Genomic DNA, 69,258 nt, shown 5'->3' with positions numbered 1-69,258 from the left:
TCTCTCTATACTGCGCTCATGTCCTGTTTGCAATCCTGGTTATTCGGAGTGAAGAAGAGACGAGCACGGGCGCCAAGCCGCGTCTGGGGACTGACTGCCTGACACCTACCAGCGCCAGGCGACTGCTCCGTGGCGTCCGGTGGGTCCTCTGCTCCGAGTTCTCTCTGCATACTTCGCGCCTCCTCATTCTCCGGGGCTTAACTTGGAGGTTGTTTTCATTTTTAAAGGCTTCCCCGATCGTGTCCTCTCCCTTTACCTCTCCCTTTCCTCCACATGTAGAATTAGGGAGGAAAAGGAGAGGCTCTGGAAGGAAACAACACAGCAGGGCCTTGCCCTTGCGGAATTTAGAGCTTTGCGTGGTTCTCATCCGGTCCACGAGCATTAGATTCTTGTCCAAATACGGAGCAAACTCTACTTTTAAAAAAGAGATAGCTTTCCACGTGTAGGCTTTGAGTGAAGTTCCATAGTTAAGAGAATGAAGAGATTAGAGGATAATGCACATTGTAGAATAGATGTGAGGTTAGTCACCAAGTGGTTCCCAGTGATCACTGTTGAGAGACAATTTTCCAGGGTCTCTCAGTTTCGGCAAGTACTGTGAATGCGTCTGTACTGTTTTTACTCATCAACAACCAGCTTTCTGATTCTCCATGAACACCATTCAGCAATTCAATTCCGACACTCTTGGGAGTTAGTGCAGAACTCACGGGTGGAAGGCTGGCCCCTACTTCAGACACTTCTTGCACTTCTGATTGGTTGTAAATTGGGATTCCCATGACTCCCTTTTCAGGTTTGATAACTTGCTGGGACAGCCTTCGGAACTCAGGAACACACTTTTTATTTTACTTACCAGTTTAATATAATGGATTCAACTCAGGAAGAGCCAAATGGAAGAGACGCATAGAATAAGGTGTGTGTGCAGTAGATACTCAATAGTTTCCATGCCCTCTCTGAGTGAGGTGTTTTCCCAGCACCTCATTCAACTTGGAAGTTCTTTGAATCCTGTCATTTGGTGATTATAAAGGCTTTATTACCATAGCCATTGATGAACTATTTCAGTCCCTCTTACCCTCTTATCCCCTGGGAGGTGAGTGAAAGTTCCATACTTCTAACCAAAATTCCATCTTTCTGGTAATCAGCCTTTGAAGTTATCTAGGGGTCCACTAAGCATCATCTCATTAGAACAAAAAAAAGGCTCCAATCACCTAGGAAATTCCAAGGGACTTAGCTTGGGTTCAGGGACTGGGGACAAAGATCATATACATATTTTTCTTTCCTCTCAGTGCTGGGGATCGAACCTAGGGCCTTGTGCTTGCAAGACAAGCACTCTACCAGCCAAGCTATATCCCCAACCCCCATATAATTCTCATTATACCACAGAGTGACTAATTGCCCTTTCTTTTGAACGTTCAGGGGAATTTTTATAAAAAACAACCTTGGAAGACAGAGAGATCTTCATCTGAAGGGAAAACCAGGTATACTTACTCAGTTCACTAACCTTAGAGATCCTCTCCTGTAATGCTTCATATTCTGCATGCAGACACTCATACATACAGGCCCATCTGAATAACTTCTGTGGGAACTAATGCTTAAGGAATCTATAAGAAGGCTGATAAATCTTGATCCTACTATTGTCGATTCTCTGACTCAGGAATCTTTTGTATTTTACCAGCAACCATGAAACAGTGGTCATCTATTTTGTTATATCAAAATACTTATATGTATAGTAAAATATGAGACTGTCCATAGTTCCTGATAGTTACATGTTGTCAACAGGTAGAGAAAAGGAGACAAAGAGTACCATTTACATTTTACTCTGATATCTAAATTGTTAGCACATGTGTTTGTTGCCATTCACATTTAAGAATTACCATGCTATGAAAGGATACATGTGCTTTCAGCACACACAGTAGGCCTCAGCTAAAATAACATATTTGTAGTGCTATTTCCTTGTTTATATTCCTAGACACTTTTTTTTTTCTTTTTTCCTATTTTGGAATTTGAGAATTGTCCTATGGTACTATTGTCAACTGGTTCCCATCTTCCATCCTCTCAATACAATGTATTTTTTCACACTGAAATTTATACTATACTATTACATGTATAACAAATTGGTCTATGCTGGAGTCATTAATTGCTTTGTATTTCATCTTATTAGTTTTATGTCACTATTACACATTATTCGATTCCCTAATTCTACAAAAGAACTGTAAATTTCCTAAATGCTCCTTTTTCTCTATGGTCAAGTGTGTGAGTTATTATGATTTTTCTTTGGAGAACTTCCCCCCAGAGTTCTCCATCATGCTGAGGTCTGGACTGATTCCTGAATATCTAGAATCAGGAGCTTACCTTTGCCTCCTTCTACTGTGAAGTCATTTCCTGGATCCCATGTCCTTTTTGAATCGTAAATTTACTTTTAATTTGGATGGAGTTTATGATAAAATATAATTGCAATATAATTTTTGAGAACGTTTATGCTTAAAAATGTTTATTTGACCCTCATCCTTGATTATTCATTTGGTTAGATACACAAACCTAAGTTGAAAATAATTTCTGTTATGATGTTAAAGGCATTGTCTATTATCATCAAGTGCTTTTTCTTTTGGGGGATGTGCGAAGGATTAATCAAACCCAGGACCTTATGCATGCTAGGCAAGCACTCTACCAGTGAGCTATACCTCTAGCCCTTCAGTGCTATTTTTTATTACCAAAATACTATACTCTATTTTCTTGTCCTTTGTATTTGGTTTTCTTAGTTTTTTTTTTTTTTTTTTTTTTCTGACTGAAAACTTTCGTTTTTTTTTTTTTTTTTTTTGATTCCACAGTATTCTGTAATTTTTCATTGATGTTTTAAATTTTACAAAGGGATTCTATATTTCATTATGTTTTATATTTAAAAATTTTTTATTTGTTCTTTTTATGTATACATGACAGTAGAGTGTATTTTGACATATTATACATACATGGAGTATAACTTATTTTAATTTGGATCCTGTCTTTATGGTTGTACATCACTAAAGCTTTAAATAACAATTTAAAATTAAAAAAAATTTAGATATAGTGAACATCTTTGTCCTGATAGATATGTTTTCCTACAGATGTGACATCTTTTACAAATGTTTTATAGACATACTTCAACAAATGGAGAAATTTTTCTATTTTTCTATTTTTTTTCTAGAGTTTCTTCATTTAAAAAAAAATTCCTAATTTGTTAGTTTAAAAGCACAGTTCAGTGTCTGAGAACTATATGATATTGGAATATGGAACTACAGTTTAACTGGAATCAGTCTTGAAATAGAATTCAGTCTTTTAGAACCTCTGCCTAATACTTAACAAATACATTGGCTTTTACTTTCCAATTCAGCATTCAGTCTGAATGAATGAGATAGTTAACCCATACATCCATATTCTTCTAAGTGTAGAGGCTAAATTAAGATGAGTCTAATTTGCAAATACTTGTAAATTGTCTACTGACCAAAGGAGAGATAAACATCATAAATTGTTGAATTATTTCAACAATTCTTTCCAGACAAAGTGTTTTAGTCAGTTTCTTTTTTTTTTTTTATCCTTTTGTGGTGCTGGGGATTGGTCCCAGGGCCTTGTGCATATGAGGCAAGTGCTCTACCAACGAAGCTATGTAAGAACCCAGAAACCACTCCGGACACAGGAGTTCACATAAAAGGATTTATTAATCAAACAGTGTTTCCCTGCAGGGTAAGAAAGAAAATGAGAGGAAGAGAGAGAGAGAGAGAGAGAGAGAGAGAGAGAGAGAGAGAGAGAGAGAGAGAGAGAGAGAGAGAGAGAGAAAAGCGAGGAGGAGAGAGAAAGAAAGTGAGTAGGAGAGAGAAAGCATGAATGTGAGGAGAGGAAGAGAGAGAGAAAATGGTGGGGAGCTATCCTTAAGCAGTCGAATTCCGTGGGTTAATAGGATCAATAACGGAGAAGGATACTTGCAAGCTGACTGATGAACCAATAACTAGCTAGGATATTCAGAGGCGGGGAAATGACCACAGCATAAAGGGCGGAGGAGCAGCTTTATATTATATTACAAGCTATATTCCCCAGCCCCATAGTTAGCTTTTTTGCTGCTGGGACAAAAGGATCCAACCAGAACAACTGTAGAGGAGGAAAGGTTTATTGGGGGCTCATGATTTTAGAGGTCTCAATTCATAGACAGCAGTCTCCATTCCTGGCTCCAGGTGAGGCAGGACATCATGGAGGAAGAGTGTGGTAGAGGGAACCAGCTCAAATGACGATTAGGAAGTAGAGAGAGAGAGAGAGGGAGAGACAGAGAGACTCCACTTGCCAGATACAAATATATACCCCAAAAGCACGCCCCTAATGCCCAACCACACCCTACCTGCCTTCAATTACCACTCAATTAATTCCATCAGGTGATAAATCACTGGATTAAGGCTCTCATAACCAAATTATTCCAACTCTGAACCCTCTGGCATTGTCTCACATGAGCTTTTGGGGAACACCTCACATCCAAATTATAACACACAAGTATAAGATAAAAGTGGTTCAAAGTCAATTGTGCCAAATAATTAAAATTATTCATGATATTTTAAATATTCATCTGTTTTAATCCATTTTCTTTTTAAAAATTTGTTTTTTTGTTACACATGATAGTAGAATGTATTTTGATATATCATACATACATGGAGTATAACTTCCTATTTTTGTGGCTGTACATGATGTGGAGTAACACTGGTTGTATATTCGTGTGTATACTTAGGAAAGTTATGTTTGATTCATTCTACTGTCTTTCCCATACCTATTTCTCCTTCATTCCCCTCACTCCCTTCTGTCTAATTCACCATTGTGAGTCAGCATATAAATATTAGAGAGAACATTTGGCCTTTGTTTTTTTGGGATTGGTTTATTTCACTTAGAATGATAGTCTCCAGTTCTATCCATTTACTAGCAAATGCCATAATTGCATTCTTCTTTATGGCTTAGTAATATTCCATTGTGTATATGTACCATTAGAGTTTTTTCATTGTTAATGGATAATCAAATATTTTAATAAGATGTTTATATTATTTCCCCTCTTATGTTAATGTGGTAAATTACCTTCACTGGTTTTTTGTTTTGTTTTTTGGGTACTGGGGTTTGAACTCAGGGGTGCTCAACCACTGAGACACAAGCCCAGTCCCATTTTGTATTTTATTTAGGGACAGGGTCTCACTGAGTTGCTTAGTGCTTCGCTGTTGCTTAACCTGGCTTTGAACTTGGGATTCTCTTGCCTCAGCCTCCCAAACTGCTGGGATTATAAGTGTGCACCACTGTGTCTGGTTCAGATTTTGTATTTCTTCCTCAGATTAATCTTGACCTTGTGATCCTCCTGCCTCAGCTTTCTGTCTCTGGAATTAGATGTGTGATGCTAGTGTTTTTTTTTTTTTTTTTTTTTTTTTTTTTTTTAATTTGTTTGTTTTAGAAGAGTCATTATCACTTATAAGGGTTTTCCTAGAAAAATATACTAGATGAACTTGAAAAAGCTTTTCATCAAAAAGTGAGAAAGCAAGAAAGCTTTAGAAAACTGATATAGTCATGTAATAAGAGCTCAGAAGATAAGCTCTAAAGACTTGTACTGATGGCTATGAAGTAGTCTTACTTCACATGAATATGTGCATATTGAATGCCTGCTTTCTCACTTGTCTTCCAGAAAGTTGAGGGTCAGCGCTTTAGACAAAACTAGAACAAATTTTCTGTGAGAAATTTAACCAGGGAATGTATCTCCTAAAGATACATAAGGGGTTTCTCAGCAGGTGACCCACCCTCATAACCTGCAGTGAAGATCAACAAGTCCAAATCATGCCATCCAGAGCTTCCCATCAAAACTAACTGGAATTTGACAAAGCCCCGAGATATAACCACTAATTTATAGGACATATAGGGGCATAAGAACATGTTAAATACCACCAAGGAGTGTAATAATTAAATTCCAAACTGGGGGAAATACTACATAGCACAAATAACTAATTATTAAATAAACTGCAAGGGAAAAAAAGAAGAGCTTGTGGGGAGAATTTATGTCCTAAAAGTGTAAGGTATAAAGCCACCTTTCCCTCCCTTAGGAATTTCCTGCCTCCCAACCACTTGTCAATCTGCGCTCTGCCCGCCTTTTCCGGCCTCCCCATCACCTGTCAGTCTGCATTCTGCCCGCCTCTTATGTTATAGGAATTTCCGGCTTTCGCTGCCTCCCAGGTTAATTCCTAACATGTTATTGGTCCATCAGTCAGTCTGCAAGAATTCTCCTCCACGATTGGTTCCTCCCAGCCCACAAAATTCCAATATCTGGGAGAAGCCATACTCCATCTTTTCTCTTTCTTTTCTTTTTCCACCCCGAGTGGACCTTATCCGTCCCCATAAATAAAGTCTTTTGGGTGAGTTCTCCTGTCTGCGGAGCGTTTTTCTGGGAGCTACCTGCGAGCCGCAACTGAGTCAGCGACCCCTATCAAAAAGACTTAAGACGCACACTGACTAAATACATCTATAGACCTTACTTGAATATTGATTTTCAAAAATGTAAAAAAAAAAAAAAAATCGTAGACATTAGAGAAAATTCAAACACTGAATGATAATATTGACAAAATAGGTTATTTTATGTATGACAACAACTATATCTTTGTTTGATTTTGTTCTAGGCCTTGAATATGCTAGACAAGCACTCTACCACTGAACTACACCCTGTATCTCAGTTACAATTAAAAAAATTTTTTTTTAGTTGTTGAAGGGCCTTTATTTATTTACTTATTATTTAAATGTGGTGCCCAGAAGCAAACCTGATGCCTCACACACGCTAGGCAAGCTCTCTACCAGAGCCACAACCCAAGAACTCAATTACATTTTTTTTTTTTTTTTTTTTGCAGTGCTGGGGATCGAACCCAGGGCCTTGTGTTTGCAAGGCAAAGCACTTTACCGACTGAGCTATCTCCCCAGCCCTCAATTACATTTTTATGTTTTTTTTTTCAGTATTGACATGAACCCAAGGGTGCTCTACCAGAGCTACATCCCCAGCCTCCACTTTAAACTTTTTTTTTGGGGGGGGTGGGGTGGGGGATGAAAGGCCTCACTAAGTTGCCCAGGTTGACCTCAAACTTAGGATGCTCCTACTTCAGCCTCCCCAACCCCTGGAATTAGAGTTGTGATGTTATTTTTTTAAGAAGACTCCTTATCACTTATAAATATTTTGATAAAATTCAATTTATAGTATTTGCTTCACAATAATTTTAAGGGGTCATGGGAAGAGATATAAACTGATTAACCCTGAGTTAATAAATTTTGAGCCTGGGTGATGTGTACATGGAGTTCATTTTTCTGTTTTCTCTATTCTTGCATGGGTTTGAAATTTCCTGCAATAAACTTATTCCTTAAACAAGGGAGATTATAAAACTGATGGGAAGCTCTGATGGCATGATTTTGGACTTGTTAATCTTCACTGCAGGTTATGTGCGTAGGTCACCTGCTGAGAAACTCCTTATATATCTTTAGGAGATACATTCCCCTAGTTAGACTTCTCGCAGAAAATTTGTTCTAGTCTTGCCCAAAGGTCTGCCCCTCAACTTTCTGTAAGACAGAAAGCAGACTGGTGATATTGGCATTCAATATGCACATGTTCATTCAATGCTTCTTTTTCAAAATTTAACTCCTGCCCTCAGTTGCATCTGGAGAACCACAGCCCACGTCTTTTGTCTTTTTCAGTCTTCTGTGGGGTATTGTGAATGGGGACCTAGGACTCTGCTTGCTTCCTAAATAGTTCAAAAATGATTCTCCTCATTTTAGTTCCTTCATTCTTACTTTCAGGGGTATATGGTGTCACCCATTCTTAGCCCTTTTAAGGCTTCAATGATGCAAAATAGGTTTGTCCTTATCTCCTGCAATAAAATTTGGCTTTCATGGATTTGATTAGTACTTGTCAGTTTCCCAAATTTTGTATTTACCTCTTCCATTATTATTCCTGTGCCTAAGTGTTCTTATTTTTTAAAACAAGATCTTATTTTTTATTATGTTTTTAGTTGTAGATGGACACAATGCCATTATTTATTTTCATGTGGTGCTGAGGATTGAATCCAGTGCCTCATACATGGGAGGCTCCATCACTGAGCCACAACTCCAACCCCAGAAATTCTTATTTTTAAATATTTTTAGTTGTAGATGAACACAATACTTTTATTTATTTATTTATTTTTGCGGTGCAGAGGATTCAACCCAGTGCTTCACACTTGCTAGGCAAATGCTCTACCACTGAGCTACAACACCAGTCCCTAAGAGAAATCCTTTACTGTAGCATCAGTGCAATTTTTACAGGGAACAAAAGCGGAAACATGTATTCAAGTTGAAACTGAGTGAAGTGGTTATTCTCCAAAATCTCATACATTCATTGTTCTTGATGAACATTTTTCTGTCTTTGCATTTAGAATGTAATTAGGTTAAAAGGTGAGTTTTACATGGTGATTTTTCTAAGTAGAATAAACGATTAATAACTCATTTTGGTAGCTCTTCAGTATTAGAACTACAGCTCTATCAGGGTTTTAAGCAACAGGATTTTTTTTTTTTTTTTTTTTTTTTTTTTTTTTTGTGGTACTAGGGATTGAACCCAGGGGCACTTAACCACTGAGCAACACCCCCGAGCACTTTTTAATTTTTTTTTTTTTTAAATAACGAGACAGGAGCTTGCTTTGTTGTTGCTTAGGGCCTTGCTAAATTGCTGAGACTGGCCTTAGCTTCCCAAACTGTTGGGATTACAGGCATATGCCACTGCTCCCAGCTAACACTAATAGGTTTTATTATCTAACCATTTATTTTCTGACATAAATTTTTTAAAAAGTATGCCTACCAAAACTAGTTCTTTATGGCAGTCTATTCCAGTTTTGGATCTTTCTTAAATGTACAGAAATGTCTTTCTGTAATGTCTACCCATGAATTGTAGTTTTACGTCCTTGGATAATTGCAGAACACAACCTACCCATTGCTCACAAAGTAGTCCTTCAAAAATTGCAAGACAAATCAAAAACTTATTTTTTCACTCAGTAAAATACCTGAAATTTTCTCAAATGCTTTTTTTTTTTTTTTTTTTACCAGATTCATTTTAAATGTTCTGGAAACATCAAAAGATTTCTAGATGTCAATTTAGTAATTTGGAGTTTCTTAGTGCAAGACTGAGATTTAATCAGGCGTTTTAAAAGTCGGTATCAGGATCATAGTAATATTTTGGGGTGACAGTGGTCACGTAGAAAATGGATTGGTGAAGGTACAGTTTAGAAGCAATCTGTTTTGGGTTCCACACAGAGGTTTCTTAACTTCCAAGAGTAATGTGTAACCATTTTCCAAAACATTTTCTGTAAAACAAAATAATCCATGAAGATGCACCCCCAAACAAAGATTCTATGGTCAATTATTTTTGGAAAGCAAAGTTTTTATAGCTTCCTAATGCATACTGTTTTTATAGATTCAGAATGGGGCATGTTGTAGGCCTTCAGAAAAAAATTTTTTTAATTAGTCTGTTTTAATTGTATAGAAATATGATTTAGGCCCTGAAAAATCTTTAAGAGAACAACAACAACAAAAGGACAAAACACACAACTCTACCTAACCAGAACTTCCCAAATTTATTATTTTTAAAAACACTAACTTGTAAAACACCTTCAATAAATTTTGGGAAATGCTGGATAACCCATTGCTCATCTCTTTTTCTTTTAAAATACTGTACTGAGGATGAAATCCAGGCCTAGGACACACTAACCAAGCATTCTGCTGCTGGCTGTGGTCACCTTTACCAGCAAGGGAACTTAGGCTACATTTAATTCTCAATGATGTTAATAAAACCAACACTTTAACTTCTATTTTAACAGCCTTATTATGTGTTGGTATTTCATTCTGTCTGCAACAAAGGACAGATAAGGTGATAATGTTTAGAAGAGAAAGGGAAGGATATGAGACAGAGAATCTTTAAATATATTTAAAAAACTAATACATTTGGAAGAGTATTTCATATATTATGCAAATAGACATAGTAATATTTAAGAAATAAAGTCAGAAAAATTTTGTTTTATTTATAGCTTATAGTGGGTAGGCTTCATGCTCTTTCATATGTATTGCTACTTGAACACCGCACTGCTGACTTATCTGTAATTTCTAAATCTTCCCATTCCTCACTTCCATTTTCACTCTGAAGCTTACGAATCCTGATATACAGTACAGAGAAGTACCAGTTTTAAGCTTAAAAATAATAAATGGAAAAAGTTTAAAAATAATAAATGCTTATCAATTTCAAGTGTTTTGTGCTGAACTGAGGTATAACTGTGGTGTATGCACATGAGAATGTCTAGGTAAGGGAGGATAATTTTTACAGAATTTATTAGTCAGATGACTTTGGGCAAGTTCATATCTTTTGGTACTGGGGTTGAACCTAGGACCTTGCACATGCCAGTCAAGTGCCCTACTACTGAGCTACATCCCTAGCCTTTTTTACTTTTAGATAGGGTCTCACCTAATTACCCATGCTGTCTTTGAACTTGAGATCCTCCTGCTTCAGCCTCTCAATTTGCTGGGATTATAGGCATTGAGCCACCAGTGATTATTGGCTTTGAGCAAGTTTCTTAATCTTTCTATGTTTGAATTCCTCTTTTTATAGGGACATTGTATGGATCAAACAAATTATTTATTGTTATCAAAAAGTGTCAACAGCAGAAGCTGGGCATGGTGGTGCATGCCTGTAATCCCAGCTCAGGAGGCTGAGGCAAGAGGATTGTGAGTTCAAAGCCAGCTTCAGCAATTTAGCCAGGCTGGAAGCAACTCAGCTAGATCCTGTCTCTAAATAAAATATAAAAAAGGGCTGGGGATGTGGCTCAGTGGTTAAGTGCCCCTGGGTTCAATCCCCTGTACCCCGCCCCCCCCCAAAAAAGAAAAAGTGTTTGATAAACCCTTAAAAGTGACTGTGCTCACTGAAAAAAATAAAAATACACACACACACACACACACACACACACACACACACACTCTGAATAAGTAAGATAAAGAACAAAGCCTCTGGGTGGGGTCCTCACAATTATCAGTCAGGAAATCAGGAACACCCAATAGAGAACGAGAAGGACCAGTCTAAGAATTGGAAAGGAAATGGAAAGCGTAAACAACAGAGTCATTACAATCTGGCACAGGTGGTCAAAATACTGATTACTGAGAAGGTCTGGGAAGTGTTTACTGGAGAGAGGACTTTCCCATTCTCATCAAGCTCATGTATAGTCCATACTCAAATGTTTTCTTTTCTTATGTCCAGTAAGATTGGAGCTCACCCTGAAAGCTTTTCCACACTCATCACATTCATAAGGTTTCTCCCCAGTATGAACTCGCTTATGTCCAATTAAAGCTGAGCACTGACGGAAAGATGTGCCACACTCATGGCATGCGTATGGCTTTTCACCCGTGTGGATTCTTTTGTGTTGCTTCAGTACTGAATTATGATGAAAAGTCTTTCCACAAATTTCACATTTGTATGGTCTCTCTCCAGTGTGAATTCTCTGATGATTGGTCAAGTTGGACTTCCCACTGAAAGCTTTGCCACACTCCAAACATTTATAAGGTTTCTCTCCAGTGTGGATTCTTTGATGGATGGTAAGGCAGTGCCTATCCTGGAAAGTTTTCCCACAATCTCCACATGGATAGGGCTTCTTCCCTGTGTGTTCTAGTTCATGAGCCCTGCGCTTACAGTTATGACGGAAGGCTTTTCCACACTCCTCACACTTGTAAGGTTTCTCCTCACTGTGGATTCTTCTATGCTCACTGAACTCTGCCTTGATACTAAAGGCTTTTCCACACTGAGGGCACCCAAAATGTTTCTCCTGAGTGTGGATTCTTCTGTGTTTGCTTAGGTCTGAGCTCCGACTGAAGGCCTTCCCACACTCATTGCACTCATAAGGTCGCTCCCCAGTGTGGACTCTTTTGTGTTTGGTGAGATCTGAACTTCCCCTGAAAGCCTTCCCACACACCTCACATTCATATGGTTTCTCCCCAGTATGGATTCTGCCATGGGTGGTAAGGGAATGCTTAAACTGGAAGGCCCTTCCACAGTCATTACATTTGTAAGGCTTCTCCCCAGTGTGGACCACCTGATGCACACCGAGACGGTTCCTGGTCTTGAACGCCTTCCCACAGTGCTGGCACTCATAAGGCTTCTCCTCACTGTGAGTTTTTTTATGTCGGCAAAGAGCAGATCTACTGTTGAAGGCTTTTCCACAGTGGGTACAGTTAAAAGGTTTCTCCCCTGAGTGGATTATGTGGTGTATATAAAACTGATTTCTGGTCTTGAAAGCTTTCCCACACTCTTTACAGACATGGGATTTCTTACCAGAATGAATTTGATCATGGAGAATTAGGTCTGGATGCCAGCTAAAGTTTTTGCCACATTTGGCATATTCATGAAGTTTTTGCTTTGTGAATACTCTATTATATGGAATACATTTTGAATTCGAATTGAAGATTTTTTTAAGTACCTTCTGGTTCTTTCCCTTTTTGAAGGTCACTTCCTCAGGGCCTTTTCTCACTTCTTTCAGTTTCTCCCTTATGAATGTTTCCCATTGATTTTCTAGTTTGACATTCTGTATACAAACTTCTCTAACCTCAGGATCCTGGGAAACAACAACATTTAGAAGACTGTTACATTTCCCCCAGAAGACGTCTCTGTTTTCAAAATCCTCTTGTTCTGAAGGTGCCTTCTCACTCCCAGGCTGTGTCTTGCCTGTTGATATTTAAAAGAAAAAATAAAACTGTCAGAGGAGAGAAAATAAGTGAGATAGAAGAGGTGAAGCAATATTAATCTGTCTGAAGATTAGATGACTTAAAAAATAAAAACAAAATAAATTTAAAAATTTTAATAAACACAAAAAAAGAACAAATAACTTTTTAACAATTACTAACATTGTGTCAAAGGTCAGGACATTATGTAACCATTTTGTCACATGAAAGGAAGAAACTGAAAGCTTATCATTTACTAGGTAGGCTGAAACATTGAGAAGTATGAATATAGTTTAAACTTGGCAAACTTTATATAAAATCCTTACAAAAATATTCCTCTTCTAGTCTCCTAGTTTAGTGAGTAGCAACTCCATCCATCTAGCCCCACAAGTCAAAAAACTGGAAATCATCTTCATTTCCTTCTCTCTCCCCTCATATTTACTCAGCTAACATTTTATAAATTCTAAATATGAGGTGAGCTGCTGAACTCAGAAGAGTTGGCTATGGGTGGCCATATTTCTGCTGTGTGACTGCCCATTTGAGTGGGAAGGGTTAGATCTGGGTAGTACTTTGTCCCAAACTAGTTCAGATTCTCTCATCTTGGCCTTTAGAATTGTGATCTGAGGGCAGGTAAGATCAGGCTCTGAGAGTAGCTAAATCTTTAGCACTTAAATTTGAGAATTAGTAGTGGCAGGACAGTATATGATACCAGGGAGAGAATATTCTGCCATCTGCTCTGAGGGACAAAAAAGGTCAGTTTGACAAAAAAGAATGAAGAGAAAACAGCTGGACAGACAGGCCTGCAATAGGTTACATGGCACACCCTGGAAAATAAATTCATGTTCTTTTGCTTAGGTTACTTTGAGTAAATTTCTATGTTGGCAACCAAACAGTCTAAAATCAATCATCTTACCTCATACTTCACACTCCCTCCAAACCATTCTTTCTAATTATGTCACTCTTTAACTTAAAAATACTTCAAAAGGTACTCCACAGTCACCCAGAAAGAAAGGAAGTAAAGCATACAGTCAAGAGCCCTAGCCCTGGACTAAGATTGTTTGGGCTTAAATTCTAGTTCTGATACCTAATAACTATGTGAACTTGGAAGGATGATTCTCTCTTAACTCAGTAGCTTTACCTATAAAATGGGCTCTAGTCTGTCCATGATAATGACATGAGTTAATGTATATAAAACACTTGCTACACCGATGTATTTAACCAATGTTAGTTGTACAAAGTTCAAGGCATGTAGCTTATCAAAAACTCATAAAATACTTCAAATCATGATATTGCCTCTTTCTATTGCTCCTGAACTTTCTCTACAAATTTCTCCAAGTTCTTTTCTCTGGCCATATTCTATCATTCAGAGTTTATTTTGTTTTATTCCACAATACTTTCTCACATTTAATTCCCTCTTTCTTGACTGACTCCTCCTTTAATTTATTGTTGTGAGCCCTGGAATAACTAATATACAAAGGAAAAAACAATTTTCTGAGCTTCTTAAAAGGGCTAATTTGCAAAAGCTTATTAGATAGATTAAAGGGGATCAATTAGATAATGAAAGAATACTGCTCAAATAGTTTGTTGCTGTCATTTTCTTTTCTTTGAGTTCTAAATGGATTTCATTTCTGAGGCCTTCAGGATGGAAGAACCACCACTAAGCACATTCTATAACTGTTCTGTCACATGGAAGACGGTAGGGAACTAAAAGTTTCACCATCACTCACCTGGGAAGGAGCAGTTCAGGAACTTCCTGTCATGTAGGTCCTGAACACATGGCTCTGCTCCTCGCTCCAGATGGGAGATCAAAGGAGGTTTAGGAAATGGAAATCCTGGTTGCAGAGAATAATTCAAGTGTGTAGAAAAACAAAGAGCTGTCTTTATACTTGTCCCTGATCCCTTTGTGTAAGGAGACAGGAAAGAAATAACCCCTTAGGTAGAGAAAAGGGGTCTGGAAACGGATACAAGGATTTGTTTAAGGGCTGTCTTAGAAAAGTCAAACTCAGAAGGGCAGAGGAAGAGATCCTGGGAAAAAGTCATTTTCCATTTGTAGAATAATAGGAAGGCTCCTAGTTTTAGGCCCCTAGAAGGCAGTTCACAACTAGGAGTTGAACATATGTCATTTAGTGGAAAAACTAGAGGGCTGAAGAAGCAAGAACCTGAGGAAAATAGAAGCTAGGTATCTCCCTTTCACCCAGAGTTCCATTCTAAAGAATTAGAAAACAATAAGAAAAATGTCTAAAAAGTTACCTGTTATATAAGAGGCAAACCAAAACTTTAAGAGGGCTCTAACTTTCAATATGATAGCACATACACATCAACAAAATGAGCATTTTTTTTTTTTTTAAAAGAAAGCACTAAGCCAAGTGCAGAAAAGGTTCTTACCAAGGGATACCATGTTTCCATAATTTTCCAACATCACATCTTTATAGAGAAGCCTTTGAGAGTAGGTCAGTCTCTGCCACTCCTTGCTAGTAAAGTTCACAGCTATATCCTCAAATGTTAATGGTGCCTGAAACAATAGGTTCCTGCTGTCCTGGAGAAAACCCCGCAGTTTCCTCAGGAAACAGAGGCAGAAGAAAGGAATTTGTAGGGAGAAGGTTTATAGAAGTGAAAGTCTGTTACTGTTTGGTTGATATTTGGAAATGAGCTGAAAGATAACACAGGCTTTTAATATTGAAAATTAACAAAAGAGGAAACAATCCACAAGTGGTTTGTTCTATAACAAAATGTTCAGTATGAGAGGAGCACCTTCATTTGAGATTTGCATAACCAGAGAATGTAACGAAAATAAGGCCATAATTAGGAGATACTGAAATAGTTTTAGGAAGGGGTCTCAGCTCACTTGGGCCTGGCTCATCAGTGTAGCATCTGTTTCTAGTAGGTTTCCTTGACTTCCATCTTTAGTGAAGGCAGGATATTGAGAAGCCAGTACAGCTGGGGGAAGAGAAATATGCAAGTCAGTTTAGCATAATGTTAACAAAACCTGCTTTAATCTCTTCTTCACCAAATGCAGAAGCTTCTGAGCTCTAACCTAGGGGTTAAGACTTATGATATTGTCTTCACTATTTCTCTAGTCTTAGCTTTCAGTGTTAGGCTGCCAGTCCTGGCATGGCAGCCAAACCAACTCTAAGTACATTCTCTCCCTCTCTCAGTTACTACATAATTTTCTCTGGTCAGTCTTTGTCCTAGAATAATCGTACCCCTTCTCAAACAGATCAGATAAAAAGCCTTAAATTACTGACACTCAGCTTGTACCATAACCTTTTTTTCTGTATCTGAATATTGAGGTCATTTCCTCCAAAAGACTTGTGGGGAAAGAAGGGGCAATATGGGGAATTAGAGATGTTGAACAGTAATATCCAGGAATAAGCTCAGCTTGTTTCTTTGATAACCAAATGGTTGTCTAACTTGTTAGTTATTAGAAGAAAAATTTTTCCTTGTTTTTCTCTGATACTTTTTTGCTGATACTGAGTCTTTTTTTTTTTTTTTTTAACTAATTCCCTGGTCCTAAGCCATCCTCCCCACATGATTGTGGTATAGCACACTCAGCATTTTAAAAGATAAAAGATTTATACCATCTGAAGAAAAACCAGAGTATTTTTAAGATGATAAAGAAAAGCTTATCAAAATGTCCAAGAGTCTAGGTAAAATCTATATGAACTGGGCAAGAAGTACAGCTTCATATTATTAATTAATGGGGTCTACTTTATTTCTTGAAGGTCATCTCGACCTTTAGCAGCTTTACTGTTTTAAGGCAACTTATGTTTCTTAACAGTTTATCCCCAAGTTCAAGTCTGAATGAATTCTTTCTGCTATTAACATATCAGCAATGTCAAAGTCATCTGTTGGTAAGAATCTAGGATCACCTTTTATCTTAGGCACCCAAAATTTTATTTGAATTTTACCAGAACTCTATTTTAGAACTAGATTTCTTCCCACAGAAATTTCCTAAGGACACCTGCTTTGGTTTAGGTTACCTTGAGTTTTTGATCAAGACTAAGGCTATGTCTTAATCATGGTGGTTCCAGTTTTTCTACTGCCTTTCTATAAAAGTGCCAATTTATTCTCAGTTCCAAGTTCACCTGGATAGTATAGAGTTCATAGCAAACACGCAAACACATACTTTGCCTATAATGTTATATAGCAGTTCTTTTCCTTGTAACATCAACAAACTTAGTGCTCTCTACTGGATTTTTTCATCAACATTTTATTATGAACGTTTTCAAATATGTTGAAAAAATGTAAATATCCATATACCAACCATTTATATTCTATGATTAACATTTTGTGGTATTTGTTTTTTATTACATGTCTATTCCTCTATCTGTACATTAATCTATGATTTGATACATTTCAAGGTAAGGTGAAAACATCAGTATACTTCACCTCTAAGCGCCTTGGTATATATATTACTAATTGGAGTTAAATATTTGTTTACTTTCTTTTTAGATATAACTTACATGTAAAGAAATACACAAGTCTTAAGTGTACCACTGGATGAATTTTGACAAAAGCATACCCCTATATAACCCAAATTCTCCTCCACATATATATTGGGTTAGTTTTCTCAACTCACAGTGATCTTTTATTTTTTTAACTTTAGAATTTAAAAGGTCAGTTTCTCCTCTCTAGTTAAAAATGAACTTGGTAGATAGGCTGCATGCAAAAACAACATCATGAGACTATTTGTTGAAGCAGTACACCGATATTTTCTGGGAAGAGATTAATATATTTTTAGTATATTTAGTAATTGTAGACTTTATGTTTCTGAACACCTACCGTGGGAGAAGAATTTAAAGACCTTTTAAGAAAAAGAAGACTGGAAGACTCAGGACGTGAGTATATTTTATTGTAAAAGATGAAGCAAAATGGGCTGGGGTTGTACCTCAGTGGAAGAGTGTTTGCCTAGCATGTGTGAGGCACTGGGTTCAATCCTAGGCACCATATAAAAGTAAATAAAGGTATTGTGTCCATCTACAACTACAAAAATATTAAAAAAAAGTAAGCACCTAAGTTTAGAAATATCTATTTTCTACTTATAAATTTATAATATATTTTATTATTAATTATCATTTGATTTCTTATACAGTAAACTTTTAGGGTTTCTTCTCTTTCAATGTAGAAATACATTTTACTTTTCCTGTTTGCAGGTTATATATACTAAAAGTTTACTTTTGGGTGTGCCTAGTATTCTATTCAAAAGTTCGTAGCTTTCTGGGTACAATTTTGACTCTAGAATACCAGGTGCTAGCAATCACCTCCATGCACTCCTTTCATACAGATTTATCCAATTTCCTCTTCACATGTCATCAAAGCACACTTCTAATGCTCAGACTCCCATTAGTCCCTTTTCCTTCATTTCCCTCAAAGCTTCATGGGAAAACATTTACTCCTTCTTTTGCCACTGCTCTAGCTTTTATTTCTCAGGTATTTATACTATAATTAAAATTTTCAGAGTTATAAAAAATACCTAAAGAAATAAAATTTAATATATTTCCAAATTTTACATGTGGGCAAAACTATGTTTGGCTAGAAGTTACTGAATTATATTACAAGTTTTTTTTCCACTTTTTTATTGGTGTTTTATAGTTGTATATAATGATAGAATTTATTCTGACATATTCATATGTGCACACAATATATCAATATAATTTGACCAATATCACTTCCCAGCATATCCATCCCTACAAGTTTTATATGTGTAACTATGTATGTACAAATAAGTACACCGTTTATCATATGTATTGTTATAATATACAGGAAATGATTGATGCATTAGACTTCTTTGATAAATTACTTTATAGAAATTTTTCACGAAAAATCTCTACCTTTGTTTTATGGTGCTGGGGATAGAACCCAGGGCCTCATGCTTGCTAGGAAAACACTCTTATCACTGAGCTACATTCCCAGCCTTTTTTATAAATGTTTATTTTTTGCCTCCCTAGTCTTTACACAAATACGATTTAAGATTAGGGAAGAAACTGAATAATATAGTTATTCTAGATACTGATCCAAATCCAGTACAGAAACATAAGAAAGCATTCTATAAATGCTCAATAATGAATAGATTTTTGGACTTGGGAGGACCCATTCTGTGTCCCCACTCTATTCTTAGTTGCCATGACTCCTGTCATAATATCTGAGTGCCTCACCTTTTTCCTGAAGGAGCTGGGTATTGGTGGGAATGCAAAGTAGCTGGCATGGTGGTCCTGGACTCTCATCTGACAGCACAACCTATTGCAGGATGAAAAATGAATTCAGGGAGGTTACAAGAAAAATACATGGGAAGATGTAACAAACCATAAAGGTTTATCTGTGGAAATCATCTCCCAGAAATACCAAAATTGGGGGAAAAATAAAGAACTCAGTTCCCAATACACTTTATGAAAAACAGAAATGGTACCCAATTACTCTCTAAAACTGAAAAACTTTAATAATCAGCAAGCGAAGCAGGAAAAACAATGTCAAGGAGAGACCTTCACAAGGTCAGTCTAGGCCCACCACACTCCCACTACTTTCCTTCTTTCTTAGACTCACTTTTCTTTCCTCCAACTTGTGAATATATACATATATATAATATATACACATATAATATATATTATACTATTATATATTATATATATTATAACATATAATATATATACATATATAATACATATTATACATATATATATATATGTCTCCTCTTACCTGCCACATCTTTTTACTCAGCCTTCTTTTATAGTCTTCTACCACTGTCCTTGGTTTCTTCATGCTGGTCAGATTGAGTTTCCAAACAAGAAGTTATGGTGGTACCAGTAAAAGGAAACTTCTTGACTTACCGGGCAGCTGCTATTTGGCTTGATGTGTTTAACATTAATCTAGATTTCAGGCACATCATCAACCTAAGTCAGGTGTTTGATCTCATATCTTGCTTCCCTACATATTTGGTGAAGGAAAGCAAAACGAGAGGAAAGTGACCACAGAGGGATGGGGGAAGGGATCACTGAGGACGTGATGCATCTATGGAGATGAGGGAGCACAAAAAGACAAATTGAAATATACCAACAATACGATCTCCATTGCTAACACCTGTCTGAGCCACTATTACTATCATCCCTCCCCCCCATTACTTCAATAGATTTATAACAGTCTCCTTGCTTCTGTCCTTGCTTCTTTTTGTCTCTTGATACAGCAGTCTGAATGATCCATTTACAACTTATGTTGATCATTTCCTCTCTGCTCAAGACTCTCCAATGGCTCCATTTTACTGAAATGAAAGTCCAAGTCCTTACAGAGGCACAGGGGCTTAGAGTGCTCTCATTATGTATAATCTCTTTTCCTGCTCCCTCAAGATTAAGGCTTCAAGTCTTTTAACTGTCTACAGGATGTGACCTTGACCATTACCTCTGACATCCTCTTCTACTATTCTCCTTCATTGAATCTCATTCAGTCACAGTGACTTTCTTTTCCATTCCAGGCACATTTCCATCTTAGGCCTTTCCATTAGCTGTTCTGTTTATTTCAGGCTATCGCCAAAAGTTTGCTTATATGTCATCTTCCCAGGGAGATCTACTTTACCTTATTTAAAATTACAACCTACCTTCTTCTAGCCCTGATATGTTACCTTGCTTTACATTACTCTTCCTTTTCTCTTCGCACTTTATCACTTTCCAATATGGTGCATAAGTTATTTATATACCATATCTATTATTTATTGTAGATAAATAATAAACTTAGGCTCCTAGACTCCGTGAGGGTAGGGAGTTTTGTCTGTCTTGCTCAATTTTGTAATCCTAAAACAGTATCTGCATTTGTAAATGCTGGATTAAAAATTGGCTAAATGAATGAATACATGAATGGACGCTAGAGATATGAATAAAAAGAGGTCAGGAAACTTTGGGAGTTAAGAGAAGGTGAGAAAAAAAAAAAAATCGGTGAAAAATGTCCAGACTGGAGGAGGAAACCGCAACGCACCCTCTTTCCACATCTGACAGCAAAGCACCGTCCCCTCCGGGCCCGCGATCTTAGGTGCCCCAGGAGCGGGTGTATTTGAGGAAGGCAGGTGGCTGCGCCGGGCTCCTTCCAACTCGCCCTCTGGCTAGTTAGAGGACCTGCGGTGGCAGCTCCGAAGCTCCTGGACTGCAGACCCCGTCCCACGCTGGAGCGAGGAACAGACCCTACCGCGGACACTCTCCGGAAGAAATGGGAAACACATAGACTAGCTCCACTTCCTAGACCGTCCGGATCATCACTTCCGGCGATTTTCTAGGAAACGCCTCGACTCTCTGGTTGAGCGGTTTCCTAGAAATTCCGTCCTCGGGGTTCAGACTTCAGAAGCTTCCTCGAGTTAGTGGAGGGTCGGAGGGTCGAGGTAGCACTGGCTTATTGTCAGGGAGGGAACTCTAGAGAGGAGCGGGCAGAGATTTTGTGACAACTGTGTGAAAAAAGTCAACTAAGGGCACAAATAATTTTCTTTTTCCCAAAACAAGAGTTTCTCTTAAGACGTTTTTAGGCTTACACAAATGTGGAGAAAAAAGCATAAGGAACCCACATAATAATGTTTTGGAAATACACTCAGAGCTAAATGAGATTTTGCCGCACTTGTTTCATGTATTGCTTCCATTTTTTCTGTTGAAATATTTAAAGCAAAACCCAAACATATTATTTCAACTTCATCTCTTAAACAACATGGACATTTTCTTACAGAATTACAGGACTATTATCCCACTTAAGGAAATTATTCCTGGTTATCATCCAATATGGACTCCATATTAAATTTCTCCAAATGTATTGTCTTTTTTGACTCATGATCTAAACTCTATATGTTTACTTTGGTTATATCGCTGAATTCTTTTGCTTATTATTATTATTATTATTATTATTATTATTATTATTTTGCAGTGCTGGGAATCACTTAGGATCTCACACATTTAAAAAAAATTGTGTATATATTTTTAGTTGTTGATGGACCTTTATTTTTATTTATTTATTCCTGTGTGGTGCTGAGAATTGAACCCAGTGCCTCATACATGCTAGGTAAGTGCTCCATCACCGAGCCACAACCCCAGTCCCACACACTCTTTTTTTTTTTTTTTTTTTTTTAAATTTTTCTTTTTTTAGTTTTTGATAGATCTTTATTTTATTTTTTTGTGGTGCTGAGGATCGAACCCAGTGCTTCATGCATGCTAGGCAAGCACTCTACCACTAAGCCACAACCCCCGCCCCACACACTCTTTTTTTAAAATATTTTTTTAGTTGTAGACGGACGTAATGCCTGCATTTTTATTTATTTATTTTATGTGGTGAGAATTGAACCCTGTGCCTCACACGTGTTAGGCAAGCACCTTACCACTGAGCCACAAACCCAGCCTGTGTTCTCATATATCCTTAATTCTCTTTTAATCCAGACCTGAAGTAGTTACTCCTTCCATCCTCTTTTCCCCCAATATAATAAACTCATTGAACAATTATCCTAAATGTGCCATTGATGGCTTTGTTAATTTGTATCCTCATTCAATTAGTTTCTCTAGCTTTGTATTTCCTGCAAAGTAGATGTTAGCTCTAAAGGTTTAATTAAAGTCGGTTTAACTTTTTTGGTAAGGATTCTTCTCAGGTAGTGCTATGTACTTTTTACCACATTTACTTCACTCTTTGTGATGCTAAGATTTCATATGATGGTTTTATCCATTGATGATCTTTGATGAATCAACCATTTCATTGGGGCTTATAAAATTGTGATTTTCTATTTTAACATTTTCCCCCACACTTACTAGGTAGAATTCCTCTATAAAGAAGGACTTACTTTAAACCACTTTAATAATCTAGTCTGAGATAAATTTATTTACACTATTTGTTCTCAGCTAAACTCAATTGTTAAGATTTCCTAAAATAATTAATATTGGAATTTTGCCAGGAGTCTATGTCAAGCTTTTCAGCCTGTTAATTATACTGTTCGCCTTTTTTACTTTTTAAAAATTTGGATATTTGCTAGTCTTGGGAATCTATTCCACTCCTCAGAAATGGCCTTCAGGGGTCCTGTGGTCAATCTGCCTGATTTTAGGACTCCTCAGGCTAACCATAAAGACCTGAACTCATTTAAGGCAAGTATATCTTCTTCATATTATTGTTTGTAATACTATTCCCAATTTGAAAGTTAGGATTATTGGTGTGGAAATAAAAGCTTATGTGGTGTTAAGTGATTTTATAGGTTCCCTGTCATCATTGAAATTACCACGTCCATTTTTCAGAGCTTTTGGAAATACAGCAAATATTTCAGGCAGACCAAGGAATAATAGAAGAAATACTCAACACCTAGCTTAAGACATAAAATATTACAGATACAATTTAATTCCTTGTGTACCCCTTTCCAATTCCTCCTTCTTTCCTGGATTACTATTATTCTGATTTCAATGTTATTATTCCCATGCATGTTTGTATATTTTTAGTACATACATGGGTAACCGCAAATATCACATTGTGTAATTATTGTATTTTACAAATTCTGTACAGTTTCCCTCCATACATATTTTTTAATCTCAAAAGACTTTGATTTGATTTGGGTTCAATATTTTTGGCAAAAATTGGATATATTGTGTACTTTGTAATCATCTTTGTGGTGTCAAGATTTATCTTGAATGAAAAGGTAGTTCTAACTCATTTTTAACTGCTGCAGATCTTTTTTTTTATTTCCTTTCAATACTCTTGTTATTTAAACTGATTTTTAAAAATTCAACTAAGAACTTAAGCAAGTATTTTTTGTCTTTGATTTGATATAGATTCACTTTTGTTTATATTTTTTTTAATAATTGTTTTATTGGAGTTTTCTCTTCTAAAAGGATAATCTCCCAGAATTTTATGGTACAAAGCTTGTTTATTTATTTAATTTTTTTGTTTTTTGGTGTTGGGGATTGAACTCAAAGCTTCAACATGTGCTGGGCAAACAGTCTATCACTGAGCCACCTAGCCAAGTTTCTCATCTAATATAGGAAAGAACAATCAAAAAAGCATTTACTAGAGTTTAAAATGTATATTACTAAGGGAAGAAGCCAATCTTAAAAGTTTACATACTGTGTGACTTCAGTTATATTACATTCTGGAAAAGGCAAAACTATGGAGACAGTGAAAAGGTCAATGGTCAACCCCCCAGAGGTTGGGGGACAGAGGGATGAATAAGTGGAGCACAGAGGTTTTCAGGGTGTTGAAAACACTATGATACTATAATAGTGGTTACATATCATTATACATTTGTCTAAACCCACAGAATATTTAAGCCAAAAGTGAACTTTTATGTTAACCATGGACTCTGGGTGATAATGATATGTCAATGTAGGTTCCTCACTTGTAAAAAACGTGCCATTCTGGTTGGAGATGTTGATAGTGGTGGGCTGGCCTATGCATGTAAAGGGTTTATGGGAAATCTCTCTGTGCCTTTAGCTCAGTGTTTCTCTGAAGCTAAAACTGCTTTAAAACATACCATCAATTAAAAAAAATATTTATCACTTCCTCAAAATTTGAAATATATCTTTTGAGCTTACTTTTATTATTTACATATATTAAATATTTTCCATTCACATTTCTTCTGCTAAACATTATATTGAACTGTAACATAATGAAGGTATATTATTGAAAAATAACATTAGAAATACATTTTGGAGAACAGGATACATTATAGTGTTTGTGACTCTTCATAATTCTAAAAATTATAACATTTAAATGTAGTTGATACAAACTACTGAGAAGAGGCGAATGCTGATATAAGTCAAAATTTCTTTGCAGCAATTTTATTTTCAGACCTATTTCAGTTCATCCATTTAACAATCACTACAGCTACTGTTCTAAAGACTTGGAATACATGAGTAGACAAAACAAATCAAATTTAATTCTAACGGTTCGACCACTAATTCTGATTAACTAGTGCTTCTATTTATTTTCCTCTCTTTGTACAATGAAGAAGACAAACATCATATTCAACCTGCTCTGCACTCCAAACAAGGCGAGTGTCCCCAACTAACCAAGCTGTGATTCGGACGTGAGTGTCAGGGTCTACAGGGTCGGATCAAAGAGAAGAGTCCGCCACAGGTCCTAGAAGGGCAAGCAGCAGGTTACCATGGAGACCAGAGAGTGGAAAGGCTCGGTGTCAGCTCAGAGCCAACCTAGTGTGGGAGCTCGGGGTGGGGTCCTGGTTTCTTATACCTCACTTTGAGGTGTGGGGGGCCTCTGGACTCCCTCGGGCCGATTTCGTGGAAGGCTGGATCTGAAAAACCGGCGGAAAATCCGAGACCGCCGGGCAGGTGTGGGGCCATGATGAAGAGCGGCTCGCTGGCCCGCCAGCCCTGCGGCTGCGGCTGGGACGAGGTGAGGCGAGGTGTCGGGGGTTCCGCCTGCCGACACATCTTTTTCTTTTCCCTTCTCTCTCTCTCTCTCTCTCTCTTTTTTTTTCCCTCATCCATCTGCTTCTCCTTTTTAAAGCCATACTTTAAACGTTTAAAAAATTTATTTGGTAGACACTTGATTATAGCGCGCTTACCCGTCTGGGTCAGGTCTTGTGCTTTAAATCGTATGAAGGCATTTAATTCTCCAAAATCCAGCGGGGGTAGTTTCTGTTATTATCCTGTTTTTTACATACATACACTTAAACCTAGAGAAGGCAAGAAACTTGCCCATGGTGAAAATGCTGGTAAATTGAGGTTTAGTAAACCCAGGCTGGCTGGTGCCACAACTCTGCGTTCTTAAGTCACAACACGAATCCCTCAGCACCAATCCTAAAATTCTGATTAGAATTGTAATTTTCTTCATTTCAGCCAATGTCTTTTCCTTGCCAGACTGCTCGAGTCATTTGTGTTTTTAAATTATTGATGTAGTACTGATCTCATCAGTCTTCTGGTCTTTTCTTGAAGGCTAATGTGAAATGCAGAGCGGAGCCTCTGAACTCTCCTGGTCTTGAAAGTCATACTGCCAATGGACTCAAAATGCAGTGTAGTTCCTGCCTCTTGGTTCAAGATGTCAGCCACTCCGGAGAAACCGTTTATTTTTGATCAGTGTTCCCAGGGGTTTGGCTCACTGAGGAGTCCTTTCTTCTCGAGAAGGATCGGCATGTCTTACCTGGAAAGACAGGATTGGATGTGGGTACATGATTCTCTTACCAGAGAGGTGGTCATAGGAATGAGAGGAGATGAAGAACAAGATCTGGATGGAGAAGAACAGGTAGGAGGAGGCAGTGTCTCTACCCAACAAGTGAGAGAAACAATGAAAAATATGACTTTCTTAAGGGATAAAGGAAGTAGGGGCAAAGGTCCTCTGTTGAGATTTTCCCTTAACCTCTTTGTGGCTGACTATATTGATTCAACTTTATGGTTGAATGCTTTTGTAGGAAAGACTATATGAATCTTCTTCTAAGATGAAATGAAAATTTGATTTCCCCTTTCTTTGCAGTCTAATCCTATATTTCTTCCCTTTTGATAACATTTTTACATCTAGGCTCTATCCAGTGCCCAGGAAGGGCAGAACTTGGCACAAAAGAAGATTTTGACATCGGCCTTGGATTCACCAGTTATCCAGCCTTGGCCAGTAGTTATTCAACCTCAGAATTTCATCCCTGTTTCTTGGATTCTACAAGAAAAGAGAGGTGGGGAGCTACCAGTTGTCTTCTGTTTATGTGAGGGAGATATGGCATGGTACCAAAGAATGATAAAAATAACTGGTTTTTAGATGTTACACACATTAGTATTTTAAAAATAAAACTAAGCAAACATTGACCTGAAAGTGACTGAAAGCTACTCCTTAGATGTTCCTGAAGCAGTCCCATCCTGCATTGGCTCTGGAGACTGGTCACCTTATTTCCTAAGGCAGGGAGTCAGCAATTTCCAGCCTATAGACCAAACGGGTCCCACCACTTCTTTTTGTATGGCCCCTGAATTAAGAATGTATTTTATGTTTTTAAATGGTTGGAAAAAAGCCACAAAGGAATAATAATATTTTGGGCTGGGGTTGTGGCTCAGTGGCAGAGGTCACTTAGCACATGTGAGGCCCTGGGTTCAATCCTCACATTACTAAAAAAATAAATAAATAAAATAAAGGTTAAAAAATTATATTTTAAGACGTTGAAAATTATGAAATTTCTAATTCAGTGTCCATACATTTTATTGGAACACAGACATGCTTATTTGTTTACATATTGCTTTTGTGTTTAATAACAGAATTGAATAATTGTGATGGAGACTGGACTGCAAAGCTGTAAATATTACTATCTGGGTCTCTGTAGAAAATCTTTTCCATTATCCCTACCCTAGTGTGACTCACAAACTATACTTAAAAGTTGCCATGGAACTTGGCACAGTGGTGCACACCTGTAATCCCAGAAGCCCGGGAAACTGAGGCAGGAGGATCACAAGTTCAAAGCCAGTCTCAGCAACTTAATGAGGCCCTAAGCAACTTGGTGAGACCCTGTCTCTAAATTTAAAAAAAAAAAAAAAAAATGAAGCCTGCAGATGTAGCTCAGTGGTTAAGGACCCCTAGGTTCAATCCCTGGTACCAAAAAAAAAAAAAAAAGAAAAAGAAAAAAATTGCCATGGAGGTTGGACTCCCTGTTCCCAGCTATTTCAGACATCATAGCTCTGTACATACTTCGCCCTTGCTAAAAAACCTTTCTGTGGGCAGGATGATCCAGGAAGATGGGAACAAGGAGACAAACCTCTAAGGCTATAGTTTGAAGCAGTGCTTGGGGTGCTTCCTGGGTCAAATCTCTAAATCTTCAGAATCTGACCTGTATCCAAAGCCTGGATCTACTCATAGTCTATGGTAAGGACTCAGTGGACATTTAGACTGGGTTCTGCCTATAGCAAACAAAGCAGGATCTCTCTTTCTCAGGCCATCTTTGTTCTCATAATCCTTCTATCCACAGGAGGCTTGGGAAGGGCTATCCGATATTGGACCTATCCCAGTTTTCACAGGGATCCCTTACTTTAGGACCCAACCTGTTTTACCTCTACCCTCATAGGATTTCTTATTGACAGAATTCTTTCATAGAATTAGACTAAGAGATTTTAGTTGGATAATTATTATTATTTTTTAGAATAGTAAATAAATGATCTATATCAAATGGTTTTTTTCAAGATAAAATAGTAATGTGTGTGATAAAATTAAATGTATTGCCAAAGATTTGATGAAATTCAAATGCTCCAAACTGTTGGTGCAATTGAGGAGGCTCTGTAACCATCATCTGGTGGGCTTTTGGACTAATACAGGATCCACATATCCAGGAGAGGAGAGACCAGCTTTCAGTTAAATAACTGTTTTTGTATTCTACACCCAAAGTGGATGCTAAACTATTTATCCATTTATTTATTCATTCACTTAATTCATGTGTTCATTTGTAGAGCATTTACTGAGTATATTTTAAGGACCAGATAGCTATGCTGGGCAGTAAAGATGCAAAGTTGAAGGATATTTGGCTTCTGCCCTCAAGACATTTTAGTCTGGCTGGGAAAACAAGGAAATCTGTGAGAACAGTCCACTGTAAAAGAAATATGAACAGGATGCTGTGGGATTGAGGATAAAGTATATGGTCTTTGTGGCTGAGTAGGTATACAGGGTACATAAGAGAACGGTTTATAGCTTGGATGACTGAGTAGATAGAAGCGCTCTTCACTGTTTGGCAGTATAGATGAGGTAATGATCAGTTTGAATCTAAAGATGAATTTGCACATCTGTGGCATGCATGCAAAGATGTCCATATACTCAAGACCTGAGTTTTAGTTTAGTAAAGTAATCTGGGTTGAAAAATGGATTTGAGAATCATCTACTCAAAGTTGAAGCTGCAGATGTAAATGAAGACCTTAGGGAAAAGTTGTTGAGAATGGCAGAGGGACAAGAATGAAGACCTTAAATTCACTTAGGTGTAAGATGTGAGTAGAAGAAAAGCTACTGTTGAAGAAGACTAAGTAGGAAAACTGTGAAAAGTAGAAGGAACTTTAAAAAATTTTTTTTCGTTGTAGATGGACACAATACCTTTATTTTATTTGTTATTTTTTATGTGGTGCTGAGAGTTGAACCCAGTGCCTGACAAGTAGGCAAACGCTAGGCAAACGCTCTACCACTGAGCCACAACCTCAGCCCCAGAAGTAGAAGGAACTATATGAAAGAGCAAGAAGGAAATCAGAAGGAAAAAGGAAGAGAATGGTCCATGACATATATCACAGAGGTCAAAGAAGGGTGAAATTGTACCAGTGGTAGATAAGGTCCTATAAAAGTACTTGAAGGAGGAGCCCAAAATGTGATTATGGAGGTTGGTGCCTTTACTTTGAGAATATTACTATTCAGACCTGAAGAGAGACTAGATAAATGAGAACTGAGGATTTGTGAGGATGTGAATTTGGAAATGGAAGTGTGGAATAACGCTAGTGTTTTAATGGGTTCCTAAGAACCAAGAGATAGGAAAATGATTGATTATGGTCCAGTGAACTACTGTGTTAGTCAGCTTTTTGTCACTGTGACAAAATATTAATTTAATAATAAATTTAGAAAGAAAATATTTATTTTGGCTTACAGTTTCAGAAGTTTCACTCCACACTGACTAGATTTTGTTGATTCTGGGCCTGTGGGGAAGCACAGCATCATGGCAGGCAGGATATGGTAGAGCAAAATTTACTTCATGACAGTTAGAGAAAAAAGGGGAAAGGGAAGAAGGAAGAAGAAAGAAGAGAGAGAAAGGGGCCAGGAACAAATTATACCCTTCCAGGCCATGCCCCCAGTGACCTACTTCCTCAAAATAGGCTCTATCTTCTACAGTTTGTACTTGCTTCCCAATGGTTTATTCAATTGTGAACCCATCAATGGATTAATTCATTAATGAAATCAGAACTTTCATGATGCAGTCATGTTCCTGAAACCTCTGAATATTGCTGCTTTGGGGACCAAGGGTTCAACACATGAGCCTTGGGGGACATTGCAGATTTAATCTGTAACTGTAAAAATGAAGTACAAAACAAATAGTAAGTGACTCTGAAGGATTCAGAATGAGTTAGCCATGCCAAAATAATGGGGGGACGGGGAGAAAGGAAGTTTTGCAAGAAACCAATTGAACTTTTAAATTTCTCTAAGACTTTTTGAATAGTACATGACTCTATTACATACTACTTGGTATCTTTTCAAATTTTATAGAAGAGGTTATGCAGTAGTAGATGTACAGAGGAAAGTGTCTGATCACAAAAATAAAGGAAGGGGGCTGGGATTGTGGCCTAGCACATGTGAAGCCCTGGGTTTGACCCTCAGCACCACATATAAATAAAATAAAGGTATTGTGTCCATCTGCAACTAATATATATATGCATATACATATATTTAAAAAAAGAGAAAAGTAAAGGAAGGATATTGCTGAATTCTAGGATGCAGATAATTCTAGAAGTTTGGTTTATAAAGTGTCTGAATTTTTATAATGGACAGTATCAAAGGTAAACATATTCAGACATAAGTTAGAGGGGTAAAAATATTTTATTCAGTAACTACTGACAGTAGGGGAAAGAGCTGAACCCCATTCTGATTTGGGTCTTTTAAAGTGTGTGTGTGTGGGGAGTAAAGGGGCTCAGTGGAGCCAGGAATGTGAAAAAGTACAAAGGAGGTTACTGTAAATAAGATTAGGTCAGCTGTTTGTTAGCTGGCACCATCAAAGTTAGAATTCTGGCCTCCCATGGAATCTAAGAGATAGAGGACTTATCCCTCTTGATGATAATATTACAAAGGAATGGCTGTCTGGTCCTTGAGAGATACTTCTGAGTTGCGGGAAATACATATTTACAATTTAGTCTTTTTGTAGTAAATGCCCTAAGGGAGGCTGGCACCTATCATCAGGTGTTAGCTAGAATATATAGTAAATTATCCTGGCAGTGTTGAGTTTTCTGAGGCAGGCATTTTAGTAGGGAGACAGGGTCATCCTAGAGACATCCCTCCTGTGGCTGGAAGCCATGCTAGAGTTTGGTCAAGCATTTTAGTGCAGGGGTTTGGATAAAGACCTTAACACTGAGAAGTCTGCAGTTTTTAGCAGCAATCAATTGCAAAAGAAAAGTAGTGGCCATCTGGCCAGTGAGCTCTTTGCTTGAGGGATGCTCCAGGAGAGCATACTTTTCTTCTGCCTTCTCAGAGGAGATGTGCTGTGAATTGTGTGTGTGAAGAGGTATAGCAAGTCAGAGATTAGGGTATGGGTAGAAGAGGGAAGGCTTGTTGCAGATGGCAGGAGGACTGTGAACAAAACCTTAGAGGAAAAGCCATAAGTGTATATGTGAGGGTCAGTAATCATTTTAGCTTGTTAACACAGATTGAATGCTCTGATGAAAAATGAGGTAAGAAATACCAGAGAAGCAAATTGAGTTGTATCAGTGGAGTTTTAGTTTTTGTTTTTAGAACACATTTGAATAGGGTTCCTGGATTCAAAGGAAAAATTATTGGCAAGAGGGACTTTTATTGAACAGTTGGTCCCTATTGACTACACTGATTACTTTCTTTTCTCTCAGCATCTTCTTCCCCTGAATCTACCTTAGATCATGAGAACTGCCAAGAAAACAGAGCGCTGGAAGAAGTGCCATTGGCCAGCAATCCCCAGGTGAGCTCTGGTTTCCTTTCTTCTTCTGGAGAGTGATTATTCTCTGAATAAAGCCAGTTGTAATTCATACCCTCAATCATGGTGGTCTTTGACCATGTAGCTCCAAAATTTAGATGTTTGATGCTCACTTAAATGGTTTATTTGATTATTTAACCCTTCCTTTTGATTTTATTGCAACCCCATTACTTTCTCTATTGTTCCCTGCCACTTCTTTCATAATCTTAATAAAAGTGATAGTATTTTAGCAAGCTCTCCTTGTTTACTTTATGAAGTCATTATGGGATTTTCCCAGGACAGCAAGCATTTGTTGTTTTAGAAGCTGGTGATGTTTGAGGACATAGCTGTGTACTTTACCCAGAAGGAGTGGATGTGTTTAATTCCTGCACAGAGGGACCTCTATAGGAATGTGATGCTGGAGAATTATCAGAATTTGCTTTCTCTAGGTAAGTATTTTTTTCTCTTGCTTTGCCTCTGCTTCACTTTTTCAGTGTATCAAAAAGAATTTTGTTTTCGTCAGTGAAAAGAGGGTAGCCTAGTTAAATGTGTCTTTGCTTTTCAGGGGCAGAAAACTGATACTCTGATTTGGTTTCCTTCTGCCTTGTGATATATTTGTATACTTGTTTTTCATGGAGTGGTTTGTTGGGATATCATGTATCCAGAAAAGTGACAAAAGTTACTTGCTGAATTTTCAGAGTAAAAATTGTCATATAGCCACCCTACATTAAGAAATAGAACTTTGCCTGAACTTCAGAAGACTGCCTCTTTGTGCCTGCTTCAGGGAGTGCTTCTCTTTATCTTCCTACCTCCACTTCACTTAACAATTTTACTGACTTCTAACATGATTGATTAATTTTGTCTGTTTTTGAATTTTAGATAAGTAGAACGAAACAATATATCCTCTTTTGTGTTTTGCTTCTTACAGTCAACATTACATTTGTAAGATTTATTAATTTGTTGCCAGAGGTTGCAGTTACTCATTCTCATTACTTATATTATTCCATTGTATAAAATATCACAGTTTATATCATTTCACTGTAAAGAGACATTTATTTTCAGATTTGATTAGTACAGTGCTGCTCAGAACATTTTTGTACATAACTTTTCATGAAAATATGCATGTATTTTTGTTGTTTATAACTAGGAATGAAATTGTAGGGTCATAGTGTAATACTGAATAAAGTAGTTGTACAAATTTGTATCCCAGCAGCAGTGTTAATGTTTGGTACTGTCTTTTCATTTTAGCCATATGGTGGATGTATAATGGTATTGCATGTGTTTAATTTACATGTCACTGATAACTACTGAAGTTGATCATTTTTTATTTAGATGTTTTATTGAATACCTATTTTGCCATATTTAGAATTGGTTTTGCCTTTCTTTTTCTTGATTTGCAGGAGTTTTTAATATGTTTTGATGCTCTGAGGACATTTTTAGTCCATCTATTACTTTACCCCCTGCTTTTCTATCCCCTCTGTTCTATATTGACCTCTTAACTGACCATAAATTTGGGATTAGGCTTTGGAGTAGTTTTATTTTACTTTCTAGACAATTATCTTGTTACCTTCCTTGCAAGGAGCACTCCAATTTCCCAAACCCACTGTGATCTCCCAGCTGGAGCAAGGTCAGGAGTCCTATGTTCTTGATCCACAGGGAGCTGGGTTAAGAGTGGCCTCAAGAAGCTCCTGTGCAGGTAAGTTAGCTCATTCCCAGTTATCTGTCATTTGAAATCTTTAGGAGGAAAAAAACAAAAAAAATTAAACACTGGTTTCAATCTGTATAATTTAAAAGTATATGAATCCCTTGCATCCTGGCTGACTTTATTTTTACCACTTTAGATATATATAATCTCCATTTTTTCATACTCTTAACCTACAATTCTTAGTGCAGTGGGATCTTCAAGTCAATCTTCTTTGATATTCTCCAGCTATAAATTATGTCCCTTAGTGACAACCAAGGACCACCTACATATGAATCAATGGGAATGCTTATTAACAAGAGATTTTTGGGTATCACCAGGGGCAAGCTAGAATCTGTGCTTTTCATGTGATATGTCCACCAAAGTTTGAAAAACATTGCACTAAACTGTGAGCTTCTTTGAGAGGCTGTAATTATCCCCAGAACATGGTGCTGTACAATTCATGTTTAATAATTGTTGTAGGACTCAGAAGAAGTTCCTAGTTATGCCAGTCTCTTAATCTAGGTATGAGGTCAATGACTAGAGTTTATAGATATGATCATTGCAATGACATTGTCCTTATGTTAAGGATAAACCTATTTTGGATTTTCGAAACCTCCCTTACTATTAGAGATTATTCATAACATAAAAATAGATAAAGTATATGGTAAGAAAGACATGTTTGTTAGATAAGATAAATGACCCAATTATCTGAGAGTTAACAAAATAATATATATATAAATTCAGTTAATACAGGGTAGAAAAATAATTTCTAAGAGAATTCAAAACCACTCAGTTCTGGTTTGGTCAGAGTTGGATCAGAGTTAATCAGGGGAGGTTTCCTGTAGGAAGGAAGTTTAATCATTTCCTATAGGAGAGAAGTTTAGAGTTATATTTTAAAAGTAGATACTGAAAATAATATAGTATCTTGAAGAAATTGTGTTCAAAGTGAGATATGTAACATCACCGCAGGTTGAACTGATATGTTTAGTTTTATTTCATTCTTGTGTCCTTGAGGTGGGATCATTTGAGATATAACCTATTATTTTAGCTCCATTAATTTCAAGTTTGGAGGGTACTCTGAAGGTGTAAATCCCTAGTTTTTATGAGCTTAGATTTTCCATTCTCTGTTTTGCCTATTTGTGTGTGTTTGTGTGTGTGTGTGTGCGAATGTAGCATGATATGAATATGATGAATATGGAATATGTATATACACATATATATTAGCTATTATTTACATATATAATTTAGAAATATATATGTATTTTTTCTTTTTTTTGTGGTAATGGATATTGAACCCACGTCCTTGTACATTATCTAGGCCGGCACCTACCACTGAGTTACATTCCTAGCCCTTTTTAAAATTTTTATTTTGAGATGGGTCTCACTAAGTTGCCCAGGCTGACCTTGAACTGGTCATCATCCTACCTCAGCCTCCCAAGTAGCTGGGATTATCTGTTTGTGCCACTATGCCTGGCTTAACCCAGTATTTTTAAAAATTAATTTTGTCTTGGTTCTTTCCCCATAGATTTAAACAATATTTAGGTTTAGAAAATGTCTTAACACAGCACACTGGTCTTTTTCCACATAATCAATATGTGTTTTTTTTTTTTTTTTTTTTTTTGCTACACAAGTGCAGTAAACAAGAGACTTTCTTTTTCTTTCTTTCTCTATTTTAAAGAGCCAGCTATTAGGACTAAGATTGGGGGTCAGAAATCAACTGAAAAACTTGAAAAACTAACATTTGGAAACGAGGAGGCACACTGGGTCATTTTGAAAAGTACCCAGAAGAATCAGTGTGGAAAATCCGTAGAAGAAACACTGAAAAATAAGAATAAAAATTCTAGGAAGATGAATGACAAAGCTAATAAAATTCTGATGGATGTGTCAGAACTAAAAGGTAAAGATTTAAAGGGAAGCTTGAATGAAAGCTCAGAATATGTCATCTATAAGAGAGTTCCTAATGGGTGCAGTTTCTGTGAATGTAGCACAGTTTGTGAAAACACCTGTTGGCAGTCAGACCTTGTTCTTCATGAGGAAATGCATGTCAAAGAGAAAGCTTGTGAATGTGATGAATGTGGAAAAGCTTTCAGGGTGACCTCAGCTCTTACCCTACATAAAAGAATCCACAGTGGTGAGAAGCCTTACACATGTGAAGATTGTGGGAAAGCCTTTAGCCAGAGCTCTGCTCTAACCCAACATAAAAGAATCCACAGTGGAGAGAGACCATATATGTGTGACCAGTGCCACAAAGCCTTCAATGGAAGCTCAGATCTTATTAAACACAAGAGAATTCACACTGGAGAGAAACCTTATGAATGTGGGGACTGTGGGAAGTCCTTTAGGAATATCTCAGCCCTCACTGAACATCACCGAATCCACACAGGAGAGAAACCTTTCGAATGTAATGAATGCTGGAAAGCCTTCAGTAGCCGGTCAGCACTTTCTCAGCATAAAGGGATTCACAATGGAGGGAAGCCCTATGAATGCAGTGACTGTGGGAAAGCCTTCAAGACTAGGAATTGCCTTACCATGCATCAGAAAATTCACACTGGGGAGAAGCCTTATGAATGTAGTGACTGTGGCAAGGCCTTCCAGTTTAGGCACTGCCTTACCATGCATCAGAGGATCCACACTGGAGAGAAACCCTATGAATGTACAGAATGTGGGAAGGCCTTTAGTGGGAGTTCAGACCTTACCAAACACAAGAGAATCCACACTGGAGAAAAGCCTTACCAGTGTGCTGAGTGTGGAAAGGCTTTTAGTTGCAGCTCTGACCTTACCAAACATAAAATAATTCACACGGGGGAGAAACCATACAGTTGTAATCAGTGTGGGAAGGCCTTTGGTGGGAAGTCAGACCTTACCAAACATAAACGAATCCATACTGGGGAGAAGCCTTATGAGTGTCAAGAATGTGGAAAAGCCTTCAGTTATAGCTCAGGCCTTAGACACCACAAGAAAGTCCATAGTGGGGAGAAACCCTTTGAATGTAATGAGTGTGGGAAAACCTTTCATCAAAGCTCAGAGCTCAATGTACACAAAAGACTCCACACAGGAGAAAAACCATATAAATGTGAACAGTGTGGGAAAACTTTCAGGGTGAGCTCAGATCTCAATGGGCATAAAATAAGAAAGCATACTAAGGAGAAATCCCCTGAGTATGCAGGTGAAAAGTCATTGAGTCCAATATGCTTTCCTCAACCTCATGCACATCTACCTCCTTGCAGCATTTGATACCAAGGAGCCCTTACTTTTTGGGAGATTTAACCCTGATTAATATTGTATCTTGCCTATTGTTATTCCCAATAACATTATCCTACCTTATCCTTTTTTCCATAGCTCTAATAACTAGTAATGTATTTTATTTATTTATGCTATTTATTTGTTATGTATGTTATCTAACTCCTTTGCTAGAGTATAAACTCCATGCAAACAGAAACCTTGTCTTTTGTTAACTGATATATTATTCTAAGCCAGTAGAATCTTGCCTGGTAAATGGCAGAAGATTGCGGGGTGGGGGTAGGTGAGAGGAGGAAAGAAATTCAGATAGTTTTGAATGAAATGAATTCCTTGGTTTCTGTGATATGCTATTTCTTGGTTCCTTTTTTTGTGTCTCCAGCTGTTTTTTTTCCTCTTGTCTTTGTTGACTGCTATTTGTCTCCTCATCTATAAGTTGTGACTGTGTATTGTCATGCTCTGTTATGTAGGAAAAGAGTGCATTGTCTGCATTGCCTAGTTGCCTGTTTATTCTCCTAACCTTCCAGCAATCTTGTTTGACCAAATACTGCTCTGCTCTCACCTTTATGTCTATAATATGTTTAATGTAAATAAACTATACACATGCTATTTCTGTATTAGATTGGGTATTTCAAGACTTATCATGGAAGGGAAAAATAAATGTGTTTTATTCTCTTGTCTGAAGGTCCTTTTTCTTTTATCTCAAGAATGTCAGCAAATAATGTCAATACCGTATTTAAAATATCTCCTAAATCCATATTTTTTAACCAGGTGACCTGCTTGTACTATTGCCTTCTTACAGTATGGACTCTAGACACACTTCACAGAGCAACCAACAGTATTATTTAGAAATGCAAATTAGGTAATGTCACTTAAAATTCTCCAGTGGCTTCTCATTACTTTTTTCTCCTTTTAAATGGAACATTTTGTCACATTTTCTAATTTCTTTCTGAACCATTTGAAAATAAGTTGAAGATGTCATACCACCTATCCCTAAACACTTCAGTATGCCTCTCCTGAGAATAAGTATATTCTCTTTCATAATTGTAATGCCACTTTCATTCCTAAGAAAATGATTTATAATTCAATAATACAACTAATATATCATCCATATTCAAATTTCCCCATTGTCCTTAAAAGTCTTTTATAGCTGTTTTTTTCCCCATCAGTCAGAAACCAGTTAGGGTATACACTTTGCAATCACTACATCTTTTTAGTTTATTTTAATCAAGAATTATGCTAATACTGTAGTCACTAGCCACATGTCTGCTGAGCACCCTTGAATGTGGCTAGTCTGAATTAAAATGTGCCAAAAGTATAAAATACATAATTTTGATTTCATTCAGAAAATAAGGATCTCAATTTTAATTTGATTAATGCTGATATGATAATTTGGATATGAATAAAATAATTAAAATCAATTTCAGCTATTTTTACTTTTTAAATATGACATTAGAAAACTTAAAATTGTATGTTACTTACATGGTATTTCTATGGGATATTGTGAATCTAGAACAACTGACTCACCTTTCTCTTTTATGACACTGACGTTTTGAAGAATTTAGTCAAGTTGCCCTGTAGAACATCCCATGTTCTGATCTTCCATTCTTAGAATAAAAATCACGACCTATGAAGTAAAAGGCCGTGCCTGCATTATTGTCTCTTTTCCTTGCCGCTGTTATTATAGGAAGACTCACCTATGATTTTTCACAATTTCTACACTTTCTTGCTGTTCAGCAAACACACTGCTGTTCTTACAATTTCCTAAGAAATTTTCTCCTCAATTTTCACAAGACTAATTCCCTTCATTTAGGACTCTGCTTACATAGGATACTTAGAGATACCATCCTGGCCATCTCTAAATTAGCTCTTCATCACTCTCCCTATCTTGCTTTATCTTTCTTAGAAACATTTATGACTACACCTACATTTTATGGTATATTTGCTTTTTTGTCTGAGTTATGGGTTGAATTATGCTTGCCCCCCAATTCATACATTAAAGTTATGAGTTCCAGTTATCTCAGAATGTTACCATGTTTGAAAAAAAAAGAGTAATTGCTCATGCAGTTATGATGAGGTCACTAGAGTGGCCCCCAATTCAGCATGACTGGAATATTTATAAGAAGGGAAATCTGTATATGGACACAGGGAGACACCAGGTGAAGATGATGGCAGAGTTTGGGATAATAATGCAAGTCAGGTAATTTCAGTGATTGCTAGCAAACCTCCAGGAAAGAGGCTTGGACTAAATTTCCCTCATAGCCCCAGAAGGAATCAGTTTACTAAAACCTTGATCTTTCTGTTTTCCAGAATCATGAGAAAATAAATTTGTTTTTTTAAGCTGTCCAGTTTGTGGTACGTTATTATAGAAGCCCTAGGACATTAATCTGTACCTCCACGTAGTATATATTTTATGTTATGTGTCCTAGAGTTGGGAGTATTTTTAATTTTCTCAGCCAATAAGGGCTAGTTATTGCTAGCATGGAACCCTTGACAGGGTAAGATCTCTTGAGGATAATAACCATTCATTTGGTGGCAAGTTGATCACTTGGGACCCTTTCTACCTTGCAGTGGCAGAGACTCATATATAGGGATATATATGTATTACAGGTATGTTTTTGTCTTCCCTGTTGCTAGTCCCTGAGCTATTATCACCACTCAAGAACTTACAGTTTCTGATATACTGAAATGGGATCTTGTTTTAACATCTCAGCACTAAGGATATGTTATAAAAGACACATGATGATGGGGTCTGTTCCTATCATGTTCTATATTATACAGAAATGGCCAGCCTGTTTCCCCATAACTTTGACAACAAAATAATTAGCAAAGCTTATAAATTGTATGATAATATATTTTAGGAGGGGTACACTGGTGACTGTGAAGTTGAAACTAGGTGGAAAAGCAACTGGAGTAGGGGACACCTGTTAGCTCTTCAGAAACAAAGGTACACATGAGTTATAAAGCTGCAGGCTAGAGTAGCTGTTGATATGACTAATTCATTGAGGGTTAGGTTTCAGGTGCTTTAATTTTTTTTTTTTTTTGCTAAAGGATACAGAATTGACTTACTCCATCCCTGTCAATCACTTCTGACACTATATGAAATTTCTAAGGAAATTAAAAGGAACAATAGCCAAAAGGACATTATTATTACAATGGTTAGCCTTTACTCAGCAGTTGGATACTATCTTAAATACTTCATTTGTTAAATTTTGCTTAATCCTCTGTGGGGAAATGAACAGAATATTAAAAAAATGGTCCTGGGATTTCACTTAGTTTGCTTAGGAAGGGAGCTAGTGCACTTAACCTCAGCTTCCCATTGACCAGTACCTTACACTTCCTAACAGGAGTGATAGTCACCAGGTGGTAGATAGTTAGATATTCTCAGTTGCTTCCTTCCCTGTGCTAATATCTAAACACAGACAGCCAGACAATCAAGTAGTTTGCTTATTATTTTACTGAAAAGTGGTATTCAAGGTTATCCTTTGAGAAGGCAGAACAGTTGGGTCAGGTCTAGAGCACCAACCCACTTCGTGTCAATAGCATGGCCTTGGTTCTCTGTGGGATTTTGAGAGGATCCTGCTGGCTATTGTTCCTGACTTTTGGTTCTAAGTTTCCTCCATAAATTTTACTTCTTCATTTGTATTACATGATATTGTAGATTTCATCCCAAGTCCCCTTGCATCACATTCTTGCAATAAATTTATGAATTAAAGATTACCGTTTCTGTTTTCAAGGTGAGGAATATGAGACACAGATAGGGTCACATAGATAGTAAGTGGTAGAATTTGAAATTGGGTTGTCTGATTCTTGAACCAATGCTGTAAAACACTTTGTTGAATGAAAGGGAACTACCGAACTTATAAAGAACTGAATGAGCGCTCAACTAGTCAAGAAGCACCAATGCAGATCAGTTCTCATGCAGAGGTTCAAGTCTGAGTTGGAGTATGTAGCCTGGAGTTTTCTTCAGTGGTGACTTAAAGTTCATGTCATTTTTGGTCAGCTACATGAAAAAAATAAATTAAGTGGAAAGCAAGATGACCAGTTTACTGAGAAGCCAGTCTCAGTGGCTTGGCTCAGAGAAGAGGAAAACCAAGACAAAGCATGGAAGATGGGTTTGCGCCTTTTAAAGTATGGAAACACTCCACAGTAATCAAGACTTTGTTGATGTCCTGGAATTTGACCAACCAGATTAACAATCCTGCTACCCTGGAAGAGTAGCTAAGAAAGGATTAAGTTGAGGCAATCCTGTTGTGGTCTGAAGGGGTTGATTATTTCATTCCCTTTCTAGCCCATTGGATTGGTTTCTTAAAAGAATGTACTTAGTCATGCCACAAGGTTAGTTCTAGTAGTCATTTTATTTGTCTCACTAATTTTTTTTCTTTTTAAATTCTATTTAGTTATACATGACAGCAGAATGCATTTTGATTCATCGTACACAAATGGAGTACAACTTTTCATTTCTGGTTGTACACAATGTAGAGTCACACCATTTGTCTAAGCATACATGTACACAGGCTAATAATCTTTGTCTCATTCCACCATCTTTCCTTCCCCTGTCCCCTCCCTTTCCCTCATTTCCCTCTACACAAAATCCAGCGTTCTTCCATTCTTCCCTCACACCACCTGCTCCTTATGTATCTGCACCCACTTATCAGAGAAAACATTTTTTTTTTTTTTTTTTGGATTGGCTTATTTCACTTAGCATGATATTCAACATTTCACTAATTTTTCTATGTCAATTAAGTGAAAACTAAAAGGACAAATATCATGCACCATTGATTAATTTCTATAAAAATCTGGTTCAGGGCCAGAATCAGGAGGATGTATCTCAGGAGGTTAGAACCCAACAGATTGCAAATAGGACTTTGGAATAATAGTGGTTGCCAAGATTTTACAGAGAACAGTCAGATGTGTATTTGTTTGCATTCTATTAGAATAATTATTCTACTGTTCAAATTCTCATTAACTTATTCTGTAACTAGAAAGAAGGCAAAAATGTTTTTTTTTTAATTTTAAATTGTATATGGACACAATACCTTTATTTTACTTATTTTTATGTGGTAACTGAGGATTGAATTCAGTGCCTCCTGCATGCTAGGCAAGCGCTCTACCACTGAGCCACAATCACAGACCCAACAAAAATGTTCTGACGAATCAAAAACTACTATATAATTTTTACTAACATGACATATGCTAATGCTTGTTTTTCAGATTCTTTTATCACTTCAGAGATTTTTAAAATTAAGCTTCCTTGTGTGGTTTTCCCAGTCACAGAACTGAGTCATTGGTATCCAGAGCTAAACACAGCCCAGATGCTAACACTTTTGAATTAATGTAGATTGGATTCTTTCTCCCGAAAACGCCCCTTTTTCCTGCAGTTCCTACACCCTCCTAATACCAGTGTTACTCAAGAGCCCCTCCAGGGGCTGGGGTTGTGGCTCAGTGGCATAGCGCTTGCCTAGTACCAGCGAGGCACTGGGTTGGATTCTCAGCACTGCATATAAATAAAGGTCCATTACCAACAAAGAACATATTTAAAAAAAAAAAAAAAAAGGAGGGCTTCTGGTTCTGTACTCATTCTCAGGCACCACAGTGCATCAGAAAGCTCTGTTCCCTTAGGGAGCATTTTTGTATGCAGGGTCTTACTGGGCCAGGCTCATTAACTTCTTGTGTCTCACAATTTGGAGAACTTTGGAAGACAAAGGGACCCTGTTATGCTCTTACCCTGGTCTAGCTTTTAGCAGGGCCCTGTAGATTCCTGTCAACCTTCAGAACAGCGCATCCTTTCTTTCCAATGAATCCTGCCCAGCTTTTAAAAAGTGGTCCTGGTTAGACATACGGGGAAGGGTTGGGATTGTCGATCACTCTCGGTACTGCACCTTCAACCCAGAGACACCTCTAAGTGATTATAAGGAACGAACACCAGAAAAGGGGAAATTCTGACAAAGCAGATGAGGTAAACGGGATTCAGGGGTCAAAACTGTACAGCCCAGGATCCCCAGTGTCACAAGGTAACGGAGAGACAGACCACCGATAATCAGGGAGCCAATCCCTATGTGCTCTGTGTGGTTCATTCATAAGACGGCTGTAGTGTGATATCTTTCTGGAAATAAAATTTGGATTTCCCTTGTCTCACTTCTCATCCTCTCACAGTCTACGAGAAAAAGTCGTCTTGGTCACTATTAAGAGGGAGCAACAAACTCGGAAAACCTGAAGGACGTAGTCCTTGAGAGTTGGCTACGGGAGGCTCCGAGAACGTGCGGGTCTGGAGCGCAGTCTCCGGGGAATGAGATGTAATTAATTACATTAATTACATTTTTTTTCTTTCTTTACCTGTTTCGTGTTGATCGACGAAACAAAAACTGGTCTTAAAGAAAGAGGGAATTCCCAGGAGGACGAGGGACTAGTTATCAGGGCACCAAGGAACTACGAACAAACAATTCTGCCAGTTATTGAACTCTGATGGAAATGGCTGCTTTTCAGACTGGAATGCCTGGAAACGAGGACCAGTCACTCTGAGCAATCACCCGGCTCACTGAGGCACCCTAGTCATGAAAAGTGGGGAAGCGTGTCTACTTGTTTAGAAGGCCAGTGCAGACATCTGGAACAGTTCTCTACAATATGACCATTTCTCCAACAGCACCACCTTGTAGCAACCATAATAAATGGCAGAAATGGACTTTTTTTCTATGAATAATTTTTTTATTGTTCCTTTTTAGTTATAAATATTATTAGTATTTATTTTGACATACTTAAAACAGCATGGAATATAATTTGCTCAGATTCAGTCTCCTGTATTTATCCTTTCCTCCCCCTCCTCCCTCTTCCTGATCCCTTCCTTCTACTGATCTTTCTATTTACTTTTAGACTAGTTGTTGTTGTTAGCATCTTGTGGAAATACATGATGGTGAGATTCACTGTGGAATATTCATACAAGTGTATGAATATTCAAACACTCTCTTGAGTGTTTTCCTGGTTGGGTGTGGAACCTGATAGGAAATCTCTTCTGGAATCTGAATTGTGGAGAACATTTAGAAAGAAGGGGAGCCCAAAATGAGACATTATTCATTCAATTTTTTGAAGTACTGGGGATTGAACCCAGTGGTGCAGGGGTGTTTTACACATTGAGCTCTACCACCTTTTAATTTTTTTTTTTTTTTTAATGTTCTGGGGATTGAATCCAGGGTCCTTCTACCAGTAAGGCACATCCTCAGTCCTTTTTATTTTTTTAATTTTTGAAACTTGGTCTTGATAAATTTCCCAGGCTGGCCTCAAACTTGTGATTCTTCTACTTCGGTCTCCCAAATAGCGGAGATTACATGCTGTGCCACTGCGGAGGCTTTTATGTTTTATTAACACTGTAAGGGGAGGGGGGAGGGATGATAAATTAATACAATAATAATAACAAAGAAAAACAAGGAGTTTGTGCTTAGGGTTCATGGAACATTGATTGCCAACAAGATAAAAGAGCAAGAAAGAAATTTTCTTTTGCTATTTCTGTTGATTCACAACAAAAAAAGTGACTCATTGTTTTCATGTGACCACTGTAAATGTGCACCTAAAATCTTAGATAAAAGTAGATTAAAGTTTTATAATTCATTGAGTTTCTCTTTTGATGATACACTCAATGACTGCTGTATCCTAGAACAAACATTCTCATTTCTCTCGAATCTTCAACTTAAAAAATATAGTTTAATAAATATAGTAATGAGTGTCTCTTTAAAAAAATCTAGTGTTATGTGCTTATATACATAAGCCCTTTGGAGAGCTACTAATCATTGTAATAGCTAAGATATTATTCTGACAAATGACAACTACCTAATATTAATGTTTCTTAATGAGGGGTATTATTCTTTTAACATGTAGCTGCCTTTCTTTAATAGAACCACAGTGAAGACTAGAAATAGCCTCACATTAGTTGTGGTTAGATTTTGCTGCCAATAGAATTAAAACTTAGCTTTCTAAGCTTTTGGATTCAGAATTGTGAATAAGGGATTTCAAACTACAGTAATCATTTCTAGAACTTGTATTTCTTTTGAAAAAATGTCCATGAGGTAGTGGAAAACTAATAAAAGCAGGAATAAGTGAAATGTTTATTTCTCCAAATTCCTGATGTTTTCAAGCTTTCGAAAAAATCATATGCCAGGGTTTTCCCATTATTCTCCCTGATTAGCTGAAGGCCATCCTTGAAGAAGTTTTCATTGCCAATCTAGAATACTATGAATGCCTCTCCCAGGCACTGGAGAGAGGTGTGTGTATTTTTTGTCAATCGGTTGGCCTAGAGAATTCTTTCCTTTAATTATCTTTTTCAACACTAATTTTATTGTCTATTTTTCTTTATCACCATTTCATCCTTCTTAATGAAATTTTAATACCACACTTACACTGCATATGTACTTATATACATCAGCCCTTTGGAGAGCTACCAATCATTGTAACAGCTAAGATATTACATCTTTTGATATGACAGAAGTTAACTTTTGTCCCCTTGGGGATAATATCATTCCTGATGTGAAAGCTTACCTCGAACAAAATAGAGAAGGATGCTAAACTGAACATGATCCAAACTTCAAAATAGGTGGGAATAAATTAAAAGGAAATTAATTAAAAAGATTCAGTGATTTTTTTCTGAGCTGAGAAAATGCATAGATTTTTTTTCAGTACTGGGGATTGAACCCAGGGGCACTTAACCATTGTCACACATCCTCAGCCTTTATTTCTTTTGAGACAGGGCTTGCTAAGTTGCTATGGGGCTTTGTTAAATTGCTGAGGTTTGTCTCAAACTTGCTATCCTCTCTGCCCACGCCTCTCTAGTTGCTGGGATTATAGGCAGGTGTGGGCTACCGTGCCCAGCAAGATGTAGATTTTTAAAAATTCCTTCTTGTTTTCTAGTTTCCAAATATAAATATTTTGCCCTCTGTATCCCTGGGTCTCATATCCTTGGATTCAACCAATGTCAACTGAAAATATTTGGAAGAAATTTTCATCTATACTGAACATATACATATTTTTTTCTTGTAATTACCCAAACAGTAAGACATAACTATTTACATAGCAATTAACATTACACTAAGATATTATAAGTAATCTAAATATGATTTAAAGTATATAAAAGGATGTGTGTAGGTTATGTGCAAACAGTATGCCATGTAATTTAAGGGTCTTGAGCATTCACAGATTTTAGTAACTTCAGGAGGCCTTAATTAATCTGTGGCATTAATATACCACAGATATTGAGGGATGACTGCACTTATACATGCCTTCAAGAAATGTTGTGAAGATTTGATAATATTATTCATGTGAAAGAAAAACTATGTTTTCTTTCCCATTTTCTGCATTTTAGGTGTTTTGTATGTCTTCAAAGTTAACACAAATTGAAGTTGTTGCTCCTATATTAATCACTTAATAAGGATCTTATCTATTCTGCAGATTCAATAATATTGTCATGAATATTTAATAAAAATCTATTCATTTATCAATTTTACAGACATTTACTGTTTTAATTCATGTCAGAAACTGATTAGACACAGCAAAATCAAACACATTGTTGAAAAGCTCACCAATGCTTTTCCCTCAAATACACATACAAACAAGTAACTAAAATAAAATGGCATAATGCCGTAATAGATATAATCAGGATTTTAAGGGAATTCAGAGATAGATTAGTGAGATTTTGGAGGACTTTTCAGATAATACAAGATTTTAACTGGGCATGGAGGTTTTCAATAATGAATCAAATGTCTTATCAAGATTTGGGATCAGGTCTTATCACAAAGGAAAGTTGAAATCATTTATAGTATTCACAATTTCATCATTCTATACTTTATTATCCTTCCATTGCCCTTATAACACCATAAAGTTTATATTTCTTCATGCTTTTCCTATCCTCAGATATTTTACCACTTAACAATTCTTCACTTTTATCACAGCCAATGTAACTGAAAATTTAAAGTTACCTGCAAAGAGGAATCAAAATATTACAAGGAAGGTATAATGTTTTCATAATGTAAATTTGAGAGAGAAGACCATAAGCCCTTACCAATTCTGCCTAAATGTCACAGCAATGGAATCTTTCACATGAAGAGAGGATTTCCAATTTCTGAAATGGTTGACTTGTAAAGAAGTTGAGTAGTTTATTCTCCAGCATAGGGATCTCCAGATGTGACTGTATTTGCTTAGTAAAGTGAACAATGGGGGACAAACACAAGTGTGCTAAGTTTTTGTTTTGTGAATGAAGAACATCAAGCTCCTTTCCAAAAATTTATCATGCACTACCACCATCATTCAATATAAGAAAGAGCATCATAAAGCCAAAGTGCATGAAGGGTATGGTATTAATTAAAAAGCAACCTTTTGTAGTGACTTCATTTAATGGTAAGTGAAACTTCATATTTTCCTAATTTTTCAAGATTCATGGTGGTGGTGGTAGTGGAAAGTCTCTCATGGACTGACTCTGATCTGGAGTGTGACATTTAGGATATTTATCTAAAAGTTCTGATTGATATGTTCTTTTCCATATCCACCAGGAAGGCCATTCATTAAAATCTATAAAACCATGGTAATTTTTTCTTATGAGATACTTGATCTCTCCCTATTCCCTAAAATAGTGGTTCTTAAACTTTAGCTTGATCAGAATCAACTGAAGTGCTTGTTTTAAAAAATGTACTTTGCTAGGTCCATCCTCAGATTGTTGACTCAGCATTTCTGGGATGAGGTCCAAGAAGGTGCATTTCTAACATATTGCCAGGTGATGCTGATGCTTCTGGTCCCAGGACCACTATTTTCTCCAAGATAAATCCCAAATTCCTTATCAGACCATGTAAGGGTTAGAGTTAAGTTACTCTAATAAGAAGCCCCCCCCAATGCAGAGGCTTAATTAATATTACAAACAATGGAAGATTTTTTTCTCCTCTAATGGTTTGGAGCTCTTTCTCTGCCAGTGGGTTGCTGTCCTTCTATATTCCTGTTACATTCTCTCTCATGGTTCTGTTTCCCTTTGCATGGTCCAAGTGAGATACCCTCGACATTCACATTCCAGCTAATAGGAATGGTGTGAGGAAGGTGATGGCAATTAGGTTCATGAGAAAGATGTTGATCTAGAAGTCGTACCCATTACTTCCCTGGCATTGTATTGATGGAGACCATGAGAAGAGCATGATTTGCAGCATGGTTGTCATATAACCAGCTAAAATTTGGGTGGAATATATATTGACAGATAGCCTCCACCACAAAGGCTGCTCAGGCATTGTCATGTGAATGAAGAGGAGTGTCACTTCTCATAAAGTAGTATGTATGGGAAGAACAAAAACTGTCCAGATAACTCTTCATTAACATAGATGTCCATGTGAAAATTTCTTTAATACTTTTTGCATATTTCTATTAATGTATTTACTACATTTCATAATTAGTTATTTGACTGTGGTCCTTGATTAGTTTCTTATCCCATGGATATTTCTTTATGTATTTATGTCTTCATATCATTTCTCTATTTTCTATTCAAAAAGTTAAACATTGTATCTAGTACAATTCTTGGTACATTGTACATGCCCAATAAATAGTCATGTCCAAAGCTCTCTACACTGGCTTAAGTTTTCCATTTACCTCATGCTTTTGCTGAACATTTATCTATCACTAGTATTCTCTTCACTGCACTCTTCACATCTTTGTTTCTTAAAGTGTAGATCAGAGGGTTAAGGCTTGGTGTGACGATTGTGTAAAAGAGAGTAAAGAACTTTCCTTGCTCTTGGGATGTGGTATTCTGTGGCTTCATGTACATATAAATGATTGTTCCATAAAATAGAGTTACTACTGTGAGGTGAGAACCACATGTATTAAGGACCTTTCTCCACCTTCCTGCTGACTTGATCCTCATCACAGCTTGAGTGATAACTCCATATGAAATGAGAATAAGTGATAGAGGTGCTAAAAGAAATACTACTCCAAGAGCAAAGACAACAATCTCAATTACTCTTGAATAGACACAAGCCATCTTGATCAATGCTGGCATTTCACAGAAAAAGTTATCCACTTTCCTGTTCCCACATCTGGGCAACTTCAAAGTCAAAGAGCAAACAATTAAGGCACTGCCAAGACCACCCAACCAGGAGGTCAGCACCATCTTCTGGCAAAGTTCAGGGTGCATTATTACTGTGTAGTGAAGAGGTTGACAGACAGCAGCATAGCGATCATAGGCCATGACAGCCAAGAGAAGACATTCCGTGGCTCCCAGGTCAAGGGCAAAGAAGAATTGGAGCACACACCCTCCATATGTAATGGATTTTTTGGGACCCCATAGATTTACCAGCATCTGGGGGATAATGCTAGTTGTATAACAGAGGTCCAAAAAGGATAAATTAGATAAGAAGAAATACATGGGGGTATGGAGTTGGGTGTCCAGGTAAGATACAAGAATGATGGTTGTGTTTCCTACCAGAGTCACAATATAGAAGATGAAGACAAACACAGAGATGATGCTCTCTAGTTGAGGTTGATCAGAAAACCCTAGAAGGATGAAGTCTGTTCTGGAACTTTCATTGCTTGTTTCCATTGCTCCTTATGAAAACTAGAATATTATGGTAACAAAAAATAGAGTCAGCCATAGGTAAAAATGGAAAGTCTCTGACATTTGTTTTAAGTATCCCTGACTTTCTTATATTCATGCTTTTTTCCTATTTGTAACATCTCTTCTAATATTTGGTGCCCAGGGCTTCTCCATATTTAATCAAAGTTGTTCTAACAATATGCTAAACTCAACCAGTATATTCTAAATCACTGAAAAAGATTAGCCTGGCATACCACCCATGATTCTATGTATTTTGATTAAATGATGAAGCCATAAAGTAAATAATATAATTTAAGAGTGGGATATATTTTGGGAAGATTTTTCCTCATAAATTATAACTCTATCACTTCATTGTGGTAAATCTTTCCCTTATCAAAGGAGTTGTGTTCGAGGTCAAAAATAAAATGACATTTTCTTGGGATAAGTTCCACAATTTGGTAGCAGAATCACTTTCTAAATTTACTTCCTAATGTCCCATTCCAAGCATCATAATCACAATCACTACCAACCTTCTTCTATTTTTCCTACTCCCCAACATTGCAAGTTTTGTAGTTACTGTATAAACTACACTGCCTTGTTTTGTTGGTGTTTTTCATTACCAAAAAATAAAAATCTTTAGTATCAACCTTTACTTACTTGTACAGAGGCCATTTTTTGGACACTTTAATGCCTAATATTATACCCTCAGAGAAATGTCATTGATTTGTTAGAGTTAAAAATTGAAGTAATCCAGAGTCATTTGTCCACCATAAACACATAACAATATTTGTCATCAACTCTTATATAACTGAAACAAATAACAGTTCATAAAATAACCAGTGAGTTATGTTTGTCCTTATGAAATTTATCAATTACATAGTGGATCTCCTGGTTGCTTTGGAACACTTCATGTAAAATCATCACCTTTGACTCTAAAAGAGTACTTAAAAGGGATAAAGATTCCATCAGTTTCACCATTTCTGAACTATGGTGTATCATTAAATAGTTAGAAATCTTAGTTATTGAATTAAAAATATTTTTTTTCTGCCAGCCTGATCCATGAACTTATGGCTCATGGCCTTATGGTATCTTATCTAGGTATATAGTGTCCTCATGGCTATGTAATAAAAACCTTAATTTTTGGCAGTTACATAAATAAGGTAAAGATAAATTATCTTGAGTAAATCACTATTATGCACACTTTAGATAGAACTTGAAAATATTGTAATCATGAAGAAACTGTTATTAGTAAGTAGTATGAAGTATAGATGTAGTTTTTCTTAGTACAAAAGTATAAACTAACTAATAAGTGTGCAGTTTTTCTGTAGTTGGATGTCTCCCAAGTCAAACATAGCATTTAAGTACACAACTTTTAAACTCAAAAAACCTGGAATAAAATTCCAGTTCTACCATTTGGGGGCTATGTTTCCTTGGGCAATAATTTAACCTGTCTGTATACCAAGTTATTTATATGTGGAATTCATATAGTAATATTCCTTTCCTTAATGAAAGGTTATAAACATTAATATTTGTGAAAGCAGTAGGAAGTAGTGTTCTGGTTTTACATTTAATTCTAAAAAGACCAAATATGCTCATGCCCTCCTACACCCAAATAACTATTATTTTATCTACCCCTATTGCCTTAATTTTTCACACAAGTGATTTTTATCATTATGCTCTCCGGCTAAACTGGGTTGTCTTAAAATTTTTGTATGACTTTGTGAATGTACAAATACAGTTATGTATACAAAAAAAATATACAAACACAATGTAATGTACCATTGGGTTGATAAACCTTAGGGGTAAGAGGGTTTGATTTCCTTGAATTCTTGATTACAAATTGCATTGGACCCTCAGTCTCTTAAATTTGGGCTAGTGTTCAAAAAGCCATAAATTTTAAAATTGAAATGGACTTTAGAGGTCATGAATTCAACTTTTTTGCACAGGAGATCTTTCCACAGAAGATTCATACCGCTTTTATTTGTATAGCTTCAGTGACAGGAAAGGTCAGTTGCACATGGAACAGCCTCTTTCCTTCAGTCAGTGCCTCTTATGTTGAGCTCAAAAATTTCATTTGACAGCATCCGGCATTGACTCTTCTTTATTCTGAAAGTAATACAAGTAGCCGATTCATCATGGCTTTGTAAGAAAGCTGTTTTATTATGAAATAATAAATAGATATGATCAACCAACAAATAGAAAATAGAAATGTGACAAGTTTAGGTGAATAATCTTGTACTGATTGCCTAAGTCAAGAAATAGAACTTTGCCACCTACTGCAGGAGCTGTCTTTAACTCATCCTGATCATAATTCATTCTTTAATCTTCCCTGAACTATCCACTGTCCTGGTGTTTGTTGTTAATCTCTTCCTTGACCTTTTTAGGTTATTTGCCTAAATATGTATAGATAGATAATATTGTATAGTTTGGCTTATTAAAAATTGAATATGTTGGGCTGGGGATGTAGCTAAGTTCATAGAGTGCTTGCCTGTCAAGCATAAGGCCCTGGGTTCAATCCCCAGAACTGCAAAAAATAAAAAAATTAAAAAAAAATAAAATTGAATAAGTCTTTTAAGTCTCTCTGGAGCCACTGGGATTATAGATGTGGGCTGCCATGCTGGCTTGTTTCTTTTAATATTAGAATCTATTAACAAAAATGTTTAGATAATAGATTTTAATATAAAAATCTTAGATTTCTATTGCCAAAGCACTTCTTCTATTAGCTGTTTTCTAATGCTGCATGTCTTTAATTGCCAAGCTTTCCTGGTTACTCTCTATTGGACACATCATGGCGTAATCCAATGACTTAAATAAGTAAATTCGAAAGTGAATACTGTACTACAAAAGTGCAACACTACTGAAGAAAACTGAACAGCTATAATCTGCATACATTTTCTAAAATATAATTAGTTGTTTTTAACAGGTGAAAAACATGACTGGCTCTGCTTAAACTTTGGATCACTATGTATTCTTATTAGAAATGCTGCCAGGACAGGAATTACATTTTTTGTAATTTAATATTGTAAATTCAAATGTAGGATTTTTCATTTTATGCTTTTTACCATTTTCCTTATTGATTTAAACCTTGGTCTCAAACTTTAGATATTATTTTAACTTCCATTTAAAATGAATGTGATATTAAAAATGAGACTTAGAACACTGAAATTGAAGAAATAGATGGTAAAAAGAGACACTACATTTTAATAGAAACTCAGTTTTCATTTTTGGTGCTATGGATGTATTTCAGTGCCAAATAATGTAGGATAATTTTTCATTTACTTAGTGCATTGAATTTCAAGATAAATGAACAAAGCATATTTAAATGTAATTAAAATAATATGAATAGAAAACTGCCTGAGTGTTTTAAAATAATACATAATAAATGGATCATTTATAATTAAAGCAGGAGGTGAATTGCTGTAGTCATACATATGCAAACAGAAAGGCAGTATCAAAAGAGTTAAGACCCCAGTTCCTGGATTCAGTCCACCTGTGTTTTTACTCCACAGATGTCAGCCACTTCCTCATTGCATGACTTGAGAAAGCTAATCAACTTTTAAATTTTCCTCATCTGTGAAATAGTTATGCTTTGTAGGATGGTTTTGAGGAGGTTAAAATGATATACTAAGTATAAAATATTTAGCACAATGCTTGAAGCATGGAAAACATTCAGAAACTTCAAAATACACTAACTGCTCTTGTTGAATTTCAATCCTCTCTCCAGAGAATGCATCAATATATTACTATCTCATATATGTCTTTCACAGTTATGCCTTCATGTCAGATGGAGGTATACACTATCTAGGATCTGTCTTCCACCCTATATCTTCTGGTGGAGATAGCAGAGAATACTTACCAGAAACCAAAAAGATTAGAATATATTGATATTTTCATGCGTGGAGAATTCTCAGCTGTCATGCTCTCATGTAGTCCAAATGCACCTATGTTCTCATCATGATGATCCTTCATTGCATTAATAATTCAGAAAAACTTCTTGTGGAGCATGTTACTGAAGCCCTGAAAAATTGGGTTAACCAATTTTTTGGTGTTTTTATACTGATACCAGTTTTTTGTTTTTTTGTTTTTTTTAAATTTGACTGATACCACAATTCCATTTACATTTAAATGCAGCAGTTGAACTAAGATTTACTGGAATTCTCTAATTCAGATGATGGAGAAAAATTAGTTGTGCAACTGTTTTGACTGATGAATTAGTTTTGGCTATATGCATTTTTGTTTGGATACTCAAAATCTTTTATTGTATACTCACATTAAGAGGTAGAGTTTTGCCTAATTAAAGAAGGGTATTATGTTGGTTGATGAATCTAGGACTCTTTAACATGTACTAGGGAAATATTTATCTACAACTATGAAGGTCACTCTGTTGGTGAGGTTTAGACCTTGTGGGAATTGATGTCTCACAGGTGATTAAGGAGATTCATGACTATGGTCATAGGTGCATCCAAATAACAATTTTATGAAAAGTTCCCTTAAGACATTTATTTTTTTCCTTTTCTTTTTTAGATTTATTCAAAGGAAATTAATTTCAGGGATGAATTAAATTATTTATATATTATATTAAACTTACATTGAAAATTAAAGTAGGGCTAGGGATATAGCTCAGTTGGTAGAGAGCTTGCCTGGAAGCACAAGGCCCTGGATTCAATCCCTAACACTGAAAAAAAAAAAAAAAGAAGAAGAAAATTAAAAGTATAATGTAAACCATACTTACAAAATTTAACACATTTAATTGAAATTTCTTTTGTTTAATGGGTAAGATATCAATTACACTGGAGAACTTAACATTATTTAAGTCTTGTATCAATAGGACAGAAATATTTTTATTTTAAAATATTTTTTTAATTGTCAATGGATTTTTTATTTTATTTATTTATATTTGGTCCTGATGTATTCGACCCAGGGCCTCGCATATGCCAGGCAAGTGCTCTATCACTGATCCACAACTCCAGCCCCCCAAATATTTTATTTTTAGCCAATTTTTGGAATCATTATTCTTAGTTCATGAATATCATTCTTGCACCATTTTGAATGAATTGAAAATAATACATTGGATTGTGGATATAACTCAGTGGTAGAACACTTATCTGATTTGTGGAAGATTCTGGGTTCAATCCAGCACTGCAAACACATAAAAACCATGATCACTCTTTAGTCTAGTGTTCAATTCAAGGACAGGAAATTTAGCAAGAGGTCAGTCACCTATATGCCTTTATACTCTTTTCTTCATACCCAACTCAGGGGAAACATGATTTTGAATTTTGTGCTCATTATACACTTGATTTAAGAAATAAATACTAAACATGCTCACATTCAAATGTGAATGCCTAAATAACACTGTATTATAAAGTTAACTTGTTTTTGAACTCACACAAAGGATATCATACTTAGCAAATATTCGTGGACTTTTATTTGCCACTTAACATTTTTTTCCTGCAACTTATCTAATATATTTTGTATAACTGTGGTTCATATTCCATTGTGTGAATACATTACAGTTTTCTATTCACTGTTGATGGACATTTGTACTGAGGATAGTTTTTTGGCTTGTTTGAAAGGTGCTATAATGAACAATTCTGTTTATGTCTCTTGGGGCCCACAGGCAAGAATGTTTTTTGTATGTGTACCTAAGATAGGAATTGCTGGTTTATAGACTAAGTTAATAATAAACTTTATCAGTAATTTTTCTACAAAACGATTTTATCAATTTGTCCTACACTCATTATATGTAAATTTTCCCATCTAGTTACAATTTCTGTACACCTGGTATTGTAACTTTTAAATTATTCTCAATTGAAATGGTATAAATGTTACATAATTGTGATCCTGATTTTTATTTTTCTAATAACCACTGAGGCTGAATATCTCTTCATACAGTTGTTTCATGTGTAATTTTTCTTCTTTGAATAAACCATTTTTTTAGTATTTCAAATGATTCTATTTCTCTTTTTTCTATTTCTTTTTTTCTATTTCCAATATTTTGGACATCTTAACTCTGGATTATGCCAATTTTTGTGTTGTGTCTTTTTCATATTTATAGACATATTTATTCTTGTTTTAAATTCTCTGTTGGTCATGTGCCCTGCAAATATTTTCTCTGTTTGTTGCTTGAGTTTTTACTTTAAAATTGTATTTCTTGCTGATCAGAAGTCCTTAATTTTAATATTGAAGGTTTCTTTTTTAAATTGTCATTCTAGGGATTGAAGGCAAGAACTCTACCACTGAGTCACATCCTCAGTCTTTTATAAATTTTATTTTGACTAGGGTCTTGCAGAGTGGACCAGGTTGGCCTTGAACTTGAAATCTTCCTTCCTCAGTCTCCAGGGTAGCTGGCTAAATGGGTATGCACCACTATGTCTGTCTGAAGAACATATTAATCTTCTCCTTAGTGTCTTCTTTAAGCAATCTTTCTCTGTTATCTATCGTTTCCCCTAAAGTTTAAAAGTTCTACCTTTCATCTACCAGGTGTTATCTGTATGGTGGAAGGTAAGCATCCAAATTTATTTATTTTTACTGTGGTTAACCAAATTACAACATAATTTTAAAAAACATTTTTTCTTTTCCCAGCAATGCTGTATCACCTCTTTCATATATCAAAGTTCTCTCCTCCCCCCTTCCCTCTCTCTCTCTCTGTATGTGAGTTAGTGTATATGCTGGTGTGTATCTTTGTCATATATTCTGCTGCATTGCTCTATTTGTCTTTTTCTGCATTATCATCCTGTATTAATTATGCATATTTATTGTGAATTGCAATATCTAGGAGGGCAGGGGACATCTCTTTAATGTTCTTCGCAAGTGTCTTACCATTCTTAACCCTTTGTTGTTTACCTTGTTGATTTCAATGAAAAAAGTGAGTTGGATTGAATCGATAAATCTCTTTGTTGCATGCACATGGCCCTGGGTTCAATCCCCAGCAACAACAAACAATAAATCTCTTTGAGGGAATTAACTTATTTATCATATAAATATTCCTATCCTTAGACATGAGATTAGCTTTATTGAGGTCTTCCTTGGTATCTTTTAGTAAAATGTAATAATTTCCTATATGTATGCATATAGAAAATATATTGTGCATATTCTGAAAGATTTGTTTCTAGTTTAGAGTTTTTGTTTTTAAGTCTTGTGTCTTTTAAAAATACTTGTATTCTCCAAATGGTGGGTCATATTTAACTAATTAATTATCTCACAAAGTTGTCATTTTAAAGTGAAAACACATAACATCTAGTCTCTCAAGAATGCATTTCAAAAATAAAATGCTTCTCAAGAATACAATATACCATCATTAATTATAGTCACCTGATTATATAATAGATCTCTTGAAACATATTCCTATTATCTAACTGTATTTTTGTTTCCTTTGACTGGTGACCTTCAATCTTCCTGTGCCTGGACATTTGTATCCTTCTTTAGGTTTTGAAAGTTTTCTGTTATTATCTCTTTGAATAAGCTTTAAATCCTGTGGGCATTTTCAATGCCTTTTCAACCCCAATGACACTTTTGTCTTTTATGGCTGTCCCAAGTTTCCTGTAGGTTTTCTTCATTTCTCTTCTTCCTTTTCTCTTCTCTGCTTATATGTTTTCAAATAGCCTGTCTTTGAGCTCATTCATTCATTTTTTTCTGCCTAATCTATTCTTTCATTGATGCCTTCAATTGCAATTAAAATTCTTCTAAGTATACTTTTCAGCTCAGGGATTTTTCTTTTTTTTCTTAAAAATTACTTCAATATCTCTGTTAAGTTTCCTTGATAAAGTACTGAGTAATTTCTGTGTTTTTTGAAGCTCATAGAATTTTCTTAAAATAGAATTTTGAATTCTTGTCTGAGGATATGCACATATCAATTGCCACATGGTTGATTTCTGGTGACATATTTTGTCTATTAGATGAATATTCAAGTTTCCTTGAAAGTTTTTGAAGCTGGTTGGCATATGTTATTTTCATATTGAAGGTATTTATTTCACTCTTTTTAATTTGGCTTTATTTGTGCCTGTCCTTCCAGAAATTCTAAGCAGTTTGCTTATTTTCTCTGAGCGGGTTTTCATTTGTGCTATTTTAGCACTAGATAGCATCTTAAATCAAGTTTGTCCTTAATACTCTGTTGGTGTGTTGCTGCTGATCCAACACTAGAGGGCACTCTAAACACAGACTTGTCCCCAAACCCAGTTGATCTGTTCAGAATAAAATTGGAGTGTCTAAAAAGGATAGTCCATCCTCAGGAGCCTCCACTTGGGGCTAGGGTAAGCCCAGAAACCTCATACAGAGTCCCTGGACAGGATTTTGCCCTGCTCTGGACCTCTCTGTGGAAGAACAAGCACCAGGCTCCTATGAAATGACCTTGTGTGTGTTTCCCTTTCCCCTTGTATATGGACTGTTATTCTCTCTGTGTTGTACTATTTGGGTTTGGAAGAAAGACAGGGTGGGCAGTCCCATGGCCACCAATACCACCGTGCTAGATCACAATCCAAACTCAGTTCATTGAGACTAGTACATATGCTGCTATGGGCCACTGCTCCTTAGGTGGACACATGGCCTTAGACCTCTACAACTAGCCATGGGTGGTGCTTGACAGGAGAATTTGACTGGGGCAGAGAATCTCTGCTGGGCACAGGGTGGCTTCAGAGGCTCTGTCTATAGCGTCTGGGGATAGGAACTATTAGGATCTCTGTCTGCACTAAGCTCCAAGTTCATGTGCTGTGCTCAGTTTCCTGTTCCACCACCCATCAGGTGAAGTGTTGCTCCTTACTATTTGGGGAAGATGGTGGTAGAGGCAGTCATTTGGCTGTCTGACTAATGTATTTTCAGTGGCTCAGTCCTAGGGGTTAGTCTGGGGCTCATGGTAATGTGGCTCTGCCTAGCACTGGGTTTCATCATGATGTGCCTGGTACAGGGTTTCAAGTCTAAGGCCTGGACTTAACTTCCTCTCCCTCCTCCAAGTAGAAGGCATTTCTCTCCAGCTGCTTGGAGTTGGGGAAATGTTGACTTGTGAATCTCCTTTCTTTAAGCCTTCTTCAATGCATCTTTTCTCATTATTATGCTAAGACCAGGTACTATGCTCTCTCATCTGGCTTTCTTAGTTCTTGTGAAGATAGTTTGGTGCATAAATATCAATTTAAATTTGTATCTCTGTGGCAGAGATGATCACTGGGAATCTTACTGAATGCCTCCCCATTTAAAAAAGTTCCCTAAACAATTTCATTGTACATCATCTTTAAAATTGACATGGGAATAAATCTTTTATAAGAAGTGAAGTTCAGCTCAGTACATGTTTTCACTTTCATAGAGACATATTTGCTTGAAATATGAGTAAAGGATATTCTCGAGTATAATTTCCTGATTTTTTAGTCCATTGGTGCTATACATTGATTTCATTATGGATCAACAACTACTACTGATAACCTATTCTGTAACATGAAATAAAAAAAATTTCTTTAGGTAAGTTAGATGGAATTGTCTATTGAATTTTCTAATGATACTATCTCTAAAATCTATGAGTGGAGATTTTCTCTTGCTCCTTATGGTACCTCCAGCATGGATTATAGTAGCTGCTACATATTAAATTCTCATTTAGTATTTGTTGAAGGTTGTAATTCATGTTTTCTAATACTAAAATCAATTTTGCTAAACCTAGTCATACACGTATTGAAATGTTTTGTTATGGGGTGCAACTTAAGAACAGACCAATCACCACTGAGAAGTCCAAATTTGAGAGTCTTTACTAAGCTGGCCGGCTGACTGTCTCACACAATGCCGCAAAAAATGGCTATTGGGAGAACAGCCCCAACCACAGGGTTGTAGGGGTTCTTATACCAAAAATCACATTAATCATAAGTGTCTGTTGCTATGATTCAAAATTACACATTAACATCATGAGATCATCAACAGAGGGGGAAGTGGGTCAAAATGACCCTTACTTAGATACAAACTAAAGAATGGTTACTAACACCCACACAATCACTGTTCACATGGTACATTGTTTAGGAGCAATAGGAATCAAAAGAGAACAATTTTTCTTTACATAGGAATTATCATTCTATATTGTTAAACATGTCACACTAAGTAACTGATGATAAGCACAGAGGCAGGGTGTTCCCATGGGAGAAACTTATTTCCTACATAACATGAAGTCTCAGAGCAAAATGGAATCTATTTAGTCATTTCCCTTAGAGTCTGGCCTATGACATTCTCATGGAGCTAGATGTGTCAGCCCATCACAGTTTTTATATATGTGTTTTGTTATGACTAGTTTTAATAAAATGGAAAGAAGGAAGTACAGTGACAGTGAAGAAATTTGATCAAACATTAAGTTATTCCTAGAATTTGTCTATTAGTAGATTTCAATATTCTATTCTATTTTATTTTTTTTGGTACCAGGGATTGAACCCAGGGCATTTAACCACTGAGCCAATCCCAGCCCTTTTTTAATATTTTATTTAGAGATAGCATTTTGCTGAGTTGCTTAGGGCCTTACTAAATTGCTGAGTCTGACTTTGAACTTGTGATCCTCCTGCCTCAATCTCCTGAGTTGCTGGGATTATAGGTGTGCGCCACAGCACCCAGTTAGATTTCACTATTTTACTTTAAAACCATTCAGATGGAGAATCACTTAAAAGTTCATAATATGACTAATGAAATTCATGTTGGCAAATTATAATTGTGCTTTTTTTTTCAAATTAGCCACTCACTTGGTAAAATGACATGATTCTATTAAATATAGAAGATCATTACATTATCACTTTTATGCCTTATAGATATCTCCAGAGATATTCCACATAAAAGTGAGATTATTCAGTATTTGCTTTTCTTTGTCTGACTTATTTCACCTAATATAATGTCCTCCAGTTTCATCCATATTGTTGCAAATGATAGGATTTCCTTCTGTTTTTAAGGTTGTATATTATTCCATTGTGCATAGGTAACACATTTCTTCATCTATTTATCCATTGCTGGATTGTTAAGTTGATTTCATGCTTAAGTATTATGAATAATGCTGAAATAGACATGGAGATGTAGATATTTTTTTTTGCTATACTGATTTTACTGCTTTTGGATATATACCCAGTAGTGAAATTGCTGGATCATATGGTAATTTTGTTTTTAATTTTTGAAGAAACTTCATATTGTTTTTCATAGATACTATTACTAATTTGCACTTTCACCAATTGTGTGCAAGGGTTCACCTTTCTCCACATCCTTGTCAATGCTTGTTGTCTTTTGTCTTTTTGATTACAGACATTCTATCAAGTGTGAGGAGATATCGTATTTTTGATTTGCATTTCCCTGATGATTAGAGACACTGAACATTTTTGGTCCTTTGTATTTCTGTGATTTCAATTGGTAATGTCTCCTCTTTAATTTCTGATTTTTAAAATTTATATATTCTTCATTTTTTAGTGTAGTTAAGACTTGTTCATTTAAAAAATCTTTTCAGAAAACCAACCCTTAGTTTCTTTGATTTTTTTCTTTTTCTATAGTCTCTTTTTTAAAAATTTCTGTTCTGATGTTTGTTTGTTTCTCCTGTCTACTAATGTTGGGCTTAATTTGTGCTTCTTTTTCAAGTTCTTTGAAGTATAACAGTAAGTTATTTGAGAACCTTCTTCCTTTATTGATTAGATGCTAATTGCTATAAACTTCCCTTTTAAAATAGCTATTGTTGAATTCAATTAGTTTTGTTTTTTTGTGTGTTTAATTTTTTTTCCACATATTTTTAAAATTTCCCTCTTAATTTCTTCTTTAGCTCATTGGTTTTCCTGGAGCATGTTGTTTAATTTCCATGTATTGGGGAATTTTCTGAAATTCTTCTTAGAAGAATTCCTATTTTCATATTATTGTGATTAGAAATGATACTTGATATGATTTTAGTCTTCCTAATTTTATTGAGACTTGTTTTGTTGCTTAACATATGATCTATACTGGAGAAGATTCCATGTCTATTGAGAATGGTATATTCTCTTATTGTTGGATATAAGGTTTATATGTGTCTGTTAGATCTATTTGGTCTAAAGAGTAGTTTAAGTTCAATGTTTCCTTACTGACTTTCTCCCTGAATAATCTGACAGTTCCTCAAGGTTAGGTATTAAAGTTTACTACTATTATTGTATTGGAGTCTATCAACATCTTGACTATTTGCTTTATATAATTAGGTTCTCCAATTGGATTCATGTATATTTACAATTATTATGTCCCTTTGATGAATGGACCCCTTTATCATTATGTGATGTTTGTCTTGTTTTACCTTTTAAAAAAAGTGTTTAATTATTTTGAGATGGGATCTTGCTATGTTCAGGCTGGCCTCAAACTCTCAATCCTCCTACCTTAGCTTCTCAAGTAGCTGGGATTAAAGAAGTGGATGCCAGTTTGTCTGGCTTTAAAGATTATTTTATCTAATATAAGAATTGCTACTTCTGTTCTCTTTTGGTTCCATTTGCATGGAATGTCTTTTTCTATCTCTTCATTTTCAGTTTATGGGTGTCCTACAGATGAAATAAATCTCTTTTAGGGCAGCCGCGGCCGCCGAGCCGAGCGGCGCCGCTCGGGGCCGAGTGGAGCCGAGCAGCAGCCGCGCCGCGTCGCCGGTTTAAGCGCAGTGCGGGGCCGCGGCCGGGGGCGGTGGTAGTGAGGCCAACGCTGCGCTCCAGCCCCCTTTTCCCTCCATGGTTTCTCTCCGCTCCCGCGAGTAACTTGGCTCCGGGGGCTCCGATCGCCCGCCCGCTCGCACGCCGCATGGGACCGCGCTGCTGGCCGCTGGCGCGAGCAGACCCCTCGCCGCGCAGGCCGGGACGCCTCTCCCCCCTCCGCCCCGCCGCGGAAAGTTAAGTTTGAAGAGGGGGGACGAGGGAAACATGGACATGAAGAGGAGGATCCACCTGGAGCTGAGGAACAGGACCCCAGCAGCTGTTCGAGAACTTGTCTTGGACAATTGCAAATCAAATGATGGAAAAATCGAGGGCTTAACTGCTGAATTTGTGAACTTAGAGTTCCTCAGTTTAATAAACATAGGCTTGATTTCAGTTTCAAATCTCCCCAAGCTACCTAAATTGAAAAAGCTTGAGCTCAGTGACAATAGAATCTTTGGAGGTCTGGATATGTTAGCAGAAAAACTTCCAAATCTCACACATCTAAATTTAAGTGGAAATAAACTGAAAGACATCAGCACCTTGGAACCTTTGAAAAAGTTGGATTGTCTGAAAAGCCTGGATCTATTTAACTGTGAGGTCACTAATCTGAATGACTACCGAGAGAGTGTGTTCAGGCTCCTGCCCCAGCTGACCTACCTGGATGGCTACGATCGAGAAGATGCGGAAGCCCCTGACTCAGATGCGGAGGTGGATGGTGTGGATGAAGAGGAGGAGGATGAAGAAGGAGAAGATGAGGAAGATGAGGAGGACGAGGACGGTGAGGAGGAAGAGTTTGATGAAGAAGAAGACGAAGACGAAGATGAAGATGTAGAAGGAGAAGACGATGAAGATGAAGTCAGTGGGGAGGAAGAAGAATTTGGGCATGATGGAGAGGTAGATGAAGATGAAGAGGATGAGGATGAGGATGAAGAGGAGGAAGAAAGCGGGAAAGGTGAAAAGAGGAAGAGAGAAACAGATGATGAAGGAGAAGATGATTAAGACCCCAGATAAACTGCAAAACCAGAACTGTTCAGTATTGGTTGGACTGCTCATGGATTTGATAGCTGTTTAAAATAAAAAGGTAGCTGTGATACAAACCCCAGGACACCCACCCCACACAGAGCCAAAGAATAGTTCCTGTGACATTCCACCTTCTTCCTTTTAGTCCCTCTTGGTAATCCACCACCAAGCTTGGGGACTTTGCCCCAACAAAATTGTATGTGTTGTTAGGTTTTTTGTGTAAGACTCTTGCTGTAGCGTGGATAGCTGTGATTGGTGAGTCAACTGTCCGTGGCTACCAGTTACACCAAGATTGTAACAGCATTTTTACTTTCCGTACAACAAAAAAGCTTTGTAAATAAAATCTTAACATTTAAAAAAAAATCTCTTTTAGTCAGCATATGTTTGGTATTTTCTTTATTTTTAAAATGAATTCATCTACTCCTACATGTATATACGTATGTATGTATGTGTATATGTACTGGGGATTGAATTCAGGGGCATTTTACCACTGAAATACATCCTCTGTCTTTTCTAAAAATTTTTGAGACATGGTCTTGTCATGTTGTTGAGGGTATTGCTAAATTGCTGAGGTCAGCCCTGAACTTTCAATCTTCCTGCCTCAGACTTCCAAGTTTCTAGGATTACAGGTATGCCCCATTGTGCCCAGTGTATGTCTTTTGATTAGAGAATTTAATCCATTCAGATTAAAGGTAAGTAATAATAGGTAGGGATTTATTGCTTCCATTTTCTTAATTTATTTTCTGGTTGTTTTGTAGCTCCTTTGTTACTTTCTTCCTTTGTGATAAAGTGACTTTGTCTTGTGGTATGCTTTGACTTTTTATCATAAAGCTTTCATAAAACACTTTATAGTTATGACAAACTATTTTAAGATGGTAACAACCTAAATCTGAATAAAAACTACTCTTTTGTACCCTCACACATTTCAAATTTTTTTTCTACCAGGGGTACTTAACCACCGAACCACATTTCCAGTCATTTTTTAATTTTTAATTTTGAAACAGGGTCTCGCTAAGTTGCTTAGGGCCTTGCTAAGTTGCTGAGGCTGGCTTTGCATTTGTGATCCTCCTTGCCTCAGCCTCTCCAGCTGCTGGGATTACAGGTGTGTGTCACCATGCCTGGCCATAGTTCAATTTTTTGAAGTCACAATTTACATCTTTTAATACTGTTTTCCTTAACAATTATTGTTGCTATCTTTTTTTTTTTTTTTTTTTGGCGGTGCTGGAGATTGAACCCAGGGCCTTGTGCTTGTGAGGCAAGCACTCCACCAACTGAGCTATCTCCCCAGCCCTATCATTATTTTAAATAGTTTTCTTTTAACTTTTCCACTAAATATAATATGAGTTGCTCACTATCATTATAGTATTTTTGTATTCTGAATTTAACTGTTGCATTTTATAGTTTCAAATGTTTTTGTTACTAATAAATGACTTTTTCTTTCAGCTGGCAATAACTCTAATTTTTTTTTTAAAAACTAACATTTTTGTAAGAGGTCTAGTGGTGATGAATTCCCTTACCTTTTGTTTCTCTGGCAAGTCTTCATTTAACTTTGTAGGATATTTGCTTCTTTTGTCTATGGATTACATGTTTTTCTCTTTGTTTTTGACCTTACATGGCTTGATTATAATATGCTTTGGGATAGCCTCATTGGACTGAATTTTATTGGAGATCTTTGACTTTCCTGTATCTGGACATTTATCTTTTCCCAGGTTTGAAAAGCTTTCTAGGATGATTTATTTTTATAAGCTTTTGATACTTTTTATTCTTGAACTCCTATGACTTGAACATTTGCTCTTTTGATGCTGTCCCATAATTTTTATAAGTTAGCTGCATTGCTTTATTTATTTGTTTTTAGTGTATTATAGTTATACATAATAGTAGGGTTTATTATGACATATTCATAAATGCATATAACATAATTTTCTCCATTTCAATCCCTAAGTACTTTCAATCCCCTTTCCTTCCTCCTCCCTCCTCCTAATCTCCTTCTTCTATTCTATAGGTCTTTCTTTCATTTATTTATTCATTTATTTTTAAATTGGTGCATTATAGTTAAATATAAGATTGGAATGCATTGTGATATATTCATATTTGCACAATATACCTTGGTCAACTTTATTCCCCGTTTCTCCACCTTTCTCTTCCCTTTTCCCTCCCCCTGGTGCCCTGCTTCTACTTTACTTCTCTCCCTTCTATTTTCATTAGATTTCCCTTTTTATTCATTTTTTCTCTCTAACTTCCACATATAAGAGAAAACACTTGAACTTTTTCAGTCTGGCTAATATCACATAGCATGATGTTCTCCAGTTCTGAATGGCACTTCTTCCTGTGGAACATCCACATAGTAACAAATAAAAAATCTCTGTCTTCTCATTCACCATTAGTAACAACACTGCCATTGATTTTGGAAAACTAGAATCCAAGATGGCAGACTAAAGGGAGGCTGTGTTCCCTGTGTTGTTGCTCTGTAACTTGGGGTTCAAGCAGAGAAAAATGTTTCTCTGTGAGGCAGTCTTTGCTGCTCATCGATCTCCTGCTGTTTACCCCATTTGTTCACCACGATCACCTGACATCTACCAGCATATTGCCTACTTTTTGAGTGCAGATCACTCACTGACTGCAGCCCATCATCTGCCATACCTGTTAGCCTGCCTCTTGCCTGCCTTTTAATTACCCATTGCCCACCGTCTGAGGTCCACCGGCCAATCCTCTGCCCTTAGCCTGTAGACTGCCTTCAGACTGCCAGCAGATTGCCTGCTGCACACAGTTGCCTGAAAGTCCACTGTCACAGTACTCACAGGTTTGATCACATGTGGCTGCTGCCATTTTGAGACAACAGCCATCTTGTAGCACCACCACCACCATTTTGGGGCATGGCTGCTTCTGTCTGGGGACCCAGACCAGGGCTTGAAGATACATTGGGATACCTGCAGATCTGATTGCACCTGAGGTCTTTCTGCTCAGTGTGGTAGTGGCTGCCATCTGGCTGCCTCTTTGCAGGGTCACTCCTTTGTGGGAGTGCACCCCTGGTGGTCTCTCTGCAAGTTGAAAGGGCATTGAGGTCTTGGGACTGCAGCAAGACAGGGTCTGGGGAAGCTGAAGCCAAGGTCCATCAGATTGCAGCTGGTTTTGTGTGGGTCAGCCTGGATCTGGCAAGCCTGTGGAAAGCCAGAGACTAGAGGCTGTTCCCTGGGGAAAGCACAAGTTGAAGACACTGAAGAAAACTGGGTTCTCTCCAACTCAGTGAGTCCTGAGGTGTGCAGGGATGGAAGGGACCAGCTACAATGGATGGAAAGACTGTAAGAGAGTGTGAGGGATCTTGCTATCAGCTCATGCACCCAACTGGTCTGGCACCTACTGGACTGAAGCTAACATCAAGCTTCAGATGACTGTACCTATCAGTGGAGAAGGGAAGCCGAGAACATTTTTGAAAGTGAACGGAAGCAATCATTCAATTTTCCATTGAGACTTTCCTCATTTATTTATTTATTTATTTAATTTATTTTGACTCATTGTAACAAATGGGGTACAACTTATTTCTCTGGTTGTACATGAAGTAGAATAATACCATTTGTGTACATGTACATAGAGTAATGATGTTTGTCTCATTCTGTTATTTTTCCTCCCCCACCCCTCCCACCCCTCTTTTTCCTCTATACAATCCATCCTTCCTCCATTCTTGCCTCCCTCCATTCTTGCCTTCCTCCATTCTTGCCTCCCATATGTATATACATATACATATGTATATGTATCAGATATACATATCTGATAAGCAGATATGTATCATTATCTGCTTATCAGAGAGATTATTTGTCCTTTGTTTTGTGGGGATTGGCTTATCTCACTTAGCATGATAGTCTCCAACTTCATTCATTTGCCTGCAAATGCCATAATTTTATTCTTCTTTCTGGCCAAGCAATATTCCATTGTGTATATATACCATAGTTTCTTTATCCATTCATCTTTGAAGGGCATCTTGGTTGGTTCCACAATCTAGCTATTGTGAATTGACCAGCTATGAACATTGATGTGGCTGCATCACTGTAGTGTGCTGATTTTAAGTCCTTTTGGGTATGGCCAAGGAGTGGGATAGCTGGTCAAATGGTGGTTCCATTCCAAGTTTTCTAAGAAATCTCCACACTGCTTTCCAGAGTGGCTGCACTAATTTACAACCCCACCAGCAATGTATGAGTGTACCTTTTTCCCCACATCCTTGCAAACACCTATCGTTGCTTGTGTTCTTGATAATCACCACTCTAATTGGGGTGAGATGGAATCTTAGGGTAGTTTTGATTTGCATTTCTCTTATTACTAGAGATGTTGAACATTTTTTCAAATATCTCTTTATTGCTTGTACATCTTCTTCTGTGAAGTGTCTGTTCATTTCCTTAGCCCATTTGTTGACTGGGTTATTTGTATTCTTGGTGTAGAGTTTTTTGAGTTCTTTATAGATTCTGGAGATTAGTGCTCTATCTGAACTGTGAGTGCCAAAGATTTTCTCCCACTCTGTAGGTTCTCTCTTCACATTGCTGATAATTTCCTTTGCTGAGAAAAAAACTTTTTAGTTTGAAACTATCCCAATTATTGGTTCCTGCTTTTATTTCTTGTGCTTTGGGAGTCATGTTAAAGAAGTCTGATCCTAAGCCAACGTGATGAAGATTTGGACCTACTTTTTCTTCTATAAGGTGCAAGGTCTCTGGTCTGATTCCATGGTCCTTGATCCATTGTGAGTTGAGTTTTATGCAGGGTGAGAAATACGGGTTTAGTTTCATTCTATTGCATACCGATTTCCAGTTTTCCCAGCACCATTTGTTGAACAGGCTATCTTTTCTCCATTGTATGTTTTTGGCACCTTTGCCTAGTATGAGAAAACTGTATTTATTTGCATTCGTGTCCATGTCCTCTATTCTGTATCATTGATCTACCTGTCTATTTTGGTGCCAATACCATGTCATTTTTGTTACTATTGCTCTGTAGTATAGTTGAAGTTCTGGTATTGCAATACTCCCTGCTTCACTCTTCCTGCTAAGGATTGCTTCAGCTATTCTCAGTCTTTTATTCTTTTAGATGAATTTCAAGATTGCTTGCTCTATTTCTGTGAGGTATGTCATTGGGATTTTAATCGGAATTGCATTGAATCTGTATAGCACTTTTGGTAGTATTGCCATTTTGACAATATTAATTCTGCCTATCCAAGAACATGGGAGATCTTTCCATCTTCTAAGGTTTTCTTTAATTTCTTCCTTTAGTGTTCTGTAGTTCTCATTGTAGAGGTCTTTCACCTCTTCTGTGAGATTGATTCCCAAGTATTTTATTTATTTTCATTCACAATAGGGTAGTTTTCCTAACTTCTCTTTCTGAAGATTCATCACTTATGTATAAAAATGCGTTGGATTTATGGGCATTGATCTTGTAACCTGCTACTTTACTGAATTCACTTATGAGTTCTAAGAGTTTTCTGGTGGAATTTCCAGGTTCCTCTAAATATATAATCATGTCATCAGCGAACAGGGATAGTTTGAGTTTTTCTTTTCCAATTCATATCCCTTTAATTTCTTTGGTTTGTCTAATTGCTCTGGCTAGAGTCTCAAGAACGATGTTGAATAAAGTAGTGAAAGAGGGCATCCCTGCCTTGTTCCACTTTTTAGGGGGAATGCTTTCAGTTTTTTACCATTTAGAATGATATTGACCATGGGCTTAGCATAGATGGCTTTTACAATGTTAAGGAATGTTCCCACTGTCCCCTTTTCCTTTTTTTCCCTAGTGTTTTGAGCATGAATGGATGCTGTATTTTATCAAATGCTTTTCCCACATCTATTGAAATAATCATGTGATTCTTGACTTTAAGTCTGTTGATATGGTGAATGACATTTATTGATTTCTGGATGTTGAACCAACCTTGCATCCCTGGGATAAAACCCACTTGATCGTGGTGCACTATCTTTTTAATATATTTTTGTATGTAATTTGCTAAAATTGTTGAGAATTTTTGCATCAATGTTCATTAAGAATGTTGGTCTGAAATTTTCTTTCCTCGATGTGTCTTTGTCTGGTTTAGGTATCAGGGTGATATTGGCTTCATAGAATGAGTTTGGGAGGGTTCCCTCCTCTTCTATTTTATGGAATACTTTGAGGAGTATTGGAATGAGTTCTTTAAAGGTTTTGTAGAACTTGGCTGAGAACCCATCTGGTCCCAGACTTTTCTTTGTTGGTAGGCTTTTGATGACTTGTTCTTTTTCATTACTTGAAATTGGTCTATTTAAATTGTGTATGTCCTCCTAGTTCTGTTTAAGTAACTCATATGTCTCTAGAAACTTGTTGATATCTTCAAGATTTTCTATTTTGTTGGAGTATAGATTTTCAAAATAGCTTCTAATTATGTTTTGTATTTCACTTGTGTCTGTTGTGATATTTTCTTGTTCATTCTGAATTTTAGTAATTTGAGTTTTCTCTCTCCTTCTTTTTGTTAGTGTGGCTAAGGGTTTATCAATTTTGTTAATTTTTTCAAAGAACCAACTATTTATTTTCTTAATTTTTTTGATTGTTTCTCTTGTTTCAATTTCATTGATCTCAGCTCTGATTTTAACTATTTCCTATCTTCTACTACTTTTGGTGTTGCTCTGTTCTTTTTCTAGGGCTGTGAGCTCTAGTGTTAGGTCATTTATTTGTTGATTTTTTTCTTCTTTTAATGATTGCACTTCATGAAATAAATTTTCCTCTAAGTACTGCTTTCATAGTGTCCCAGAGATTTTGATAGGATGTATCTTTGTTCTCATTTATCTCTAAGAATTTTTTTATTTCCCTGCTGATGTCTTCTGTTATCCATTCATCATACAAT

At 36.7% G+C, this 69,258-nt stretch overlaps 4 protein-coding genes across 7 annotated transcripts; 2 read left to right on the top strand and 2 right to left on the bottom strand.

Annotated features, from left to right (window-relative positions):
- Positions 1-8,682: 8,682 nt before the first annotated feature.
- On the bottom strand, positions 8,683-20,948 carry ZNF311 (zinc finger protein 311). 3 transcript variants are annotated; one of them, XM_079148850.1, is made up of 7 exons: positions 20,695-20,948; positions 19,429-19,740; positions 18,891-18,972; positions 15,581-15,672; positions 15,121-15,247; positions 14,463-14,567; positions 8,683-12,748 (listed from the first exon to the last, which is right to left on the bottom strand). In XM_079148850.1, the coding sequence occupies exons 2-7, from the start codon at positions 19,489-19,491 to the stop codon at positions 11,238-11,240; spliced, it is 1,980 nt and encodes a 659-aa protein (XP_079004976.1). In that variant the 5' UTR covers positions 19,492-19,740; positions 20,695-20,948; the 3' UTR covers positions 8,683-11,237. The 3 variants fall into 3 exon arrangements, with proteins under 3 accessions (XP_079004976.1, XP_079004977.1, XP_079004978.1); XM_079148851.1 differs by having other exon boundaries at positions 19,429-19,656; XM_079148852.1 differs by lacking the exons at positions 19,429-19,740; positions 20,695-20,948 and having other exon boundaries at positions 15,121-15,293; positions 18,891-19,279.
- Positions 20,949-24,841: 3,893 nt separating this feature from the next.
- On the top strand, positions 24,842-37,653 carry LOC306666640 (uncharacterized protein). Of its 2 annotated transcripts, none has more exons than XM_079148848.1 (7): positions 24,842-25,074; positions 25,617-25,923; positions 26,197-26,344; positions 31,224-31,312; positions 31,629-31,755; positions 32,886-33,002; positions 34,669-37,653. In XM_079148848.1, exons 2-7 carry the CDS (start codon positions 25,678-25,680, stop codon positions 36,222-36,224), a joined length of 2,283 nt encoding a protein of 760 aa, XP_079004974.1. In that variant the 5' UTR covers positions 24,842-25,074; positions 25,617-25,677; the 3' UTR covers positions 36,225-37,653. The 2 variants fall into 2 exon arrangements, with proteins under 2 accessions (XP_079004974.1, XP_079004973.1); XM_079148847.1 differs by having other exon boundaries at positions 25,617-25,953.
- A 10,179-nt stretch (positions 37,654-47,832) lies between these two features.
- On the bottom strand, positions 47,833-48,777 carry LOC306665779 (olfactory receptor 2W1-like; the record flags this gene model as incomplete). Its single annotated transcript, XM_079147395.1, has 1 exon — positions 47,833-48,777. The coding sequence occupies one exon, from the start codon at positions 48,775-48,777 to the stop codon at positions 47,833-47,835; it is 945 nt and encodes a 314-aa protein (XP_079003521.1).
- Positions 48,778-61,527: 12,750 nt separating this feature from the next.
- On the top strand, positions 61,528-62,514 carry LOC306666461 (acidic leucine-rich nuclear phosphoprotein 32 family member D-like). Its single transcript, XM_079148588.1, has one exon. The coding sequence runs from the start codon at positions 61,626-61,628 to the stop codon at positions 62,397-62,399; it is 774 nt and encodes a 257-aa protein (XP_079004714.1). The 5' UTR covers positions 61,528-61,625; the 3' UTR covers positions 62,400-62,514.
- The last annotated feature ends 6,744 nt before the right edge of the window (positions 62,515-69,258 follow it).

The sequence above is a fragment of the Sciurus vulgaris genome (genome assembly GCF_902686455.1).
Source record: "Sciurus vulgaris genome assembly, chromosome: 7".
In the NCBI taxonomy this organism is placed as follows: Eukaryota; Metazoa; Chordata; class Mammalia; order Rodentia; family Sciuridae; genus Sciurus; species Sciurus vulgaris.
Note: the sequence above shows the minus strand (reverse complement) of the source record. Positions and strands in the feature narration are given on the sequence as shown.

Bases quoted from the DNA above. Each gene is read 5' to 3' on its own strand.
- LOC306666640 (XM_079148847.1), top strand. From the start codon at position 25,678: ATGGACTCAAAATGCAGTGTAGTTCCTGCCTCTTGGTTCAAGATGTCA. The intron at 31,313-31,628 runs GTGAGCTCTGGT...TTGTTGTTTTAG, and splicing joins CATTGGCCAGCAATCCCCAG to AAGCTGGTGATGTTTGAGGA. The intron at 33,003-34,668 runs GTAAGTTAGCTC...TCTATTTTAAAG, and splicing joins CTCAAGAAGCTCCTGTGCAG to AGCCAGCTATTAGGACTAAG.
- ZNF311 (XM_079148850.1), bottom strand. From the start codon at position 19,491: ATGAAGAAACCAAGGACAGTGGTAGAAGACTATAAAAGAAGGCTGAGT. The intron at 15,248-15,580 runs GTGAGCTGAGAC...CTATTGTTTCAG, and splicing joins CACTGATGAGCCAGGCCCAA to GCACCATTAACATTTGAGGA. The intron at 12,749-14,462 runs GTGAGTGATGGT...TTTTCTTTTAAA, and splicing joins CCTGAACTGCTCCTTCCCAG to TATCAACAGGCAAGACACAG.
- LOC306666461 (XM_079148588.1), top strand. From the start codon at position 61,626: ATGGACATGAAGAGGAGGATCCACCTGGAGCTGAGGAACAGGACCCCA.